This window comes from Xiphophorus maculatus, chromosome 13 (assembly GCF_002775205.1).
Source record: "Xiphophorus maculatus strain JP 163 A chromosome 13, X_maculatus-5.0-male, whole genome shotgun sequence".
Lineage (NCBI taxonomy): Eukaryota > Metazoa > Chordata > Actinopteri > Cyprinodontiformes > Poeciliidae > Xiphophorus > Xiphophorus maculatus.
This window is the reverse complement of record NC_036455.1, coordinates 9,983,875-10,055,963: the sequence shown is the minus strand read 5'-3', so window position 1 is coordinate 10,055,963 and position 72,089 is coordinate 9,983,875. Positions and strand designations below refer to the sequence as shown.

The 72,089-nt window shown below is 36.6% G+C and overlaps 2 protein-coding genes across 4 annotated transcripts; both read right to left on the bottom strand.

The window, feature by feature from the left end:
• Window positions 1-33,269: 33,269 nt before the first annotated feature.
• LOC102232622 (zinc fingers and homeoboxes protein 1-like) lies at window positions 33,270-50,905 on the bottom strand. The gene is made up of 8 exons (XM_014470881.2): window positions 50,596-50,905; window positions 47,079-47,552; window positions 45,080-45,697; window positions 42,965-43,091; window positions 39,722-40,984; window positions 39,487-39,618; window positions 36,823-37,247; window positions 33,270-36,121 (listed from the first exon to the last, which is right to left on the bottom strand). The coding sequence occupies exons 2-7, from the start codon at window positions 47,441-47,443 to the stop codon at window positions 36,831-36,833; spliced, it is 2,922 nt and encodes a 973-aa protein (XP_014326367.1). The 5' UTR covers window positions 47,444-47,552; window positions 50,596-50,905; the 3' UTR covers window positions 33,270-36,121; window positions 36,823-36,830.
• Window positions 50,906-51,807: 902 nt separating this feature from the next.
• On the bottom strand, window positions 51,808-68,719 carry LOC102232882 (ATPase family AAA domain-containing protein 2-like). 3 transcript variants are annotated; one of them, XM_023345496.1, is made up of 28 exons: window positions 68,382-68,719; window positions 67,065-67,156; window positions 66,541-66,569; window positions 66,007-66,100; window positions 65,583-65,652; window positions 64,071-64,149; window positions 63,867-63,986; window positions 63,514-63,568; window positions 62,272-62,334; window positions 61,780-61,891; window positions 61,497-61,612; window positions 61,202-61,376; window positions 60,938-61,026; window positions 60,689-60,848; window positions 60,361-60,451; window positions 59,961-60,275; window positions 59,754-59,871; window positions 59,450-59,636; window positions 58,847-59,032; window positions 58,562-58,697; window positions 58,237-58,433; window positions 56,978-57,137; window positions 56,505-56,627; window positions 56,215-56,301; window positions 54,667-55,053; window positions 53,880-54,013; window positions 53,238-53,366; window positions 51,808-52,913 (listed from the first exon to the last, which is right to left on the bottom strand). In XM_023345496.1, exons 1-28 carry the CDS (start codon window positions 68,541-68,543, stop codon window positions 52,881-52,883), a joined length of 3,699 nt encoding a protein of 1,232 aa, XP_023201264.1. In that variant the 5' UTR covers window positions 68,544-68,719; the 3' UTR covers window positions 51,808-52,880. The 3 variants fall into 3 exon arrangements, with proteins under 3 accessions (XP_023201264.1, XP_023201266.1, XP_023201267.1); XM_023345498.1 differs by having other exon boundaries at window positions 58,562-58,634; XM_023345499.1 differs by lacking the exon at window positions 54,667-55,053.
• Window positions 68,720-72,089: the final 3,370 nt, after the last annotated feature.

The window sequence follows — 72,089 nt, the reverse complement described above, 5'->3', positions numbered from 1 at the left end:
AGGCACTGAAAAATAGAAAAACATTCACAAAGTAATGTAGCAGATTAGTCTTAGACCATTAAATGCATTGTATGTTCTTGACTTTAGAGTTTTATTTTTATTTCAGAACATTTCTCAAAGGTGGCACATTGTCAGTTTTTTCAAATTATTTTTCTTTGAAAATGAAAAAATAAAAACTCAACTTAATAGGACATAGAGATTCAGGAATCATTTGCTGCTTTTGTTGAATATTTAAGGAGATTGATATTTCTTTAGTTATGTTGATGTACTAGGAAAATGTTTGTTTTGCTAACTTACAGGGATGCATATCGTTTTTATCCTCTTTTATTTCAAAAATGTTTTATTTTAAAGAATGCACCAGATCACTGCTTTTACATTGAAAATGAAAAAAAAGATGTACCTTGCTGTGAAAAGTATTTGCCACCTGACAGATTTCAACAATTGCTTCACTTAAATGCTTTGGGATCATGAATTAACTGGCTACAAACATTTTGTTTTTAACTTCGATATCCTCAACCCGGTTCAATTACCATCTGGCCAAACAACACCTAAAATCTGAACTCCCGAGTCTTTAGGGGTCTAGTAAACCACACTGAAAGAAACTGAGAACAGATGGAACAGTGGTGAACCTTTGCAGGAGTGTGTGGCTAACCAAAATTACTTCAGGGATCCTTTACTGACTCATTCAAAAGGTCACAAAATAACCCAAAACAACGTATAAATCACTATAACCTCTCTTGGCTCAGTGAAGGACAGATTTTGTGATTTTAAAAATTGCAACGGGACCAAAAAAAAAGCTTGTCCATGGGATAGATCCATGGTTACAACCACAGCTTGCCAAAAAATTTTATACTCATCTCACATGTGCCAAAAAAAAAAAAAAAAACATTTTGATCCAAAACACTTTAGTGACTTGTGATAATTGATCCTGGATCATTTCTTGTCATTGGTTTATGAACCAAGGTTATGCAACAGGGCAGTGGTCCGAAGCACCTGCAACTCCACCTCTGAATGCAGCCCCCTAACCTGCTGAGACAAAAAGAAAAAAAATGTTTTGAATTGGCTTTTTAAAGTCTTGAGAAGCTTTGTCATGACCTGAAATAAGTTTTCCATGTTTGAGAACCCTCAAATGTGGCTGAATTAAAACAATTATGTATAGAAAAGTGAGTCCGAATATATTGCAAAGTTGATCAAATTGGCCAGTTTCTAGGTTTAGGAACAAGTTACTTTTTCATAAGGGCCAGGTTGGTTGGGATTGTTTTATTTTGTCCTCAAAAGAAATAAATAATATGAAAGTGTGCTTGTTTATCTGATATATAAAGTTTGTATCTACTGAAGCATATTAACAAAAAAGACAAATGTGTTCTATACCACTCTAAGGAATATGGATTTTATGATTGGTGACTCAGTTTTGTAAAAAACTGAGTTTTATATTCAGGGGAATATATACTTTATTCCCCTTTACCAAGTGACTCAACAAAGACACACTGCAAGATATGAATATGGCATTTTCTTAACTTTGGAGAAAGTATTATCTGACTCATGATAAATGCATGTAAAAAAAGATCATAAAATTAGTTAAAGTGAACACTTTTCTGAACTTGTCATAATATTTTTTAACCTCCTGAATTTTAGTGCAGAGCTGCTGGACGCTTTGCTGCTTTCTATCTCTACCTTAACAGTTATGCTTGTTGTTGAATCTTCCTGGATTGGTAAACGGCTTAAAAAGACACCAGGTTATTGAAGAGTTTGGGTGAGCACTATTACTAGAGACAGGTTTTCTGTTTACTGCTGATATTTTGTTCTAGTTTTTCTTCATTTTGAATGTTTTTCATTTCATCTGTTAGTCAAATCAGTCTCCCTTTATTTTAACGACAAAGGATCCTTGACTTCAACAAAGAAGCTGTTTAAACAAAAATGATTTTCTGTCCAACACTAACCAAACTTAACTTTTTCTTTGTAAGATCAGAAAACAGATTTAATTTGCTACTTTGATTCATTCCCAGAGTGTGTAATTTGAGTCAACAGTTTTAAAAGGGGATTGAGATCAGAAAACGATTAGCTATAACTTTTGGAGTATATTTAGTACTTTAGGAGAGAGATTTACAATTTTTGTGTGAAGGTTGTTGTTTTAAAAATAAGAGTGCTTAGTGTTGTACCTTTTGTAAAACAGATAGGTCTATAGGTTGAACAGATTTAGTCAATGCCAGAATTTTGCTTATTTTCTGCCTGAGTGTGTTTCTGGTTTCTGCAGCAAATCTCCTTTAAGACCTGACATCAAACCTCATCCTTAGTTTTGATTTGAATTGGATCATGTTAAATAAAAGTTTGTCTGGTCTCAGAATGAGGTGAAAAGGTTCAGACTTGGTCTTGGAGAGTTTTGGTTTTAATCTGCTGCTCTCGGTCAGACAACAAGGACCACCAACTGATCTAATGCAACTTCCTGATTTACCTTTAAGTCTCCTCGTTTAGTGAGAAGTGTGGTTTTCTTAATGAATAGATCTCTCCAGAACTAAATTTGAATAGTGCATTTAATAAATTTAATTTTTCTTTCCATTTTTTGTGGATTTACATTGTATAAATTAACTGCATTTAACTGGTGCAGTAGTTAGCAATGCCTCAAAGCAAGAAGGTCTTCAGATCACAGTTGCGGCCTTTCTGTGCATGTTTTCCTTATGCATGTGTGGGTTTTCCAGGTACTCTGGTTGCTTCCACATATAAATGCACACGTTGAGTTGGTGCAGTAAGCAACTCTAGTAAACCATGTATTGAGCTTTGCATGTCTTCCCCTGATCTGTCATTTTTCTGTTTACTAGCGCTACAGAAAATGCATAGGTTGACTTAGGTGTGTGTTTATGAACAGTTGTTTATTAGTCAAATGTGCAGTCATTGTGATGGAATAGCAACCTGTTTGGTGTGTTGCCCCTTCTTTTGCCCAGCTACTGTTTGTGATGGGAACCAGAACCTTTATAATCCATACTGGTTTAGGTAGGAGTGCAAAATTGAAAATGTTTTGTCTTCTTAGTTTATTGTCATGTGTGGTAAATGTCCCAATTTTGCTCTCCACTTAGATTTTAAATCATATTCGAAAGCCATTGTTCGATGCATTCTCAGTATTATGGCATCTACTAGTCCAATCTGACAGTTCAATACTCTGTTATTCTCAGTTTGACTGAAAGTGTGTATTTATATTTCTTTTGTATGTTTTTTTAATCTGAACGTATTCTGTACCTTTAAGACCTTAGACTGACTCAGTCATGCTTAAATCTCACATCTCTAGTTGCTGCAGCATTGCTGTCTTTACTTTAATCCTGAAGACTTGATGCTCCTGTTTGAGACTTTGATGCTTTTTTCTGTCTGAACTTTTTGCCTCTTTTTGATTTGAGTTGGAAAATTTGAGATGCAAGTTGTCAGCACAGCTACCACCAAATTTTTAACATGGTTTCAAACAGATGCAGTGCCCAGCAGAGGTTTTTATACTCAAACTCTACTGTGATGTCACATAGATACAAACTTCAATTCATATTTTGTAAGTGAAAGGACAAGAACAAATATTTTTTATTTATACTTTTGTCTCTTGCATGTCGACTCTGCCTCCTTTACTCTAACCACAAATAAGGCCATTATGTGAAGTTTTATAGAGAGCATCAGTGAACAAACCAAATCATGGCAAACTAAGACAAACGGGAGACAGATAAGAGAGAAATTTGGGAGTAGTTGGGTTGATGTATAAAACCAGTATGTCCACTCAATTAATTGTTACCTTCAGTTATTATAAAAATGCTACATTAAAATCAAGTATGACATAAAAGAAATTTGACAACAGAATTCAATGCCTTGAAATTTGGTGTCTCTTCAAAAACTCCTGCTCTTGAGGAACATTGCTCCTCTAATGATTTAACAAGTGTTGCACTGAGAAGTAGCTCAGCAGAGACGCAATTCCACCAGGTATTTGCTAATTCCTGCAGGCTAGTCTGAAGGAGCTGAGTGAGTGAGACCAGAGGGAGGGGAGCTCTGTAATGAGGAAACTTGACAACTGCAGCTCCGAGGAGGAGCTGTGCCTCGATTGTGGCGCTTGGTCCACCCAGGCATTTTTCACAGCAGAATTGTTGCCAGGGGAGATTAAAAGATTTCTCAAACAAGCATGAGAGAAGCAAGGTAATTGGCAGACTCCGGGTATGGTTTTGGTAAGTGAAAAACGTTATAACATGATGTGAAGCTCATAGTCAATTTACATAACACTGTCACACTGACCCCATAGCCAGAGCTACAATAGAATAGCTTACATCGGCGTTTATTCATGTTTTAGAATGGTCTATTCAAAGTCCAAACCTAAGCCCATTTAAGAATCATGGGAGGACTTAAAAATTGATGTTTACAGAGACACTCTCCATCAAATTTAACTACGCCGGAGTTGTGACTTTACAACTTGACAAAATGTGAAAAAGTTCACAGGGTATGAATACTTTACAACATAAGTTTTAATAATTTAGGCTTTATTTTAAACTTTAAAAATGTTCTGTTTGACATTATGTTACATAAAGCAGTAATAACTGACACATTTAAGCACCTAACTAGCGTGTGTTCGTCTTGGTGTGTTTGAACCGCGCCCATCTGCTGCCCAGCTGAAGTTAGAACATTATATAACATCATTGCAGCTCCGCACATCTGCACTCAGATCTGTCTCTCATTGCAGGCAACGGTGCAATGATCCCTCTTCAGCGTCTTGCATTACACAAGGGAGTTTGCATCTTGCTCTGGCGACCCTGCGACGCGTAGGGAATGTAAAGGGAACCACATTAGTCTAGTTAGATGTGACAGTCTGAAACAGCCGGGGGGAGCTTTGATGCGCAGGAGTCAGGTGGTTTCTGTACCGTGTTAATATAGGTTAATATGACACGGAAACATAAAGGTATACAGCCGAGAATAAACATGACAGCACGAAAGGAAAGAAGCGTAGACGCACTTGTCCAAATGTGGCCCAACGAGACAAGTGGAGCTGACAGGAGCATGAACGCACTCGGTTCGTGCATTTCTCAGATACACTTATAGACACACACATGCATGTATATAAATAAATATATACTCGAGCTGAGAGAAAATCTGTGTTGGTGTAACTATCTGTTCTTGCGACAACACTTTCATTTCAGCTCTGACCCAAATAGATCCAGATGGCTTTCTCTGTGTGTTTGTGTGCGTGTGTGTATGTTTTAAAGGGTTTATTTATAAAGTTTACGTATAAAAAAATGTGTCTTTGACCAACTTTTAGTGGAGGAGTCGTCCAAACACGTTGATATAAACGTGTTTGCGTTTGCAGTCGCTGCATACATGGCCTAAGGGAACAGCACATCTCACTTTCACGCCTGTGTACCTTTTGCAAACAATTCTATCAGAATTTCCTTCTAGTTTCAACTCTTTACCTTCTTCTGTTTGCTGCTGATTTGAGTCTGCATGTAGGTGAGAGAGGCCATATGATATAAACACACACAATCACAGTCTCGCACACAGCAGCAGATGGTAAATGCGATTCTGTGCCGAGCCTGGTTCCTGAAAAATAGCACAGAGGTTTGAATGCAGCCTTTGTGCTCCCAAGACCTCAATAGCTTTGCTGCAATTGTGTAACAGACCTTCTTTCATTAAGATAGAGAGGCAGAAAGAGGGAGGGTGATAGAGATGGAGAGAGAGTGAGGTGGTAAAGGGGGTAAAAGTGTAGAATAAAAGAGGGAGGAAGAGATGAGGAGGAAAAGTGGAAAGTGCATGAGAAACGGGAACAAAAAAACAAGAGAAAAGATCAAAACTAATAAAAGAGAAGGTGAATTGAAAGGTTTGGATTTTGAAAAAAAAATGGGACAAAAGAGTGTGAAGAGTGGTGAAGCAGAAGAATACGCCTTAATGTTCATCCAAAATGTTGCGCCAAATTGGGAAGCTCATCTCTACAAAGTGAGTTTTCTTCTAACGGATGCATTGCTTTAAAAATACACCTTTTAAAGCAAAGCTGAAGGTTACACATCTAAACGTTTCCCATTGTAAGTCTTTGCAACCACAAACTCTGTGTTTGATTGATAATTTATGTTATCAAACTTTGTAAAGTAAAGCATGATTGGAAAGAAAAGGGTAGGCGGATACATGGCTTTATATTTTTTCTTCACAAATAAAACTGAATGGTTTGATGGGCATCAGCCCTTCTGAACCAGTTTTTTGTGAAACCCCTCTTTGCTGCAGTCAGTCTTTTTTGGAGCGGGCAGGGTGCTGTCGCTACCATCTTAACACATTTAGAGATCAATCACATTAGATGGAGAATATCTGTGAACACCCCCACTAGATCTGGTCACCAGTGGTGGGAAGTAACCAAGTACAAATACTTCGTTACTGTACTTAAGTACAATTTTTGTGTATCTGTACTTGAGTAGATTTAATAATAGATACTTTCGACTATTACTCCACTACATTTTACAGTAAATATCAGACTTTCTACTTCACTACATTTCTACAAAACCGTCGCGTTACTCGTTACATCCAAGTCGCATTGCGCTTTTTTTCCCGTTAAAATGGGAAGTTCAGGGACTTAACATGGCGCTGTAAAATCCAAACAATAATGTGACTCACTAATTACGTGTGTCTGTTGTCACCCAACGCCTCCTCCTTTCTCTCGCATGCGGAGCTTCAAGACATGCACAGTGGTTTTCTCTGAGCAGGAGAAGATGTTTGTCTAATCGTCAGTAATAAAATTCCGCTACATAAATCATAAGATGGCGACATCATGTAAATTCAACAGCGCTTTGTCCAACTTTTAGCGTCACTTGGAAAGAACCTTAAAGAATGCACACACTTTGGAAACCACTGCTTTATGCCAAGTCTGCAAACATTAAGTCCGGATTTTTAAAGAAAACGACGATCTTGTAGAAATAATAAAATATTGCTGGAAAGATACCGTTTTTGCCAGAGGCAGTGTTAACCATGTTTACTTTTTTAACTGCTTGTTGTGTAAGCATTGAAACATTTGTGAATCCTACTAAAATCTCACCTTATAATATTTAGACCACATTTAAAAAAAAGAAAATCTTAAATGCACTGCGCTTCTGAGCACAATTTGCAATGGTTCTTTTTTCTTTTCTTGGAAAGGTTTCTGTCTTCAGGTTAGAACAATCAATAAACTAGAGTTCCTGGAACTGAGCAGCTTAATGCAAATATTGTGAAACAGCCCAGGGCCAGAATAATACGTCTGCCCTCACACTTTTGGCCATAAGAGGGAGAACCAAAATGAAATCTGAGCGCACAGCTGTAGAAATAGACTGAAATATGAAACTCTGCAAATGCAAATACACTCCCAAAGCGTCAGACCTGTTTGTGTTTCAGATGTAAAATAGTGCTTTTTTTGTCTCATGAGGAAGTGTCATGTATAGACCTTTAGCATATTCAAGTTATTAACACATTCACTTTAAAACAGCTGCCACAATCAGGATTCTCCCCAGACATCTCAGCTACACAAAACACACATAAATTTGACAGATAATACTGTTCAGATGTCTGAGAAACTGAGCTGCCTGCAGTCTAACTCACACATTTCTTTTAAAACACACTGTGCAAAGTCAGTGCCTATGTCCTCCTGTTTGTTTCCTTACATGTCAATGTAGGACTTAAGCAAAACAAGGTTCTTTTTGTCTCGAAGATTTTTTAAAAGCCATCATCGCATAACCTTAACAAAGTAACATTTCTACCATGATGCATTGAGGCCACACATAACCGTATTGGAAGGCAACTCGGTATTAAATCTAGGTAGCTATCATTGAGACCCTCCTCACACTGGATTAAGACCACCCAGTGTGTCCAATTAATCGTGAATTGATCATAGCAAATTTTGAAGGCCTAATTTTACTGTGAAGGCTATCATGTTGCTGCTGTGTTCTTTGTGCTCCATGTTGACCTTCTGAGTGTTACACTATTTGGGTAGTTTGTCCTGAAGGTTTTAGTGCTCAAGGTTTCCTTTTTGCACCTTTTGTATGAAATTTAAGACTTGTGCAGACTCTTTGTACATGCATGTATTTTCATAAAAACTGTAGAAGTGGCCTGCTGTCAGTACTGATTATATTTTAGAATTTTTCTTAGACTTCACTTAGTATTTTGCTTGGGTGCCCAGATTTTATCTGCTATTGTCCTGAATAGTGGATGGGAGAAATCACTTCTTTAAATCCCTTACTGAACTCTTAAGTTGGTGCTAAAGGTCTCAAATGGATCTTAGCATGATCACTACAACAGCACAGCAAACTAAATGCCGATGTTTTTAACAAATGATGCCCCATTGAGGGGCCCATCCATCCATCCATCCAGCCATCCAGCCATCCATCCATCCATCCATCCATCCATACATCCATACATACATACATACATACATGGACTTGTGCAGTGGTAGCAGAGTTTCCTCTGTACAGATGATTACATCTGGAGCTGGAACCCCAGATACCGGTGCCATTTACTAATTATTGTCTTCCCTTAAATGTCAACATTCAATAGTTGCTTATCATTTAATTCAGACATACACTAATATATTACTTTTAGACTAAATGTAGCCCAAAATTTAGACGTTATTTCAACCAAAAAGAAAATCATAAGTCCTTGAAAATATCTATATTTTTACTATGAAGCTAAAGTAATTCAGCAACATTTCCATATAATATATCAATGTTTCATTCCAAAAATGTTGCAAAATCAGTAGACTGGAAAATGTGAAAACAAGAAAAGATGGCTGCATATGTGCAATAAGTGGTTAGATGGCAAATCAATTAAATGAAAGTCCTTCACATAACAAAAAAGTATTTGTTTCTATCAGAGCTCTAAGAATTACTGTGTCCTTAACTGTCCCCAGCACAGCAATTTTGATTCCTAGACAATTCAGACTAGAGAACATTCAGACGGAGATGGATGAATGGTTAGAATAGCTTTAAATCATTGCACAAATACAGATTTAGAGTACATATTCAAAGAAGAAACAAACCTCCAAGACAAGATGTGTTTGCGAAAGTAAAATACCCTAAATGTAGCTGAAACAGTGACAGCAGAGTAGTCCATTTGTTCTCTCAAAGCTAAGTTTTATTACAGTTGAAGTGGATGTTATTCAAACACTGATACTCCATGCAAACGATGGATGAACAAACTTTGTATTCCTGTATTGAAACAGTTTTGTTGTATCTAGACGTACTTGATTTTCTTTTGAATAATAAATGAGCCAGGTGATCAATTGTATATGATGCTTCCTGGGGATTTGGTTACCAATAATGATTAAATAATTCAGTAGTATAAGGATCCTATTCCTTCTAGTTTTTTGCAACCTTGAAGATTAGACTATTTATCTTCACTTCAAGAATTTGATATATTTTTGTAAAATAAAAATTCAGTGTCAGAACAAAGTAATCATCAAAACTGCGATCATCTTTACTAACGCTGAGAAAAGATGCACTTTGCTGGTCAAAACTGGGAAATAGTTTGCAGTCAATAAACAATGATTGCATTTATGTTTCAACTGCACTAAATAAATATATGTCTGTTGACCGATTTGTTTGCAATATCAAGGAGAATTTCACCATCCTTGGCAGTAAATAACTTTAAGTCATTAACAAAATAGTTTTTGAACGCCTACTTTTCAAATCAAATCAAGTTTATGTGCTTCAAATGAGCTCTAGATCTCAACGGGGTTTACCTGATTAAATAAAGGAATATAAATATAATCGGCTGTAAAAATTGTCAATCTTTATGAAGATAAGTGAAAGGTGGTGTCAAGCCACCCCGTACCTATTGCCTTTAAACGGATCATAGAAAAATATGTTTATCTCTTATTGAGAACATCCAAAAATGGTTTGGTTTAAAAACGAAAACTGTCAGAGCAGCAGCAAAGTTAAAGTTCTGCATATCTAACAATTGGTGTTCAAAATAGGCAATTAAGATTTTGTAATTTTTTATGGAAAAAATAATCAATATATTTGTGAAAGATTTCAAACTCAGCATTACAGCAGTGTTGGTACCATTATTTTTCAAGAACATATTTGTTCATTCAACAGAAAAATGTGTTATCAATGCTTAAAACAATTCATTTATCATTACCTTATCATTAGATGACAATTTCCATATTTAGTTAATCTAAAATATGTTCTCCATTTATAAGCATTAGTGGTGTGCTTATTAATTAATCAGCAATCATTACCTCATTACCTACTTATCCAATTCTGATGTGGAATTGATTAGGCAGTGTTATGCAAGCTCACCCTTCTCTAAAACTAATTCTAGTTTTATCTCGCATAAATGCTCGTACTTCACAAATTCTTATCTAAATTAATGATCCTAATACGTTCATTGTAGGTTTTGACCGTGGAAATCAACCACGGATGCAAATTTTTTGAACTAGTCTAATTCTTACTGCTGAATGTTGAATTCCTAACTAAGGTGAGGCATGTCAGCTTTGGTTTGGTTTCATGTGTGACCTTCTGGGATAACTTGCTAACCCACTTGCTGACCAATGAAGTGGAGACATTTCTGATGCCTCAAAACCTCAGAAATTGTTTTGTAATGCTTTCCAGATGAAGGCAGAATGTGTAGCTTTTTGAAATCTTAATTTTCTTAATTGTGAGGTTCTAAGTAATTTTTTATTCGAAAGGTCTGGCAGTAATCAGGCCTTTGTGTGGTGAAATTGAAAAACTTGGTTAATCAAGGTTAATTCATGATTCACCAATTACTGTTCCATGTCTGACCTGTTTTTTGATAACCTTTTCACCCTGAGAATTTAAGCTACCATTTGCAAACTACATTTGGTACTTACAAGACTTTGTTTTGGACAGATAACAAAATATGTTTGAAATGAAACATTATCATGTCTGCATTTGATAGATGCTTTTATCTGAAGTGAATTACAACAAAGGATATAACAAATTTAACAATAAGCCACTTAGAAGGAAAAGCACTAGTCAGGTTCAGTCAGAGGTGACGATGTAGCAGTGTAGAAATAGAGTGCAGACATAGAGGGAAGTGCAGAAAAAATTTAGTAGATTGGTGGGTAGAAGAAGGTGGTTGCTAAAGAGCTGGGTCTTCCAGAGCTTCTTGAAGATCGACAGTAACGCCCCACATTCTGGTGCCGTTCAGTAGGTAATTCCACTATTGTGGAACAACGCAAGAAAAGAGATTAGATTGCCTTGATTGTAGTGCGGGCACTGCTATCCAACAATCATTTGACTGCAGTGACCCAGTCATGACATAAGCCTTTGCGAAAGTGTTCAAGTGGATGGGAGCCGTTCCATTTAGCACTTTGTAGGCCAACATCGGTGAATTCAATTTGATGCAAGCAACTAGAGGTAGCTAGTGGAGCTGAAGGAACAGCGAGAGAGATGATGTTTGCTCTTTTAGGCTGATTGAAAACCAGATGCCAGATTCTGAAAAACTGAAGACATCATTGGGGATGGGGGCAAATATGTTTTTATTTCCCTATATTTTAAAATATAGGGAATTTGTGACTTTGAAGAAAGGAAGGTTTGAAATGGAGAAAAGACAAATTCTGACTCTCTTCTTATTTGCTTAATGATTCTAGCATCAAAAGTAGAAGGATATTATTTGAGAATGATAGATTATGCTTGTGGATTGTATATTTTCTTTAATTATTTACAGATACTTCAGATTTATTATTTTTTTTATCTTTAGTTTGGTCTCAGTTGCCTGTGTGCTGCATTTACAGGAAAATAAAAATCAGCTACTTAAATTAAGTGGGGGTAAATATTGGGTTCTACCACATAATGGAAGCCAAGCAATATGACAAAATATTTTTTTGAAAAGGAAAAGCTTAATGTCATTCAGCTCTAGTATGGTGGCTCCCAGATTAACAGAAAACTGGCCTTATCTGTGATCGTTTCATGTTGCAGCTTTGCAGAACTAAAAGGATCATCATGCAAGCACCATAGTGCAACATCTCATTGTCCACCTCCAGAGCTTATATGACATTTAAACTTGATCTGTTCCTTTAAAAACACGTGTCAGCTGGAATCTAGATCTGTTTGCTTCTAACAAAAACCTCAAAATACATTTCCAGGTATTTTCACCTCTTTGTCAGCATTGCAGACTGTCCACCAGAGGACATTTTTATGTTCACAGGGTCGGTGAATCAAGCAGCCACTCTACTATAAAGGTGTCAGTGTGTAGATCTTTGTGGTTGCTTTCATCAGTCACTGAGATAAAAGTGCGTCTATTTAAAGCTGTGGCGCAGAAGCAGCATATAAGGGGTCACCTGAGGACTCCGACTTGGTGAACGGGTCACTCATCGGTGTTCAGAGTCGCTTTTTTTTCAGTGGAGGATCAAAGTGTATTTGTTTTCCTCTGTGCCAGCATTCTTGCATAGAAAGTGGGGTTAAGGTTTCCTGATGCACTGATATGAAAGGCCAAGCTGGTGAGTGGATGGTTTTCAGAGCCCACAAATACACAGGAGTGACAACATGCAGGAGTCTCTCCTGACCTGGTGACTCTGCTTTGTGAATTGATTTAGTGGGTTTATCTTATTCTTTTCAAATTGGAAGCTCATATAGTTTCTACGAGAGCACACATGCACGGAGTGTGTGTGTGTGTGTGTGTTTGCTCAAACACGAGTGTTGAAACACATGAGTGTGTGTGTACATTCATATGCTGCTTGGTCGGGTTTCCTGGGAACTCCCGTCACACACGCCAGCTTTCCAGTACATCACACACATAAACACGTAAGAAAACACACTCATGTTTCCATGTTTTCAGAGGACTTGAATTCATTTTCTCAAAACTTAACCTTGATTTTACCTTGAAACATTAAAATATAATGGAAAAACATTATGGTCTTGCCTTCCTACACCTCCCGAAGAGAGGCATGACCCTTCACATTTTGACTGTGTCAACAGATTTATGTCTCCACACCATTAATATTACAACGGTGCATATATATAAGTGCATGTATGCCTTCGGGGCTTTCTACTGTGTTACAAGTTATAAATAGTTGAGTTCTGGAGTCATGTATGGGTTGGAAGCAGATGTCATATACAAGTCCTCAGTTTCACCTTTAGATGAACTCTGTCTCTATTCTCAGCTGAAAGTTTCTCCAGTCAATTTACTCTTTGAGCATCAGTTACTTGCGAGCTACAGCTCCCATGAAATGATGGAAAAGTAACTGTCCTAAGACGAGTTCCACTAAGTGTGTGAAAATTTCTGCATGACTGCAGTGACAGTACTTTATTTGGAGCTTCATTTAATGTAACTATGGAAAGGCTTGGACAGTGATGTTACTGCTGTGTTATTGTTATCTTGCACAAGTAAGTATTTAAGGTTTTACATGATCTTTCACAAAGTTTTTCAGTTTGACATTGTTTTTATGTAATAAAAATATCATGACGGATGCACTACAATCTGGTAACAGTCGGACTGAAACCCCGGCGACTGACATTGGGTGCACTTTCTTTTTACAATGACTGTACTTGTCTGACAGAATCAATAAATGATTGAGTAATTTAAATATTGTAATATTCTCTGTCGCTTTACAAAACTCAGCAACTAACATACAAACAAATATACAAGCAAACCTGTCAAAATATAAGCAAGGTTCGACAGATATCAAAGTCTTGGCTGAACATGAAAACAACTGTAATTTCCTTAAAACAGAAGATTTATCCTGTCGTTAATAGTGGTGATCCAGGCCCTTGTTTGTTTACTTTCACTCTGCATGCCAGCAGCTTCTGTCTGTATCTTCAATTCTATCATCACCCTATTTCTTCAAACACATTTGCTTGGTTTCTACCTTTAGAAGCACTAAAGGTTTCCTTGATCCTTTAGTGAAATCCTGTCTTGTATTAAAACCACTTTTACATAAGAAGTTGCTTCTGACCACCTCTTGCTAACCTGACCTGATACTTGTCATAATTTGTGGAGGACATTGACACATTAGTATTGCAATGACAGTTATTCACCAGAAAAAGAGGCAGCTGGTATTATAGTGCACAGTATTGTGAGGCCCTGGTTAGAGGATTATTCCTTTACACTGCAAGAATAAAGAAATGTTTCACTGAAACTCAATATCACACCCAGCACTGTTCATTGAAAATCTGACACTAATTGCCTCATTGGTAATTTAGTGTGATTTATACATATGCATGACTTTTTCACCAAATACAGACACAAGACAGGTGCAAACAATTGTTCTATGTTATGTTTGACATAACAAAAGTGAAAATGGGCTTTGTGAATAATATAGATGTACATAGTATGTCTCTTTTTTTCTTAGCTGTAGTTTGCGTATAAAAACTGCGAAATCTCAGTGGTACATATGGCCCAGAGTGTAAAATCTGCCATTTTTAAAACTGCAAAGACAAGGAACTATATTAGAAGTTTTTACCCTGAATGGAATCTAAATGAGTCCTACTTTTAAAACCACACACACATTTGAAGCAGCTTAACACCACAGTTAGTCTTTTGTTTTGAATCAAAGGAAACGAAACTTGCAGAAACGTTTTTTAATTGGAGGGTTGTTTACATGTATACAGTCTGAAAAACAATACCTTTTGAATATATCTATTTTTTTTTTCTCTGAAATACTGACATTTTGTTTTTGACATGACTATTTTTGTTATTTTAAGTCTTTGCTTTGTACATTATTTAGATAAACACATGTAGTATAGTTCTGGATTTTTTGGTGCATAAATAGTTTCCTGAGTATTGAGTGACATCAGAAAAAGAAACCCTTATTAGTTTCCATCAGTGCAGTATGGAGAAGTGTTTTCTTGTGGGCAAAAATTCCCCAAAGCAAATAAATAACTGCTGCAAGTAAATCCTGTATTTGAACATGCATATGTTCATGACTTAAAATTACACGGACAGAGGATGCAAAATGACAATCTGTTTCAGAGGAAAATTCTGATGTTGGTTTGTTGCTTTTGTGTTTGTACGTCTTGACAAAGCAAAGATATTTCAAATTGCACATGTTGCCATGGGAAAGACCAAATGTTAATCGTGAATTTGTAGAAGACAAAGAGAACCGGCAGACGAGGCAGCTGACATGGAACTGCAATTAAGCACATCCCATTTATAAATACGGCCATGACAAAGACAGAAGCTCTAAAATGAGCCAATAAAACTTTAGTTATCTCTTGTGACCATGACAGGAGGCGAAATAAACAACTTGTCTGGCATATAGGACTCTTCGAATCAATTAAACTGAGTGACGTAGCCAGAAAATAGCAAGTGGCTTCTTCTTTTAGCTGTTTCCCTTCATTTCTTGTAGATCATAGCACAACTCAAGTGGATCTTTCCAGAGGTTTGTAAGTTTATGTGTGCTGGTCATGACCTCTTTTTATTGTTTTGTTTTCTTTCTTTTTCCAGAAAGAATTGGGAAATAAATAATCCACAACTTCAGCAATTGTTAGTTTGAGTGTAGAAATATTCAGTCATTTAAAGCTTTAGAGATTCATAAGTAGCTGTATTGTGAATAAATATCTGGTTATTGGATGTCCAGTTATGTCTTTTCTTTATCCTTTTGTAATTTAATCAGGAATCGCCTCTGAATGCAAAATCCTTTTCTAGGATGTCAAGACCAGAATCTAATTATTTAAAGATTAAATCACCTAATTACTAGCAATTACAAAAAGATAAGTAGCAGTAAGGCTCGTTTGAAGCAAATCACTAATGAATTAATGACCTCAATCTTCAACATGGAGTGTTTTTTACAATCTGGCAACTCAAAAATTTTTCACATTGATGGCTTAAAATTAGTAAATTAATTAATAACCTGTGAGAAGTTTAAATATCCATTAGGCCAAATTAAAATGGTAGCATGAGAGTACTTACTGTGAAAGACCATTTAAGGACATATAATAGAAGCTTGTGCACTTCATTATAGATTCCACCGTATACTGATTGTATGGATACTGTAAAATCATTGGCATGGATTGCAAGCTGCTTTTGTGTGTATTCCTCCTGGAAATTGGATTAACAGATTTATGAAAATATTTGTTGCCATAAATATTCATTTGATTGAGCTCAGAGGAACAGGCTTCAGGTTTGTGTATTGACCTTTAATGAGTTTTAGGAGCTCTGAGCAACAAGTTATGGATCCTGACATGTCTCCGAGCCACAGCTGCAAACCTTCAGTCCAACAAGAGACCAAAAAGCAGGATTTTATCTGGTAGTAAGCAAAAGTCTTGCACAACTGGGTTTATTAGTAAGAATTTGAAAGTTTAAATATAAATTCTTGCTAAGTGACCTCTTCAGATTTCCTGAAGGTATGTAAACAACCAAGATCATTTTTAATTAAATCGTAATTTTGAGCTCTTTAGTTTTAGGCATGACTAGAAAACAAATTTCTAATATTTTTACTAAAACGTTCATATTTAACACAAATTTATAAGCATTTTTCATACTGATTTATTGCAGGAAAAGAAACAAACAAACTGAATAATTTTTTTATCCTACTTTTGAGGAAAACCCCCCCAGAAAAACAGAGACGGAATAAAAACTGGTCAGGAAACTCCAGGATAGCAATCTATGAACAGCAAGGAAACATCTGTGACTTACAGACAATATAACTAGAATATTTAAACTGAAATGATTTTTTTTAGACAAAGTAGATTAGTCACACCAGATGTCACTGTGGTAAGTTTATAATCATACTTATTGTCACACTAAGCTATGGAGTTGTCTCACTCCATAGCTTAGTGTGGATGGTGTCAGATGGTTAAAACTAAAACTAAAACATCAGCTGGTACAGCATCAAAATTTAATTTCTCAGATTGTTAGCTGATTTGTTAAAATGAATGGTGGGGGGGAAAGGAAGAAAAAGAATTATAGACTGGTTTCGGTGAAGACAAACTTTACATAAACATTTTAAAATCAACACACATTTCAAATGCATCACAAGTGTTGATTTACATAAATGTCCTTTATTTTTCTAATGTGTAGGCCCACATGACTCATGTTTTCAATTGCGCCAACATGCATGACTAAATGGGAAACAATGTGACAACAGCTGAAAGTGCTCAACTAAAAACCGTTTTGACTTTCCCTATTGACTTTCCAAATGTAGAAACCAAAATCCTGAATTGTTTCTCACTATGTCATCACACTAATCAATTCTTGCACTGCCAATGATGCTTTACAAAGTTTCTGCATATTTTGATTGTCTGTTATCAGACATAAGCAATAGAAATACATGTCCTTTATAAAATACATGTCCTGTATAAAATACGTGTCCTGTATGACATAAGAGTGGCACCAGCAAGGTGATTCACAAAAAAGCTAATGGTTGGATTCTTCACTTTATTGCATGTTTTCAGAGTCAGACACAAGAACTGAACTGAAAAAAAAACCTGTTGATTGTCAAATAACTTGGAGAAAGATTTAAATGGTTTTGTTCCATTATAAGCAAAATATAAAGAAAGGAATGCACAGTTTTATCATTTGAATATTTCATACTACAGAAGGTAAATACAAGCTAACATTTTTCAGTGATCAGTTTCAACTACAACTGTGAGGTTTTCTTGAAAATATGATTTTTTTGAGAATATGAATTTATCCTCTGATCATTTGCCCATCCTTCCTGGTATTTTTGACATTAATCCTCTTTGTTGTTTTCCCAAAGTCAATTACAAAGTGTACTCTTCTGTTAGCCATTTTCTGGGAAACTACAACAAACCCACATTAGGCCTGGAAGCTACAACATGTATAGATCAAAACAGCCTTTATGTTGTCAGCTGTAGCAGATTACAGATTCTGATATGTTCAACTTTTGGATGTAATTATACAACTGGAACATAACTTGTGGCCTCCCAGCACAGCAGGGGAGAGAGAGTCCTGACAGCTGCCTGGCAGATGGTTTAAAATGAATCTGTCTGGAATCTTCTTGCTCACAAATTGCTGTTGTTTTTATCAGGGTCACAGCCAACAAATAAACGTTACGGTCAGCATCAATGTGCTTCTAACTAATCTGGAAACAATGACGTTTTCAGTCTATAAAAGTTGCTTCTTTATTTTAACTTTGACTGGTTTGGTCAGTAAAGATCAATATACCCAGAAAAATATTCTTACTCTCTGAAATTAGGAAATTCTTGCAGAAAATGTAAATTTCTTTAGCTTTAAAGTACAAAATCAGAACGCTATTAAAGGGCATTAGAGAGAGTCTCTGAAGTCTAAAGCATCACACCGTTTCTTCTATTTATGACAACTTAACATTAGATTTTGTCCCAGTTTAAAACTCAGCAGTTATTCATTAATACATCTGTGTTTTTATGCCTTTAAGTACAGCATGTTTTAAGCCATATTTAGCTTGTATGTCTTTGGGTTTATAGTTTTCAGCTTTTATGTTTTTCACAGTCTGCCCAGGTGTAGACGTGTTATTTTTGTGTTTGAGAATGTTTTTGCTTTGTGTTGATCCGTTCGGTGCATTTTTGCATTTCAGGATACCTGCTACTGCCCTTTAGGTGTAGCTCTGAAACAAGAAGTAATCAGTGTTTATTTGTTTCTATTTTTTTCTTATCTACTTGGGAAAGAGTTTGATTCTGTTATCCAAAATGCTGCCTTTCAGGCTCAGTTCTTTTGGTTTAATTGCTGGGCAGATTGTTTTTGGTTAAAATTCCAGCTGATTACGTAGTTAGTTTTTTATGTCAATAAGGCCAATCTCCAAAAGGGACTTTGGGTGCACTTTATCTTGATATGTATGAAATTTTGAGTTGTTTTTTTTTTTTTGGTTGGATTAAAATAAAAAAATGGATAAATAAAGCTGTCACAGGGTAAAATTTTAAATAAAATGAAACATGCTAATTGGTCCTTTTGGTTTGTAATGAATTTCTGGATTTTTTGTCATTTTAAATCAAGGCTTTTTCAAGTAACCATATGATCACAAGGATTTGTCCTTTATTATAAAAAGTAGGCCTTCAAAATATTAAGACAATGTTTGAAGAAAAATATGCATCATAGCGACATTTTAATTACAAAAAGAAAGCTAATGTCAAAAAGCATCTCTTTCTACGGTATATCTGTGTGCTAAGAGTCTGCTTTCCTGAGCTGTCACTAATTTTTAACATTTGACCTGCTGTTGATTAAAAATAAAGTATTATAACTCTTGAAATACTGCAGCAGTTCTCAGTATTACTTTCAGACTCCTGGAAATGATCCAAACACCTAATAGAGATGTTACATGAAGAGCTGATGCAATACAGTGGTAAACCTTTTCTTTTCTTTTTTCTTCTTGCACCATGCTGCTGAAAGAGTCATCTTAGTTTCAGCACTGAATATGCTGTGGTATGTACTCTGAAAAAACAAAATATGGTAACTTTTTAAAAGCATTTTTAGGCTGCACAAAAAAAATTAGGTAAAATATTAAAACTGATATTTTTAATTTATCTATACACATTTTCGTGTTTCTCTGAAAGCTGTTTTTATTGTACAGTTCTGATATTTGAGCTGCACTTTCTGTGTTCACTGATGGAGCCCTAAAACAACATAAATGCAGGCTTTTGAATGACATTCTGCACGGTTCAAACTTTCAGGGGACAGGGCTTTACACAGCTGCTTTTACTGCCATTTCAGAAACAATCATCTTTTTAAGTTGAAGCACTTTCAAACACTGAGCTGCGGTTGAAGACTGAGGGCCATCAGCGTGAATGCAGCCTGTCAGAGGTCTTTTGAGGACAATGTGCACCAGCCAAGTGATTTGTCAGAACTGAGGAATTCAAGGCGGGCAGTAGTTCATTCAGGGAGGGTTTAATATAGGGGCTCTGTGTTGGTTGGATTGATCCAACAAATGCCCCTCATAGTGAAGGAATTATTACTAAACAGGGAAATGAAAGAAACAAACTGTCAGTTCATCCAATGAAGAGAATATATATCTGTGCAGAAGGATATGATCTCACAGGAGCTGTTTTGTTGTCATTAATCTCCAGAATATAGGAAATTCAGTTTACATTATCAATATAAATAAATGCAGTTCTTCTTGTTGTTGCCTTAAAATCTTGTCAACCCTCAAAGCACCTCCAGGAAGTTTTGAAATGGCCAGATGGGGGCCACTGAGGTGTCAAACTGAGAGCCGGAGCAGAAATGTGGAAATCGGGAGGGAACAGAACGAAAGGGTCAACATTTATACAATAAATATTTCAAAATAAATAAATGTTGCAACACATTGAAGCTCGTTTTCTTCTTAAATTCAAACAAATAAAAAATACTTCATAAAAGACTGTAGGGCAGGACTTCAGCAATCAATAAGAATTCCCACTGCAAACACCCCGACCCTAGAGGAATCACTGGAGGATGTCCTATCACACATTTCCATAGAGGATGTGGTGAAGAACACTAAAAACTGACCTGAATTATGGTAGAGGCATCCGAGACTACATTTTCTGAAAAGTTCTGATTTACCATTTCATGGTCAACCATGTTTTAACCTTTCATGACAATCTCTCTGTTGAAATGTGCCAAAAGGTTTATTAGTGTGCACAATTAATCATATTAAAGTCATCACAATATTTGTATTGCAATCACAAAGGACTGATTACATGCAATACTGTCAACAATCCAATATTCCATGTGAATGGATATCAAAATAAATAGGATGGACTCTTACTACTCTGGTCCCCAACTCTGTGAATACAGGAAACTTATTGATGATAGAAAAGCATTGCAGTAGTCTAATCTCTTTCAATTCAGAAAATATTTAAGTTAATAGCCAGCCAGAGATGTTTTAATATCAGGAGGCTGGAGTGTAAATTCTGTCAGTCAAAAGCAACTCGAACTTGAGGAAGTGATATTTTTGCTTTTTGCTAATGTACTTGTCTATACTTGTTGATCTATGTTCTTTTATCCTCTCTGCAGGCCACAAGTTATGTGTACTTATCAAAAGAAATGGACTTGAGTCACAAGCAGCAGAAATGAGCTTTCGAAAAAAGATCAGAGGTTATCTTTTCTCATATCTTAGGTGGAGTTCTTTGAAAGGCTAAAAATAAACAAACTGCTTCTCTCTAAAAGACTCAGTGTATGTACTCCTGGCAGATGTTTCTCCAAAGAAAAGGCAAACAACTGAGCAGGCAGAGCAGCCGGTGTTGGTTCATAACAAAGCAGGAGCATTAATGTTGAGCTCAATGCCATCTGTAGAGTGGAACCATATAGACTGGATCAATGAAGAAGCAACAAATGTGAAGACTTTTATTTGAGATTCCTCAGATATTTCATAGTGTCTGCATATATAGTATATAGTCGGCATATAGTAACCCTGCAGTGTCCAGATGTACAAGCCTGATTGGGAGCTACACATGCAATAAGTTTTCCCTTCGACATTAAAGTAAAAAAAAAAGAAGTTGTTTTTGTTTTGTTCAAAAAAGTCAAGTTTTGTTCATGATCTATAAAGGGAAAACAGATCCAAGGGGGTCAATACTTTTCATAGGCACCACATGGAAAATTTGGGAGAGGGAATTTATTTATATATAAAATCAGTGTGTTTATTATAAAATATATGCTGAATATTCTTAGGATAACTGTGCTTGCTTTCCTTAGTTGACATATCTAAGTGTGTTCTTTCCATGTCTTTTCATGTTATTTAGTGGTAAAAGAAACCAAAACCAACCAGGTGCCTTGGTCTACATCTTAAATCACATATGTTAACATTTGAAATCCAGGTTAGATAAAACCCAGAAAGCCAGGGTGACCTGTCTGTGAGCTGGCAGCGGTGGATGACTTATTCACATGTTGAAGGGATTATCAGCGAACTGAAAAGGAGGAGGAGGAGGAGAGCCGCAGCGCTCTGACAGGAAACGGCAAACTGGGTAAATGTACTGTGGAAGGAAATGCTGTCTGGTTTGCATCATCTTTTTCTTCCTCGTTTTTGACTGAATAGATATAATGAGAGGTGTGACGACTGTTAGCTTGAATAATGATTTCTCCATTTATGACACATCTATTGTTTTAAAAAAGGGAAGGCTGACAGAATAAAATGGGGGAAAATAAGTGCTGATTTTTAAAGGACAGCTGCTACCTGCTGTTACACTTTGAGAAGCTGAAAAAAACAAAATTTGTTTAATTTGACAAAGTGAAATATGACGGACGTCCTACTGTATCAATTATGAATCAGTCTTGCAGTTGCAGATATGCAATGACTGGATGTTTCACATAAGCAGGTGGTGGTGCAGATAGGAAAAGCAACAGAAATGTGAATTCTTTACATTTAACACTAAATATTACAACTTGAGGATGAGGAGAAACATCTTATTCACATAGGCTGTTTCTCACCTGAAGTAATATAGTTACAGAAGAGAGGTCTTTATAAAAAGACTTTAGGTAAAAAAAAAAAGTTCTTTGAAGATTCAGAGATTCCTTCACCATCTTTTATAGAGTTCAAATCAAATTCACTGTGTAAGAAGGGTGATGCCACAAATGGAAACTTAGTTATTACTAATCCCCCCTTTATGTAATGACTTTACACAATGACATTGATAGATGTGCTGCTTTATGTAAATAGTGCTCCCACATCACCTTCCTGTGCATCTGATTCCATAGCAAATGCTATGGGACAGCTATTTCATCATCACACAACAAAGACATCTTCACTCCAAACATACGTTCCAATGCTTTGGAACTACAGCCAGTGCTACTAAAATTTCTTGGAAATAACCCAGTAATAATGCTACTAGAGCTCATGTCTTGTCTGTACCTAAGACAATTCACTCAGCTCAGCATGCTGAATGCTTGAAGATACTCCAACTAATAGTAGCCTTATCCCCTTTTTGATATCGCTCCAAGGAGCATGTTATGGTTTAAAATTTGTCCAAATGATGTGTAGTGTCTCATAGATGTTTCCGATAACTTTGGGAAATGTATTTGAACTGCAAGATTTATTTTAATGTTAAAATTGGGTCTCTTATGCTTATTGGTGGTAGACACCTAAATTAAGCAGAAGATAGATGGATGGCTGGATGGATGGATATGTTTTAACGAAGAAAAACTAGCATCAAGACGTAGCATTCACCAGAACTGAACTCAGAAACTTTGTTTAAAAATTAATATGCCTGTAATCCAATTTCTGAAATTATGAATTAGGTTGATAGTATTCTAAGTAGAGAACTAAAAATAATATGCTCTTATGTCTTAATGGTCTTTATTATTATGTTCAGTCTGTTGTTTTGCATGAATAGTTTATCCATTGAGCTTGCCAGGATAAATATGCTAACAAAATATAATATTTCTTTGTTGCTCCGTCATAGGAGATTAAACTTTGAATGATTCGCACAGGTCCAGCTTTAATACCCGAACTCTCTGGTATTTTTATTAATTCAAAACCCATCATAACTCTAATGTCGCTCATATTTGCCACTCATTAAAAGTGCCAGGTTGGGGTTGAGAAAAAATTTGCAAACGTTAGTCTTTTGTTTTCATTTCCTCCCATTCCCAAACCTAGACAAAAAATGATGTGACACCAAGTGTTAAAAACTAATGCAACAGGTTCCAAAGTGTGGCTCATTAAGTGATGATAGGTTGCACACATTTTTTTTTAAAGTTTTTACTTCTGTTTATAAATACAAGTTCCATCCAAATCCTACTTTTTAATGATGGTCTTGTATCCTAATGAGACCTTTTTTGTCAGAATTGTTTTCTCTGGTCTGGTTCTGCAGTACTTTTCTCCAGAACTGTAAAATCTTTTCTATTAGAATCTCTTTGCAGTACTGTTCAGCCTTTAAGCTCATAACTCAGTTTCCTTCGGTCACATTTCCTTTATTGGTAACTGAAGAGACCATAAAATGAATACTATAATTAATAAGCTGTGATAATGTAATAAATCTGTGTGCATCAAACTCTAAACCTAAACGCAAATTTACAAACATTTAAGAAAGAAATGTGTTGCATTGAATTTCTTTTTTTTGCATTTACATTAAAATAACAGCTAAATTTTATAACTTCACTCCTTAACATGTTGAAACTGCATACTTCTGTGGATCAGAATGGTCTTGCTGTGACAGAAGCATAGCCTGAATTTATCTTCCTCTTTTTGTCTTTTTTTTCTGACTGAAATGAAAACGTGCATAAATGAATGAGCGGATGACTAAGCTGCCAGACTTGGAATGGTTGAATCCGTGCGTTCGTGCTGCAGCCGGCTTTGCTTGCAGCCACTCGTATAGTCATACAGTGACCCAGGCGTTTGGATATGTAGGGCGATGCAGCGAGCCGGCAGGGACCGGGGGCATGAACTGCAGATGTGTGGAGGATGGCAGAGGCAGGGGGTTATATAGGAAGAGTTAGGCGTAGAGGGAAAGCGTGCATGAATGAGGTGAAGCGAGGAGAGATGTCCTCTGGATGACCCACCCGGCACCAGACAGCCTTGGCCTTCCTCCTCTCTCTCTCCTGCTCTCGCACTCCGTGTCTCCCCCTTGCTCGCTCGCTCTTTGCTGCGTAATCAGCTGAAAAAAACAAAAGGGATTAAAAAAGGATAGCATAGCCAGGATGATTGCACCCTGAGAAATCTGCTGATAAAAACATTTGGGGTTAACAAATCCACCTTGTGTTGTGAATAAACCCTAATTCTTACCTGAAAAATATAATTAAATGACATTTTTTGTGTGTTTTGGCTTGAATGTTTTTACACATTAATGCATTGAGAGATTAAATTTCACAGCTGTGAAGAAGTAAGATGTTAAAATTATATTTGACATTTTGTCCATTGTTTCCACCAGGTGATTTTAATCAGAGCTTTCAAATTAGATAATTAGAAATAGCATGGATCACAATGTCCCAATTACTGTTTAAGAAAAGTCCAGTCCTTTCAGATAACTCAATGTTACAAGTAATCTACCAAGGAATTTTACAAAATACATCCTACCCTGCTTTCCAAAACTTTTGACGTATTGATGAAACGTCTATGACACATTTTATCTGAATTAGCTTTGAGAAGTAAAGACCCAAAGCTAATTCCCTATTTTTTTATTGTTGCATGGATGAAAATTACAGCCAATAAGTATTGAGGAGACAGTACAGTAGCTATTCTGATTTTATTTACTCATTCAGCAACAGGAAGGAAGCTGGTCAGGATTAATATGAAGATGGATCAAGCTACATACTTTGCATTCCAGGAAGAAAACCCATTAGAGGTTGCAAAAGACTTGAAAATGGGCTGTAAATTCACCTTTTAGCAGGAGAATGAGCTTAATCATGAAACTAGAGCAATCAAGAATGGTTTAGGTCTATTGTCCTTAATTTGAAAACATTACATAATGTTCTTCCAAATTTGTGGCTGATATAAAATTGAATTTAGACAGGTCTGATGAAAAATCCCTTGATGAAAGCACCAAAAAAGCTGAGTTCAGACCAGCATATAGTAGTAAAAAAATACTGGATGTCACATTCTGATGAAATCTTGCTTAGTCAGCAGGAAGAGATCCATATTTTACGCAATGTAATGCCTTTTTTTTTTTTTTGCTGAGACTCAAACTATTGAAACTCTGCACCTTGCATACAAACTGATGTAATGAACGGTTTGGAGTGATTTATACACAAGTCACACATGCATTGTAAATAAACATCAGCTCCATCATTCCTGGAGTTTACTGCCTGCCTGTTTGTCGAACGGATTAGAAACAACATTGAGAATTGTTGCTTTGTTCTTCATTATTTTTGTGCTTGTGGTGCATTCACTGAGAAATTAAAAATCTGAAGGTTTAATTTCCAATAAAAAAATAAAACTAGGAGACATAAATTTTAAACAGGCTTATAAGGAGTGTATTATTAGTTTATTTGAAGAACACATGCACTTTGGTTGCTAAACTTAATTTATCTAATCACCAATCATTATATGAAGCATAATATCAAGTTCAGGTTTGGTCATAAGGTTGCTCATGGGTTGAATTTTTAACTTTTGCCTGTATTTTAGATGTATATTTTAGATAATTACCCAAGTCTTCAACTCAGTGCATGTTAGACATATGACGGAAATTCCTGACGAAGTGTAAAAAATATCTTCTTTGATCTGAACCTGAATTTGGCATATTGTTTTATTTCAGGTTCCATTCTCCAGTCAAATAAAACAATCATATATTCCTGAATACAGCCCAAAAAAAGCTGATATATTTTATTTAAAATTAGTTACAAAATGTTTTCTTCAGCTAAATACATTCAACCTCATTTAACTTTTTTATCTGTGCTGAATGAACCAAGACAACACCACAATATTGGGGATTGATAAACACCAGCCTGGCATATAATTATAACGATTAACAGAGTGAATAGCAATGATTATCTTTCCATCATTGCACCTGTTAATGGTCAGGATCTATTAGGTAACACGTAAACATGTTTTCCCTCAAAAGTTCTTAAGTAAGAAGCAGGAAAAATGGGCAAGAATACAAATTGACAAAGGCCAAGTTATGATATAGACTTCTAGGTTAGACTTCTTCCAAGTCTCAGCTCTGTTGGGTGTTTCCAGTCTTTCAGAAATAATCCAAGGCAGTATCTGTGGTGACCCAGGGAGAAAGTCATGGGTCACCAGTGCACACAAAAATGTGCTTTTAATACATATTACTGAAGACTTTAAAGCTGTTTTTTGTGTGTGTGTGTATGTAAACAGTTGCAGACTCAACTACCATAGAACCAACATTGGACACCGATATCAGAACCAAGGAGGATGGTTGGAGTGCACTATGGGAACAATGTGAAGAAGTGAAACCAGTGGAGGCAAAATGATGCTTTGGGGAAATCAAGATGAGATCTGTAGGATGAGCTAAGCAAACAACTGAGATCCATGGAGAGCCCAACTTACAACACAGAGGAATAAGTTAGAGATAGATGTAAGCAACGATGCTGAATAATTTCATTAAGGCTATTTTTTTTTACATAACTGCATCAACCTCCCTCAGCAGGAGATGCTCATGAACTCACTCTGATCTATTGATCTGAATGCTTGAAGGTAGCCTGTGTTAGACCGATCAATCTTGTGACACGCAGAAGAAACTCAAATGATTTGCTGCACTCAGATGCAGGAACACTGCTTGCTTTAGGTCATTTTACCAAGAAAGCAGATGTTGAAGAAGCATGCAGAGCCGTTTGCTTTTAATTTCAAAAGTGGATTAGAACTGAACTGAATTTCTCATCTTTTAATACATTGACAAATACAGCCCAGACAAATCATTCAAGCAATGGAGCTGATACAAAAACTAAAAACTAGAACTAAAAGCCTCACTGCAATAGAAAGCAATCTTTTTCAAGGTTGTAGCTCTATGAAATCTTAACTGAATGGCACAAATACTGATGTAAATTCAGAAGATTTTAACTTTTTGTACCTATTGAAACATCCAGACATCATTGCAGAGCTTTAGAGAGAATATAACAAATGCAACTCTCCGACTACACGTCAAGTGCAACGTCTGACCCTGAAATGCAGAGGGAATTAAATTTCCTGTAGGTCTAAAGGACTCTGTGCAATGAAATGGCTAAAAGATCTAAAAGGTGCCACATAACAGTAACCGTAACCCCTTGAAAATGAGCCAAAGTCATCAACATTTAGAAGTTTGGAAAGGGTGGCAAATCTATTTCAAACATTCTCGGAAATGTCCACCTTACCTAAACTAATACAAGAGTGTCTTGATGACTCATCCAGGAGGTCACAAAATAGCCCAGAACCACATCTAAAGCACCGCTGACCTCACTCACCGCAATTAAGGTCAGTGTTCATGATTTAGCAATGAGAGAGAGAGACTGAGTAAAAATGGCTTCCGTGGAAAACTACTGCCCAAAAAGATCAAACTCATATTCACCAAGAAGAAACAAAAACACATTGATAATCTTCAAAACTTAAGAAAAACAAGCCAAAAGCGGAAGCACCTATATTCAAACACGATGGTAGTAGTGTGATGATGTGGGGCTGTTTTGGATGTGGACGACTTGGTGTAATTCATGGAAGCATGAATTCTGCTTTCTTGATGGAGAATGTTCAGTCACTCAAAGAGACAGGACAATTATTTAAAGCATAACAAGTTCACTTAATGGGTCAAAAAAAATCAAAAGAAAAAAATCAAGCTTTTGTCGTGGCTCTGTTGAAATTCCTAGTTTAATCCGAATGAGATGCCTTGCCATGATTTTGAACATTATGAAAAACACTCAAATGTGGCTGAAATGAAACATTTCTTGAAAGGAGTGTGGGCAAAAATGACTGTACAGCAATGTAAAAAACTGATATTAGAAATGCTTGATGCTACCGAGGGTGGCACAAGCAGTTATTAGGCATAGGGGGCAATTATGGTCACATGGGGCCATTTTGGTTTGGATGGCATTATTCCCTTGGTAAAAGAAAACATGACATGAAAACTGCTTTTCTCATCAAATCGAGTCATCTGATATTAAAATTAGTTTCAACTGAAACATTTAAGACAAAAATGGAACAAGATCTGTCATTTTTCTTCACAGCTTTGAATGTCTGTCAAAGTGTTGGTGGAGGTAATATGTGTAAGAGGAAAACGAGACCGCTATCTCACGGCGTGTTCTGTTTTTGGAGTTTTTGGGGTGAATTAAACAAGAGATTTAGTCCTCATCAGGCGGCTCTATAGATTCTCTCTGAGTATGTATGCGTGTGTGAGAGAGAGAGGGAGCGTGTGGAAGTAGGTCAGTAGTGGAAATGTTCTCTGCTGTCCTCACATGGCCTCTGTTCGGCCCATCTCACCACTCGTGTCAACTCTCGTTTTCTCCTCCTTATCCCTCCGCCCTCTCCCACCCTCCGCCTCCTCCTTTATCCCTTTCTCTCTGCTCTGATTAGGAGGGGAGCAGGTCCTGCTCAGTTCACACGAGTCTAGTGCAGGTTAACTCTTCATTCACCTCCTTTTAATTTAACCTCCCTCCCTTTTCCTTCACCCAAAATATAATTCAAGTTTTGCCTCCTGCAAGGCTGCTGTTGCGCTTGTGTTTTCAAAGCAGTCTGTGCCAAACCATTTGCGGCGTGTAACTGGTGTTTGAGGAAGAGTCGATGCCACAAAATGGGGCAGAGCTCGTTTTTTGGTTACTGAGGGCATGGCTCAGCCTTTTCCCCTAGAAATGTTTCATTAATTCAGACCAAAATCTATAAGAAAAAGCTCAGAAACCGAGGGAGAGAAAAAAACTCACAGTAGCAGCCGCTTTCCAAAAACCTAACTTCCAGTAAAGCTGCATAATTCCCAGATTTGTGAACAAATGGTGTATTACCTAACCTCAGCCAGATTTACATGATTTACAGTAGAGGAAAGAGAGGTTCATGTTTGAGCTCAGACTGCCATCTGCTGGAGTAAATACAAGAAGAGAACAACAGCCGGGTTTCACCAGGCAGATGTGCCAAAACTCCCCAACAAGGCCCCAAAAAATGCTTCATGTCATTTTGTTCACAAATTCTTCTAAAGCCAGAGCTGAAACCAAAAGAATACAGCCAAAACTAACTTTAGAGAAGCAGAAGAGGAACTGCAAGTGGAACGTCATCATGAAACAGAAGAGCAAGTTGTCTGCACTGGTTAAACTGGTTTCTATGGTGCTTGTGGTTTCTATGGCACTTCACCAGATGAACTTGGCACAGACATTGAATACCTTGAATGGTTCAGGGGGGTTACAACAATACAAAGCCTGAAGGAATGAGGCAGCTGCTGTTCGCAGCTGAAGTGAAAATGTATGATTTAACAATACGGCTTCAGAAATTTTCTTTTTTAGAAAGAATAAAATATTTCAGATCACCAGCTGAGAAAAAGCAGACAGTCCTCAAACAACAACTGAATTTAAAGCAGAGAAAAATGTGGAATTATTCATCATTATTCTCACCTTCGTCCTGGAAAAACCTGACCTGCAGGTGTTCCCAGCAGAATATTGCACCGGTCCAAGATGAGCTGTGCTACATTATTTCAGTCGTTATAAACGTATTGGCTTAAATTTAAAAGAAATAAAAATAAAAACACAAGGAGCTTAGAGGTAAACAAGTACGTAAATATGGAAGCTGTCATTTAAGGCACTTTGCACATAAAAAAAATGTGCCCAATCTCTTATGGATTGGGCATGGATTCCCTTATGCCCAATCCATAAAGAAAGATCTATTTAGTCTAATTCTATAATTTGTGCTCCAAGCGACGTTGTGCTTTAATATTTTTTACATTAGATTTAGAATTCCTAATTGCACTTTCTGAACTATTTGCAAAGAGATTTATCGCAGTGTATTTTTGCATCTTTGACCAAGATAGTCAACTTTTTTTTGTTGTTGTCAATTTCAGTTTATTTTACATCGGCTTTTATAATCCTTATTTTACTGACTGAACAAATTAAAGTTGCATTATTTTTACATATTTGACTGAGCTTTTAATAGTATTGGTGTATGCTGTACTGGTGCAGAGTTAGAAAATAAATGTGTAATTCAGTACATTTGTGTCTTCTATGTTTTTTTAAAAAAGAAACGTTTTAGCTCAATTCATCATTGTTTTTATCTGACTGGTACTGGCTAAATAAACCTCTCGTACTAAACCTCGGAGATCGGTATTAGAATTGAAAATAAGTGAATTAGTGCATCTCTACTTAAAATTTTCATAAAAATTGTACAACTTCTTTTGCCTCTACTGCACAAAACCAAGACTGATAAGTTTGCAATGTTGCAAAGAGAAAAGCTGTCAGTCTCCATTTTTGAGTTTTAGTTTGTAAGAATTTTAATAAGATTTTTTTTTAAATAATGTCTAAGCCAGAGACCTGGAAATCAGCATGCCTCAGCTCCTGTCCTCACCTGACCCTCAGCTTACTCTGCACCAGGCTCTGCTCTGTCTTGGTGAGTAAAGCAGCGAGCTGAAGAGTTGCTGTTACTCTACTTTGAAAGAAATCAATAAAGGTGGTTCCTGCATCTGATCAAGATGTTTCTTGTTTGGGGTTTTTTGGGCATGTGCCACTAGAAAGAGAGCCTGGTTCAGACCCAGAACCAGTCACTAATACCTTGAGATATCCATGGATAAGCTGGAAGAGGGATGTCTCATCAACCTCATCTCAGAGAGTGGAAGTAAAAGGATTAGTGGATGGTATTATATTGGCAAAATTTCAGTTTCTTTTTTGTAAGAACACCTAAAATTTATGACTGCTGAAGAATTGCTGTAGAATCAGGATTTAAAACAATTCTCTGAATTCCTTAGCACACATTTTACTAAGCAGCGTAAAAGTATTTCAGACTGAATTAAGCAGTTAAATTTGAATCTTCTTCTGTACTCTGAGATTACATCAACCAGATTTAAATAGTTCCTTCAACTCTGCTTTCAGAAGACAGATACTGAAGCCTCTGTCTGGACTCATCCTAAGGAGAGACAGGTGACCCGTCGCCTCCAACCTCGCCCCACTTTGAGCTGCTCTGGTTAAACTTTCAGGTAATGTATCATAAAATAAACATCACCACAGTGGTGAGAAGCAATTTTTCCCCCCACCATTTACTTTAGTGTTTTTTAAATTTTTAAATGTTTTGTGATGCTGTAACAGCACATCTGTATCTGGTATTATATATTTACTTTTTACATGGTATATCCTTTAAAACTACATTATGTGTTCTTATCTTCATTTATGGGTTAGTCTTTACAGTTGCTCACACCCTGCGTGGGTTTTGAGAAATTTATTTGGACTAAAAACACTTTAAATTTGACTTTGATCTTTTAAAACCTTTCATTGTGAAATATTCACTCCAAACTGCTCCTGGTCTTAAAACAGCTAAGTTATTGATGTATCCCACTCTGGGCGGTTGATGCTTTTTCTTCACTTACAGTACCAAGAATTATTTTGGAAGCTCTTTGCTGCCATCTAGTGGTTAGTTATTCCTAATTATATGTTTTTTTAGTTAGGATACTAAATGTTTAAACTTTAAATTATTGTGTATGCCATATTAAAGTGAACTTCAACTGCACTTGGCATCAAAACCACTAATATTTTTTAGATTAAAAAATGCAGTTAGTAAGGGTTTAACATTCATTTATAGGGTGACAATTTAAAGAATTGCATGAAATTATTTGAAAGATTTTGTAAATTAACATAATTTTTGACTGAATCAGTGTATTGTAGGATTTTTTTTAAGGTTTGGAGGCATTAGTAGTCTTTATTCAATAGTAATTAACAGGAAAAACAACAAGGGGGCATCCAATTTCGGTCAGCTGCATTGAGCATGACCTCCCTATATGGTGCACCTGCTCTACCAAAATAGAAAAAGTTATCTTTAAAAATATATGTCTAAATTATGGCTTTATGTCTTAATTGTGGCTTTGATTTTATGGTTGCTAAGTAGCCACCACATGATAAAATACACTGATTTTTCTCTTAAGCATTCTCACGGTGAAAGTGCATTCATTTCGTAACACCTTTTTGTTGTTTTACATCATTATTTAACTAATATAGAGGAATTGTTTATGGAGAAGAACACAAAAAAAATTTGCCAAATGCAAAAAATGCTTGAAAAGTTAAAACTATGCCTCCATTTTCTTTTAATGAGATTAATAAAGCTGTGAGGACATATTGTTCTTTTATAAATTGCAATCATTGTGAATTTATAAGCACAAAAATAAGCCTGATTAGCAGCTCTATCTGTATGCCAAAATCAGCTGTGATGCTCCCCTAAAATGATCATTTGCATATAAAAAGCTTTGTTGGCACCACAATTAAACAACAAGATGATGAAAGGAAAAAAAGTAATGTGAAACATGTTTGTGTTTTATGGATTTTGCTCTGCAATGGTAGGAAGGGACTAATTTTATATTTTTAAAACAAACTAACCAGTGGAGACAAACAACAAATAGGATGCGAAGTAACAAAAGCAAGTCGGGCAAAAGATCTCATCTCAACATGTAGCCTATTTTTTTAAACAGGCTACATCTTTAAAATATAGCCTGTTTAAAACATGTTTAAAATGTTTACATGTTGTCCATTAAAGTTGTTTCATGGAGGAACATAAAACAACTCGCTGACATTCAATCAAAACTGGTTGGAAGCTCAGAAAATGAAACCCAAACAAATTCAATCAGATTTTCACTTTTTATTTTCTCGCAGACAAGAAAAAGGTATTCATGAAAGTTCAGATATAATAAATAAATTAACTACTAAAAACCGTTGGCTATTAAAGCAATTGCAAAATAGCAGAAAATGCGTAACTTTGCCAAATTACAGCGCTCACATGAGGATCCATGTTGCAGGTGAAATGATTACAAAACAAACGGAGGTGTTGATTCGACAGTCCACCAGAACTGATTGTTTTCTTTGATGTGTGCATACCCTGACATGGTTCAGTAAAAACAAGAAGAAAGCAGAGGAAAGCAACATAAGAATTGTTTTTAATATATTTCTTTCAAAGGTAAAAACGGAGCCAAGAGATTCTTATTTCTTATGCCTAAAATAGAATGTAATTTATTTGACACAACCTGAAAGTTTAGTTTACTAGTTCACCCGTATCTGAGTCGATAAAAACACTAAACTGTCCATTGTTTTGTTTTCTAAAGTTATTAACTTACTTTGGTGGCAAAGACATAATAGAGAAACGCCTTCTGAAAGACATCATTACTATGTACTCGTTATCATGCATACAGTATTGAGTTAAAGAAAAACCGTTGTGTGAATATTTCTAAATGTCACAATCTTACTGAGTTTGTAGCTTAACTGACTGAGGTAATGTTGCTCGTTTCCTGAAGAGCAAACTGTATTGTATTCTGAATGTGAAACAGAAATCGAACCCTTTATTATTCAAAACATGATTATTTGGGTTCGTTTAAGAATGCTACAAAACCGTGGAGGCAGTCAATATATTACATCAGGATTCTAACAACTGATTTTTTTTTTTAATGCTTTTAGCATAATTTTCTCCAAGAAACAATCAACATGTTTTACAAATATTTAAAAATACATTTTTTCTGTTTTTTTCCCAATAATTCATAGGTGTCTGTAAGAAAGTTGGCTAGAAAACGTAGGCAGAATTCATAAAAGCCGGTACAGATTTTTGCAAGTAAATACAATGAAATTACAGTTTCAGAACTCACAAATAAGTTTATAAACTGAAGGTTGTCAAATTAGGCACTTTCTCCTTAAATGTGAATCAAGGAATGGTTTACTTTAGAGGGGTTCTGTTGAGAAATTGTGTCCAATTACCACTTTACTTGCAGTAGTTAATTTTCTAACTGATCTTGGTTTAACAAAACAAATTTGTTTTCCAGCCAACAGCTTGCCAGAGTGGAACCAAGACAAAAGTGGGATCTCCATGTTAAATACTGTAGTAACTTGTTAAAGATACTTTAAATGAAACTAAAATATTATTGCAAATCAGGTCAAAGCTATTTTCCTTATTTAGGGTCCCTTGAAAGTAAGTTTCCAAAGAGAAAAAGGAAGGTCATTGTTCCACAAAGTTGGCCTACTGTGGTTGTTTTTTATGCAGCTTTTATGTTAACATGCATCTAATGCAACACTGGTTTTAAAGTTAGAAAAAGTCATTGTTTCAAAACTTTTCAGTCTTGAATCAAATCCCAAAAACATTTAATTTAGAATCTTTAATGCAACGTTTAACCAGCTAGGTTATGTAACTGCAGAGTAACAATAACTCCATGTACTTTATTAAAAAATGCATTTTCACAACTTTTAGTGTTTGCAATGACAGTGATGGCACTTTATTTACTACTTATTAAAATTTCTTCTACTCGACTTCGTAGTACCTTGCCATCTTGCTTAATTTGTAGTTTTGGAATAGTTTGTTTGATATAATTATTTACATAAAAAGGTAATAGTCTATTTAAAGTCACACCTTGCTGAAGTTAATTTGTGACAAGTTAAGTGTAATTTTCTTAATTTGACTCTGTGATGTGACTCGAGTCTACAAAGAGAATTCAGCGACACTTGTAACCACAAGCAATTATTAGCAGACCCAAACATTATTACCTCTATTACTACAACAGTTGCAGTAGTGCTCAGATCTTTGTCCCTCTCCATGAAGCATCAAAATAAGTAGTTCTACCATGCATTTCTATCTTACTGAATCCCGTCCATATCGTTGCTCCTAAGACATTTTTGTAATGAGTGTTGTTGGTGTTGTAAGTGGCAGAATTTCACTATGCCTCATACTCAGTCTGACAAAATGTTGACTGGAAAGCTGTTTTTCATCCAAGTGTTATTTACTGATCATAGCCTATGAGTGAACCCAATAAAATTCACAATTATCCCTTTACGAGCAACACATTTCAATGTTGTTTAAATTCTTAATCAGTCTGTTTTTATAGTTGTTGGGTTTTCAGAGTTGAGAATTTACTGCATTTTTAATGCTGAACACATTTTTGGTGCAGGATTTTTCTTTTAAACACTTGGCTCTGGTGGAATTACACCACGCCTCCTCTATTTATTCCACAGAAATCTGATTTAACTGAAAGGGTCCTAATCCCAACCTGCATTGTTTTTAAAACAGCATAATTGATCCAGTTATTAAAAATATTGTTTTAGGACTGTAAAATTATTTGGGGAAAAGCAATACAAAATGGTTAAAACACTGATATTGAAAATCATTCCAGTGGTATTTTTTCTTAATTAAAAAAAACTTAACTCAATGGCACCAAATTGCATTTTTAATTCACAGAAAGCTCAAGTTTTAAAAACTGTTTCTCCTGTGAGACAAAAAAAATTGTCTAATGGATTTAGAAGAGAAAGTTTCCTTGAGAAAAATGTTCTTCCATGATTCACAAAAAGAGACAAACCATGCAAGGTCTCACATTAGTAGAAATGTTTTGGATGATTTTTTTTTTCTTTATACAAAGTTTCTTTTATAAGAAAAAAGGACCTAAAGGTCCAAAATAAAGTCCCATTCCTTATAAGAGGGCAGCAAAGGAACTTGCAAACATATTGTTTGGTGAAAGGCTTTGCTTTGTGCATCCACTTGGTCCCCACTGTCCATCACCCAGAAGAAACTAAGTCCACACAGGGTGTATGTCCTGCATCGCCTCCGATTCAGTGATTTTCAGCTGCATCATTACCCCAACTTAATTTCAAGGCACAAACCTCAATCATGTCGCATTGTTTGATGCGGCATGATCTGTCTGAGCTTTCTATGGCCGTCTGCGGGTCCTGACTCGCCAGCTGAGAAACACTATTATGCGTCATCTTGAGTGTTGGCTCCAAAGTGGGGGCAGCAATGCTGAATCTGGAGAAGGAATATGCACGGTAACTTTATAAACGTACAATATTGAAAACTGAGAAGTTTCTACAACAGCTTATAATGTAATAATTATACTTTAAGAGCTACACCTTTATCATTTCTGTCATTGTATGTCTAAAGTAAGTGGCATGGAATAATAAATGTGACACACTTCTGGTCAGAAATGTAACTGCAGTTATGGGCTTGGAAGTCATTCATTTAAACTTTTAATTATGATTTGAACATTTTTCCAATGGAGAACAAAAACATTAATTACTTTTATAAACAATAACTAGGTTTTGAAGTTTGAATTTTCTCAAATGCAAAAATCATTGAAAAAGAATTCATGCAAACACCGTGTTAAACGGTGCATGGAGATGGCAGAAGAAATATTTTGCAGGTAGTTTCTGTCAAGAAATGAGACAGAACCACTGGCTCTGTTGTAAGAATGACTCAGCACAAACGTCAAACTATTAAACTTAATCTAGACTTCACAGTCTTTTCTCTCATGTGTGCACCCAATTCTTATTTTTTTAAATGATAGGAGCTGTATAATCACTCCATCCTGGGGGGGAAAACCTGTCCAAACAAATCATTCTGAGCACCAATAATGAGTGGGTGTGAGTAAATGTCTAAAAATAACCCAACCTGCTTTTACAGGTTGGTGTTTCAGCAAAGCACAAGAACCAAACAAGAAACAAGCCCACCTGCTGGCTCATGTTTGCTCCTCAGTCTGAGGCTGTGAATGGCTGACACCTTCAGATTCCTCCTCAACAGCATCCTCCTCCTCTTCCTCTTCCTGATTGGGGCCCTCCTCTTTTTCTTCCCTTATGCATTCATCATTTGAGGCCACCTCTCCTTGTTCTTTTGCCTCCATTTCTCCTTCACTGTCTCTACACTCAGCTGTCACCACCTCGTCCTCTTCTTCCTCCTCCTCCTCACCGTCCTCCTCTGCCTCCTCGTCGCTGAATGGCTCCATTCCCTCCTCCACCTTCCTGGTGGTCTCAGAGAACCAGTCTCTTACTTGCTCATAGCTCATTTTGGACTTTGTCACCAGATCGTCCAGGTCTCTTTCGTTCAGAGCTCTGTGCTTGAGGTAGTAATCCTTAAGAAACGTCTTTCCAGACTTCACCTGGAGAAGAAGCACAAAGAGAGAAATTACAGATGGAGATGTTTATCCACTAACTCCAGTAACAGTATAATTAATCCTTGCTTCAAACAAATATGTTTGCAAAATAAATGCTCTATAAGAGTAAGGATTCCACCAATTTGTTTTGATTCAGGATTGATACCTTAAGAGTTGAGATGCAACAATCAGAATTTAAAATATTTTTGTAGCATTTCTGCTATAAATTGTCAACATTTGATAGCTGACAGCTGATAGCAGACTGTATTACAGAGGTATGGAAAAGCCTCTGATCAAAGACACGGTTGTTGTATAATAGGCCTGTCACGATAGCAAATTTTGCTGAGCGATTAATTGTCTCAAAAATTATTGCGATAAACGATAATATTGTTTGAAGACCTTTTTACACTGATTTAATGGAAATGACATAATAATCCATGCGATTTCTTGCCAAAGATAAATACACTTTATTTTCAAAAGAACACTAAACACTGGAGCTGATAAACAAAATAAACAAAACAACCAAAAACAAAAATAAAATGGTCTCCATTAACAAAAAACGCACTTGAAAAAAAAAACTAAACATAAAGTAAAAGTGGAAATAAATACTGCATTCAACCAAAAGAGTGCAGATTATGAAGTCTGTATACTATATTGCCCTTCAGTAATAATTAGATTTAAATAGAGAAGATGAGCACATCGACTACCTGATGCAATAGTTCACACTACATGATTTTTTGCTCCTATTTTTCCCCTTACAACAATCTTAAAAGGTTGGTCTTTCTAAGATTGTGTGGTGTGTTATGGTAGAGCATCGTTGCCCCTCCAATCCAAATCAGGGGGTTTCCCGACTGGGAGCTTAAGGCAGCTTGTTGAATGTGACAGGTAGCCAATCGTGCTTTCTGAGGGGAAATTACGGAGGGTAATCCCAAACAGCCGAAGTCCAGCTGACATCGGAGATGATATGTGGAAACAACATTAATGTTTATTCAACATGCAAAGAATATAGAAATGACAAGAGGAGGAGTTGGAGCGAAATTGCTACCGCAGTTGATAAACCTGGTAACTTTTCAGCTGTTCTTCGTTAACGTGACGTAAATAGGTTATAATGATTTTCATTCAGTCAGGACTTTACGCTGACACTAGCCACATGCATTGCAGGTAGATTGTAGTAAAGCATTGATTAATGTCTGGTTTTAAAATTAGTTCACTGGATTTGTAGCCATTATTTTGTGCCCATTGTTGGACACCACACGGCAGGACCGAACCCGATCGAACCGTCTACCTAGGATTTCTGTCGGCTAATGTGTGGTCTGTCAGGTTTTGAAAATGGGCCGACAATCGGCCGACAGCTCTGAGATCGTGTAGTGTCAGCTGGGCATTACACTAAGGAAATGAGGGGGGGGGGGGGGGGGGTGGAGGGGGGGTCAGTGGAGAACACCGGAGTTGAGCCTTTTTTCATTCAGTGTCATTAACAGAAATAGAAAAAGGCCGGAAGAGAGGATAATGCCGATAATTAAAATGACGTCGGTAGTTTTAATTTATCATACGATTAATTGATTTACCATTTATCGCAACAGGCCTATTGTATAATATTCTAATTTAGAGGATGCTCAGGATTCTCCATAATTTTCTTGATTGTATGAAGAATTCTTACATCATCATATCCAAATGTTCCACGGTCGTCAGAACAGAACCAGTTTCCTTCAACAAATTGTTTAGCCTCTTTTACTGCCCTCAAAACATCCCTCTGATGATGAAAGTAGCTAGCTTTAAGTTTGCTTTACTCGTTATCAGAATCAACCTGATAGAACTTCGGTACGGTGCGTTTACAGATCATTCAGTTTGAACTGGCTAGTAAACGATCATGTGATCCGGGTCACCAACCTGGTGGTCTTTACATCTAAACATAAAATCTTAAATTTACACATTATAATAAAACCAGAGCTGCTATTATTTTATGCTACAAAATTTGATCATCACAATAAAAGGTTGACTTAATCCAGTGCTTCTCAATTCCAGTCCTCAGGCCCCCCTGCTCTGCATGTTTTAGATGTGCCTCTATACCAGAACAGCTGATTCAAATGATTGCGTGACCATCCAGTACTGCAGAAGCCTGTTAATCACCCATTATTCAATCCAGGCGTGTGGCAGAAGGGAAACACCTAAAACATGCAGGCAGGGGGGGCGTGAGGACTGGAATTGAGAAACACTGAAAGTCTTAATCCAAAGTTTATGCACAGACCTTGATGACTCCTACGCCATCTTGTGGAGAACGCTTGCAGGGGTACGGCCGGCGTGTCCTCCTGGACCAACCACGAAACCGCTTCCTGGACTTTTTCTGGCCTTTTCCTGCACCATTCAATGCCTCGTCCACCTTGACAACACAAAACAGCAAATAAGACTTCAGGTACCTGAACAAACTATCAATATTGTAAAGCTGGCATCCTAGTTGCATGCAGTTAGGAAACTTTGTGCACCTTGCCACTCTGGTACAGATAGTACCACTTCAGGTTGCTGTTTTTGCAGGCGTAGCGTGTGTCTCCAAACCAGTTGACAATGTAGGTCCGCGGCAGGCCAGTCTTCGTCGCCATCTGATCGTACTCCTCAGAAGTTGGCCACTGTGAGTGAACAAAGGCTTTCTTCAAAATATGAAGCTGCAGTGGGGTCTTCTTCAGGATTTTTCTCCCAACATGGCTGGTGGTCTGTGTCTCCTGAGATCCAACAGGCGTCATGGATTTCACCTTTTCCTCGATCTCTGTATCGCTGTCTTTTAACAGCGCCGCTAAAGGCGTTTTCCGTCGTTCCGTGAACCAGGCATCCACCTCCCGTCTCGTCAGCTTGGTTTCCGCACGCAGCCGGCTCAGCTCCTCGTCTGAAGGCATCTCTGATTTCTCGAAGCTGGCCTCCAGGATGTGCAGCTGCTCTGTAGTTTTTTCCTTGAACCTCTGTGGCGTAAAGTCGGGAAAGGCGTGGCGGAATTTGACGCGCGTTTCGCCTGTTGACCCGGAAGAACAGGGAGCGTTGGCAGTGGTGGGCGAAGAGTCACTGGCATCGTCACTAGAGTCTATAACAATGGTGGTGGGAGTGGTTGTGGGTGCATTGATTGCGGCAGTGGTGAAGTCTGACAGTGTTTCGCCACTGATGTTTTCAGTAAAGCTGGTGCTGCTGCTCCTCCCTGCTCTGCCTGCTCCTGAGAATGCTGCCCTGCTGGATGAAGTTTCACTCAGCAGCAAGCTGTGGTGATCCCTTGAGTTCCTCTGGTTGTAACGTGTGTCGCTGAACCACTTCTTTATTGCCCTTTTGGAGAGTTTGGTGACCTCCATGAGCCTTGAAATCTCCTCCTCCGTGGCAAACTGCCTCCTGCTGTAGCTGGCTTTCAGTTCTGCCAGCTGTTCTTTGGACTTCTTCGGTTTGGTAGCTGTTGCATCCAAACTGAGCGACGTGCTAGCAGACGAAGCTGAAACCTCTGCGTTGGATTCAGGGGCTGAAGCTTCGGCTGCTTTGGGCTGGTTTCCAGGCACCCCAGCGACAGTCAAAGTGATGGGAGACGCTACGGGGACGGTGCTCCCGCTGCCGGCCACCTGAGTGAGGACAAGACCTGGCTGTCCAACAATCTGACAGGTCTGAAATATGGACTGCAGTCCATTTGTAGCTGCACCGATGTTGGCGGGGATGACGGTGATGGTCTGGGGAATGGTCTGAACTGTGCCGTTAAATTTCTTTCTCCTTGCCTCCTCCACCTGCAGAGAAGAGGGGACATAAAAATATTCTTTTATTTCATGGATATCTTTTTTACCCACTCAGGCCTCCAGGCAACAGAAGCTTTTTCTTGCTTTCCATCATGTCAACTTTACTAAGGGTGAAGTTGATCTGTCAGCAGACCTCTGTCTGCTAGATTGTTTAAATCTAGCAACAAGTAGTTCCTATATTTAAACAATTTCCCCTCTTGACACAAAATGCCTTTCAAAATCAATACCTGCCCTTGAATTCCTTTAACTTTTTGGAAGTCTCTTCAGTATCTCTACCGGCTTTGCAAACTAAGAGTTCTTCCTCACTAGGACAGTCTGGAGTGGTGAGTGCAAGTTGTAGTGTTTCTCTTAAAGGAAACACAACAACTTAAAAAATACTCTAAAAAAAGATTTTGCAGTAGAATGATGTGATTTTTCAGTCATATTGACATAGATGTATTTCGCAAAAAAGCATTAGAAACACTATTAACACATCATACGAGTCACGTGATCAATGCCAGATGTTACTACTGGTGAAAACAACAGGGATTAGTAAGAGAATGATGGTTTATGTTTATTCCGGACAAAGCTAAAAATAAAAACTACTATCAACAGCATGTGAAACGCTCATCCCTTTCCATTTGACTTAACATCAATATAGTGTAGAACTGAATTGGCGATTATATTATAATTTTTCACAGTTTTACATGCAAAATGTATATTTTTTGTACAATTTTGGTTTAATTATCTCAACATCTTGTTTTTCCACTATTGGTATATTTTGGAGTCTGTGGACTTTAGTTATCAATTAATTATTTTATGATTATTTCAATAATTGATTCATCGCGATGCATCCGATTATTTGTTTCAGCCGTACAAGAGGCGAATGGAATAATAGTGAAAAAGTCTGCAGAGAGGGAGAGACTGCTTGGTTTGCAGGACTGATCTGCTGCATTTAAACTACATCAGATCCACATCAGACGGGACAGAGGATATCTGAATATCAGCTTTAAGTCTGGGTTTGAACATTGTCTGGGCCACTTCACCACATGACCATGCTTTGATCTCCTCCATTCCATTGTTGCTTCGACTGTATGATCATTGTTGTCGGAAGTTTAATTTTGACCCTGGAGTTGAGTCTTTTTGCTTTTAACAGTTTTTGGCCAGGTCCCCTACAAGGCTTGTGACACTTTGCAAACAAGACATCTTGTGGCTTTCTTCCCGGCACTTTTGCGTAAACGCCACATTAATAGAATGCAAGACTGCTGGAATGCTGCACTGAGGTCCAACAGAACCAGCAATGTAGTCTGTATTTACGCAGATGTCATTGAACACTTTGACCAGGGTGGTGTCAGTACTGCAAGACTGAGAACCGGTGATAATAAAATATTTGGGATAAACTGATGTCTTTCCAAATATTTCAATAAAGCATTGTAGAAATGAAAACAAAAAGGTGCATTAAGAAGTGTGTTCCTCGCTAAATTAAGAGGTGAATGTACTTTCTCACTTTTAAACAGAGAACTTTTTTGACACACACTAAATGCAAACAGCCAAAATTCCCATAGCAAACTATACAAATAATCTGTCGTAGGTCTAAATTACCCAACAGCTGCAACAAATTACAGCAACTGGAAGGAGATGAGATAAAAAGCAATAAAACTCAAGCACCGCATAAATGAGGTCATATAATCAATAAAATCATCACTGCTTTCCAGCAAATCAACAGAAATTACTTTTAAAAAATCCTCCAGGTCTGCCAGGCAGCTTGCTCCAAAGTGCTGAGAGTTAATCAAACACATTCTGTTTCTTTTGCACTTACAATAAAATCCACCCTTGTCTCTACATCATCAGGCCGTAATGCTGAACTACGTTCTTTGACAGTGCTAAAGATCATTTCAAAATGAAAGCAGTTTGTTTGTGTTATCATATTAGTGACACAATAAGATGTAAAATGGCAGCAGGAAATGTGAATTGCTTGGCTGAAGCACTGACCTCCTCTGGTGTCCAGCTGACTCCATGTTTGAGCCTTTGGGCAGAAAACCAGACTTTGATCTGCTCCTCACTGAACTTTGTCTGTGCCGACAAGCCGATGATCTCCGACACCGAAGGATACGGAAATCTGCGATGTAAATAATAATAATAAAAAAAAACATTTTTTCATGTATTTGGGAAGACATGGAAAAGAATTGACAGTGTTTTCCCTTTGCCACTGTGTGTATGCTACTTAAATGTGTTGTGTTTCTGTAAAGTGCTACAATATGTGACACTGAATGTCTAATTCTACTGATAAAAAGATGAGATGAAAACATTTAATCTTTTAAAAACACCAAAGGTAGTTAGTTTTTTTTATACAGCAGGTTCACTTTCCAATAACGCAGAAACACTGGTTTATTACAGTTGTGGAGAAAAAAGTTTTAAAACTGACAGTAATTAAGATTTTCACTAACTTTACAGTTAAAATTTTATTTTGGCAGGTCTCATGGAATCTATGGTGCTATAAAAATTGTTAGATTAAATGCAATTACTAAAATGGCAATGAAAGTTAGTGAAGCAGGCTTCAATCTGCTATAAACATGCCAGGAGAACAGAAGGTAAATACTCCCATGAGTTTTGTGTCAGCCCAACGATGTAGCAACCAGAGACCATTCACATGTGAGGTTGCCTCTTGTCTAAGGGAGTGGACTCACTCACAATTTTCCATAAAAACACTGCCATAGAAAAAATGGGATCAAAATGTCCCCAACAGCAACCAGGGGAAAATGGGTGAGGAGCAGAACATTTTCCAGGGCGAAGGAGGTCAAAAGGAAAAGCTAAAGCTGTACAATATATCAAATCACAAATGTTTTCACAATATGTGCGGAAAAAAATCAGCTTGAATTCATTATTTTATAGATGCTAAAACTTTTATAGATAAAACTTTGCCTTCCTACAACACATTTAGGTACTTGGAGAGATTTGTACTGTCTCTTGTGTCCGCAACAACTGATAACTCTGTAACGCTCAGGGGGAAAAACTGTGATGATGGAAAAGACAGTCAGTAGAGACAGGATAAACCTAGTCAATATTATCACTGGAATATTTAACAATAATACTGAAATTTCATGAGTCATAACCAGGCAGATTCTAGAACAGAAAAGATGTTTCCAGTTAGGACACTACAATGAATCTCTGGTCAATCTTCAGACAGTTAGAAAGCAAATAAACTGAAACTACCTGAAAGCATTGATGAAGAAAAAATGGGTCAGTATGCCAGGATCAAACAAGTGGACAGTGATGATAGGCTTAAAGCTTGTTAATAAAAGCTTTAATAACTTATGAAATACTTATGATGAAACAAACATCAGACAATAACTGAAGTACAAAAGTTTGTGAAAAGCAAAATTTATCAGTTTCAAAGAATATTGTTTACACATATTGTTTATACTGTTACTTGCATGATGACTCAGTTTGAAACTGAAATGAAATATTTTAAGAACAGAAAGTAAACCACTGACCCATGCACTGTTTATAACAGCTATTTTCCATGGGTTTCTTTTTTTGACCAGTGTGACACAGTGGCTGTTTGTCCATTGGCCATACAATTGTACGACCTGGAATTGAGAAAATAAATATGCTAAATGGAAGCACAACAATGACAAAAAAATGTTGCTATTTTTTTTTCAATAAAGCTTTTGTGTTAGAATGAGGTCGTTCTTCAGCCGTATTGAAACTGGTGTGTTTCGCAAAACTGCAATGGAAACACTTTTTTCACAACACACGAGTCACACCAACTATCAGGGGTTTTTAGCGGCGAAAAAGATGCCACTAGTGTCGTTTTCACTTTTGGAAGAAGATGACAGCAAGTAGTAGGACGATGATGATGATGATGCATATTTTTTAATGACTTATTGTGTGAACAAACTTATGAGTGATTTTAATTGCATCTTATTTAATTGAAATATTGCTATTGCGAAATTAAATTTTTTTGACATTAGCAGAATATTGACAATGTTTTGCGCACATTTGTAATGGAAACGCAGCTAGTGTCATGTCAAAATCCAGAACTCTTAATTTTGGGAAAACAATATTTATAGTGAAAAAAATGAAGAGAGCATGAGGAGGATTTACCTGTTGTAAGCACTGACCAGCAGGACGTTGTTGTCCATGGCGCTGTTGTAGGTGGGGATGCTGCTGATGGGGATCAGGAGCTGGGTCTGGGTACTGTGCTGGTTCTGCAGGGCAGACAGAACCTGGGCCAAAGTCCCCGGGGGCAGAACAGTGCTTCCTCCTGCAGAGCCCCCTTTAATCTGCAGCATGTTGGGGCTGTTAACCATGATGCTCTGGGGGATGGTCTGGACCTGCACCGGCGTGGAGACGGGGATGATACGCGGGGTGGACGCAGCAGGAGTCGGAGCTGGGGACAGAGTGGGCGGCTCCTGGCTGTCGTCGTATTCGTCATCGCTCTCTACTTTTATGACGTCATCAACGGCCAGCTTATGAGCCGTGGCGAACTTTTTAGGCTCCTGTCTGCTTTTGATTTTCATGATGGGTGTTTTGCTGAGAGGGATGGCTTTGCGGGACATTTCCTCCGCCTCGTCCTCCTCCACTTTGACAAAGCTGCCGTCGAAGGTGAGATCGTTGACCGTCTGCTGGAAGATGGTCTCGTTGTTTCGCTTCACCATCGTCCGCGTGAAGTTGTCCTCGCCTGGGTGCAGCCGAGCATTGTGGGCCTGAAGTGTGTCATAGCTAAACACAGAGGAGCATTGATACTTAATAGAAACATAACATCCAACTGTAGTCCAGTTTTGTATAATTGCCTTGAAACTATGGCAAAGATACCACTTCCCAATGATATTCAGTACTTTGAAAAAGTATTAACACCCTTTTTTATTTTTCCACATTACAATAACAGTAATTTGTTATACATCCTATGTATTTTAATAGGATGTTATGTGTTAGAACACCAGAAACTAGTGCATAAAGATGCAGTGAAAAAAAAATAAAGCATAGGTCCTAAAGTTCCAAATAAAAATCAGAAAAGTGTGGTGTGCGTTTGACTTCAGCAATCTTTAGTCTGGTACCTCTAAATAAATTCAACCATTTACCTTTATGTGTTATAAATGGTACAGTCAAAGTACACACACAAATCAAATTGAGCAACTCTGGTAAGACTTGGTGTTGAAGGACAAAAATGTCCGTCTCTGGATATGCGAAGCTGATGGAGACAAACCTTATAAGACTTGCTGTTGTAATTAAAAAGTATTTTCTCTGTGCAAATTTTTTCTCTTTTAAATGTCAAACATTTCCAGAATTTCCAGTTGTTTTTTGTATGTCTTATAACCTGCCTATATAAATACACATTATTAACCTTAGTAGGATTTTGTTGTGTGAATGTTCCACAAATAATTAAACAAGCCATGTAAAATTTGTTTCTGATCTGGTTTTGTGGCATTTTTACTGACCGAGATCAGCTCTATTTCAAAACCTCTAACTTTTGGAGCTGACAAGTAAAGAAGGGAGTATCCTACAATTACTCAAGGTTTTATAAATTTTGGTATATTTATTATATTGCTAATTCCTAAAAGAAATAGCAGTTTCAATGGTTTGGTGGAATTTAAGGTCCAGTGTAAAAACCACAAGTCCATCTTAACATCTATGTCTACAGACATAATACGTGAAAAAACAGCATTTACTCACTGTTAGACTTTGTCATATGTTAAAAGAAGGGAGTCTGGAAAAAGAAGCATTTTTCCCTGTTCAATTTGCTTTTTTTCATCCTAACAGAGTCCTGAAAGATGATTCAAGGAAATTCCAAACGGTTTCAGACTTTTAAACACTGCATTGTATTGAATGCAGAATATAGCAAATGCAAGCCAAACTTTTCAGATTTTTAGTTGTAATTTTTTTTTTAAAAACCATATGTCATTGTTGTCTACCACATAAAATTTTCTCAATGAAATTTGTGAATACTCTTAAAAGGCACTCGACATGAGAAAACCGTTGACTATAGCCCAATAAGACTTCATATTTATGAAGAAGAACCATGTCTACAAATATATGAGGCCTGAAACTAGTGTCCAACACTGACAGTCTAGTGTCAGACAAACACCCAGAGTGATCATTTTACCTTTTAGTGTGGTAGTCACACTCCACACACACGTAGGAGGCATTAATGATGACATCGGGGTGCTCTGTGTCCACATGCATGGTGAACAGGTTCAGCTCTGAAGTCTGGAAGCTGCAGTATTTGCACTCGTATCCCCCTTCTGCCGTGTTCAATTCCAAGTACGGGTCTGACCCGACATCCTGCCCGACATCAGCGTCCTCGGCTTGATCCTCCGACAGAACAGGAACCTCGGAGTAAACTGCAGCCACGTCGTTGCTATCCTCAGGGTCTGTGATGTCCATAACGTCCTCCACCTCCTGATCTGAGTCTATGGCTTCCTGAGGAGGAACCATGCAGGGAATGGTTGATTTTCTCCTGCTCGCCATCCTTAGTTGTGGTCAGCTTAGCAGAGTACAGAAGATGGTGTGAGCTGTCCTGTTAGGGTTCCTTATGTAAGGATGCTGGCAGTTGAAATTTATCAGTTATTTTTGACTCCTGAGGGAAAAGAAAGCACATTATGTTGCAACGTTGCAATCTTAAAAGAAAGCAACACCGAAGAAATTTTAAATCTGTAAACAGCAGTGCAATTTACAGGTTTTTCTGACATTTAGCAGCTCTACTGTTGTCATGATAACAGGAATAATTTTGTACTGTATACTAAACAGTTTCAGGTTTTATTATTGGTGATCATTGAAAACTAAAAAATTTCATTCTTAATCCGAACTGAGATCAAACCATATGCCAAGTTGGGCTAACCAGAAAACTCTTCGGTGTGTAAGTTGTTACTGAGTTACAAAAGACTCAGATTTAACTATTTGAAGCAAAATGACAAGTTTAAAAATAAATTAAGGATTTATGGACAATATTAAAAGAAAACTGTAGTTTCTAAATAAGGGTGCACCGATTGCAGTTTTCTGGCTGATCGCCAATCATCGATCTTTTAAAAAGCCTAACTTATCAATTCCAATTTTGGCTGATACCATGTTTTTGTCTGAAATGTTGCTCAATATATCAAGAAAGTTGCTGAATTGGCAACAGTGGGGTGACTATTGTTAACTGTAAGTGTGCAGACATGACCTGGTCAGCCGGTTTGTCAGTCAAACTCTCACAGGAGAAAAGAAAAGCACAGTGGTTGATTTTTAGACCTTTGCCAAGTTTGATAACATCGGTGGATATGATTGGCTTCACATGTAAAAGTCGGACGATCACTGATCTCCCAAAATTAAGGAAATCGGCACTGATAAACCTATCTAAACATTCTCTGTGGTTCTACCAGCTGTAAGTCTTTCAGTAGATAACAGGAAGGTTGAACGAAATAGAGTACTGGATTTGGAAATGTTGGAAGACTTTTGGAAATTTTAGTATTACAGTGAAGCTCTACATTCTCTGGAGAACACACACTAAACCTGTTTTTTTTCAGTAATGTTATCTAGTTGCACTAATTGGTATTAGATTATGCTAAAAGACAGTTTCAAACACAGTTCTCACTGAGTAATGATATTCAAATAAAACTGATACTATTAGCAGATCAATACTTTACAACACTGGCCACAAATCTAAGATGAGTACATCTCTAGTTTCTCTTTGGATGCTGGCTGCTTTTCCATTCATAAATTATTATAGAACCAGATTGCTGACGCACATATACTATAAAGTTTTTTAAAGTTCTGGAAAGTTGTGGTTGTGTTGTATAATAAGGCTGAAAGAATCAGGAAAATCTGCAACTGCAATGAGGCAAGGACAACATTGATCATGATTGATGACTGTTTTCTTCTTCACCATTACACAATATTTCCACCAGCTTCCCTCAGCATTAGTTTCTCAGCCACTGAAAATAAACATCCAATTTGAGCACTAAGGGCAATAAAAGTGTATCCAAAATGCAGAGTGTACATGTATAACACTTGAAATATTTAAAATAGCTGCAGTCCTTTGGGATTGTAACATTACATACACTGTTATCACAATGACAGCTGCATTATTATATAGTATGTATAATTAAATGGATGAAATCAGAAAACATAATATGAACTGGGCCAGTTTTGCTATGCAGATTAGGTGAAATGATTTAAATTTTTGACTGAATTTCTGTCTGTTGCAGTAGTAATTCATCACATTGGTATAAACACAATACGAGTTTTGAAGACATAATGATGTTAAAGTATGAAGTTAATAGCAACTCTGTACTTCCTTAAACTAATTAATTAAACTGGGTAGAAACTAATTACATTTACTTGAGTAACTTTTAAGGTAACATTATGATACATCACTACTCATACTTGACTAAAATTTCTAGTTACTCTACCCCCTGGGAATAACCTTACTGAATAAAGAACAAACATGTTTCAACCAAAATTGCATGAGACACAGAAACATGCCTACAGTTTATGCTAAAGTGAGACCTCTGGTTTGCTCACAAGCTGTGTGCATAAGACTGACATGACAGTCATGAACATGACACAACCGCTGTCATGAACAGGAAAGAGTCTTCATGAATGTTTATGACTGTTGCCATGAAGTGTCATTTGGTAAATAACAACAATTTTAATGCAAAGTTGACTCCTTTAATGGACTTTTAATGTAAGTTTCAGTGCAACATTGCATAAAACTTTTATTATTTACCAAATAATGCTAAGCTGACATTGTTAATGCACTTTTAATGCAACTTTGCATTAAAAGTGTAATTATTTACCAAGTGACACATCATAACAACAGTCATAACCATTCATGAAGACTCATTCATGTCCATGACAGGTGTTATATCATGTTTACAACAGTGTCATGTCAGTCTTACGCACATCGCTTCAAATAAATGTTACCTTCTAATGTTATCTACTATCTGTTGAGCATTTTGGGCCATTTGAAAATCAAAAAGAAACTGTAAACATTATATATTGTCACTGAAAATACCTTACCCTGTTCTAATATGGCTATATATACACACACATTTCCTACTGTACGTATTTGTTTCATTAACCAAAACATTAAAAAATATTTGAATTTGAAATGTGTTGTTTTGTAATTAAATGTACTATTTTTGTCTTTTAAATACCAGAATTTGCACATAATTATCGTTTTCTGATCACATCACTTTTATTATTATTTCAGATGTTCTGATCATAATAGAATAGCCCTTCTGTGAAGTATTTTAACTCTCTTAAGTAATTTCTTTGACGGTCACGTTTAACTTTTACTTAAGTACAAATATGTTGGAGTAGTGCCACTCTTACTTGAGTAGAATTTTAGGGTACGCTGCCCACCTTTGACTAATTGTAATATTTTATGTGTTGGTGGTGTCAACCCTAACGACCATGCAGCCATAGTAACAAACATACTCAGCTCTAATGTCCCATGTCTCCACAGCTAGCTTTCTGCCTGAAACACCCAGAGGAACGACAACATCCTCCTTGCTAACGTTAGCTATCCCCCCTTTCTGTGACAATGAGCCCAGTCCACATGAGTGGCACTGGGTAACAGCCACCACTAACACCCACCTGCCTGCTGCATATGTTTACCTGCCTTGTCTGTTTCCGCTTACCTGCATGTTGGAACAAACAGTTAGCTGACTAGCGGTTGTAGCTGTGTAGCATCTCTGTTTCGCCCTGTTGATACGCAGTCTTCCGCCTTTTACCCAAATTCACCATGGATCCCATCTGCTTCAGCCCGTCACAGAGCCGCGCTAACATCCGGGCTTGAGCTCACCACCGCCCATTATCTGTGGGGTTTAATGGCGCCGCTTTACAACGCATTGTTTGCTCTGTTATTCTGCTTATGGGGAGGACATTTTCATAAAAAAAGGCACCGCTAGTTTACCGAATCCGAACAATTTTTTTTGTACTGCTCCTGGAAGCTAGCAAGAACTGACAACTGCATCCGGTTGGAGGACGTCATAATAAAAGTCATACTAAAGGTCACTAAAGTCAAACAGGCAAATTTCTCCTTCAAAACGGTGGACCAGCTAGGAGTAATAATTACTTTAATTTTCTTTCCGTAAAAATATGAAATTTTTACAATGTAATACAAAAATTCTGTTTTTATCAAAACATTTCTATTCGTGTTTGTCTTTCAGTATTTGCTTGATGACTGATGTTTACGTGTATTTTTTTTAAATGCACTGTATATGCATTTTTTATTTTCCCAGCAATATCATTTGATATATTATCAAATAGTTTGGTAATTTATATGTGAATGCTTAACATAAATACATAAAAAATAAAGTGCAGATTATAAAACTAAATATTTTTATGTGAGAGTTACTTATTCTAAGCTCCAAGCTATTCTTCTGGTTTTTAAACTATTTCATGCTCAAAGAAAAAAGTAACAGTCCTCTTTTTACTGGCATATAAAGAAGTGATCATTTCAGGGGAACCATATTTCAGGGGAACTATGTCTATCTAAACACCTCAAGCATATTTATCGGAAAACTGCAGTCATACAAACCTGAACTATTTATTTTGAAAGCAATCATAACAGCGGAAGCGAAAAGTTGACGTAATGAAGTCAAATTTGTTATTTTTCCCGTACATCAGCGTGGGGTGAGAAGGTTCATGTACGTCATTGCGTCAGGCAGACGATACTTAACTGCTTTCAGTTCAGGAATATAAAAAGTAAAGAACATAAAAATAAAATACACTGCCACTAAGAGCTACATTAATTTAATAAAAAAAATTGTAGGACATTCAAATATCACATTGTAAATATGAATATCTCCTAAATATAAGAAACACACACACACAGCTTGTTATAAAGGTAATGTTACATTCAAAACTATTTATTTCAACCAAACATGTCATCTATTAACATCAGCAAATAGAAAGCATGTGAAATGTCAGCAATTTTATCTTAAACTCTCTTTGCTGCATTTGAAGCTGAAATCTAATACCAACAGATCATTGGATGTAAATCCAGATGTGTTTAAAAGTAAAAATCCTTATGACAATCTAAACACAAACAAACAGGCACACTTTAGTGGGCTGATGCACAAAACACACAGTCAACGTTTTTCATTTACCCAGAACTACACTTTTATAAAGTGCATGTCATGATAAATTCAGTAAATAAACACACTGGTCAGAAGCTTTGCCTTTAGTAAAATGTCAAAGCAATAAATCTTTAGAGAATCTGGTGCAATACTATAAATACTGAGGTATTTAGAATTTTTGCAACAATTTATAAATATACTTTCAAGAGGCAGTATCATGTGCTTCCCAGCTATAGCTACATAATAAAATTTTGTAGATCAATCAAGTTACTACGTCACCTTCAGTTCTTATAAAATGCTGCATATCTCAAATATCACTTAAAAGAAAATCAGCTTCATAATTTAATGCCTTGAAACTGGGCCTCTGTCTCCTTTCCAATTTCCGCCTTCAGGAAGTTGCCACAACATTAACCCTTTAACCATTAACCCTTTAACAATGTTGCACTGAGAAGTAACTCATACAATGAACTCAGCTGATGCACATTTCCATCAGGTGTTTACTAATTGGTGCTGGCTAGTCAGAAGGAGCTGAAAGGGGAAACCACTTGGGAGAAGTGCTTTGTGAGGCGGTAGCTCAGAAGTTTGAAAACTGCAGCTCCAAGGAGGAGCTTCATCCTCAGCCCCCCAAGCGTTCTGCACTGCTGAATGGTTGCTAAGGGAAATTAAATGATTTCTCAAACATGCATGAAAGAATCAAAGCAACACTCCAAGAATGTTTTTGATTGGGGAATAACATTACAAGATGACGTAAAGCTCAAAAAACTCAAATTAATACTGCCACTTTAATATAAAAACAAAAGAAAACTTTACATTTAAAGTTACTTGGGTTTTATTATTGTAGCTCAGGAGAAGTTTTCAATTTCCTTCTTCATTTCCTAGAGAAAAAAGAGTGGAAAAAGAAAAAATTAAATAAACCAGTTGCAATTTTCTTTGCCAAATAAACTCCTCCACAAAGTATCAGTTTGCTTTTTCTTTTTCTTTACAAGCATCCAAAACTTGTTTTTCAGCAGTTATGTTGTGATTCATTAAACTATGAATTTTAGCTGAGCAGCTTTTACCTCTACTTTCCCGTAATAAAATCATATAATGGCTAAAATAAAACAATAGTATGTGATAGCCTTTAGCAACTTCTCAACTCTTTTAAGTAGCCTCCATCTAAAAGGTTCCTGAATAAACAAAGCTGAGTGGCGTTGCTGTACCTTAATGAGCTCTGTCTTGTTGTAGATGTTTCTGTGTCTGTAGATGGATTGAGCCAACAGAGCATAAAGTTTCTCCAGAGTCTCCACCTCAGCAGCCTCTGTTTTAATTATTGCCCTGTTCAGCAGCTCCTGGAGGAAACAAGAATAATGACTGCAAACAATAGCTGCAAATAAATTACTTGCTGGGCTAAGGTTTGGGATGTCATTTTAGATTAGCACTTAGAAACAGACATTTCATCATGGATTGCTATAAATATGATGCATCAAATTTTGAGGTACAAGGGAACTCTATTTCTTGGTTCCCGAAAAGAGTGATAATCGCTAACCAGGTATCAGGCGCTTTTAGGATATTCTACAGTTGCTGACTTATTCAGAGACTCTCCAAAAAAGGAGCTCGAGCAAAGCAGAATGGTTAAAATTTCCAGTCTCCAAATGAGCAAAGCTGGATTATTTTTGTTTCAATTCAAGATTATGCACTACTAAGACCTGGTCTGTTACAAAGAATATCCCAGTAGAAATGTGCTTAATTTAAATCAAACTTTTAAGAACACAGGCAAAAAATGGCCAGGAGTTTATTGTTAGCAGTGCAACTCTTAAAAGAAAAAGGCTCAACATGTTAAAACATAACCAAAGTTAACCTACTTTCAGCTTTTTGTGATCAACTACGAGGTCGGGTGTTTGCTCGTCAACACTCTCTGCAGATCTGTTCTTGTTGAACTGCTGCATTTGCTCAAAAACAGCCTTGTTTGTTCTCATCTCAGACTTTCTCTGCCTCTCTGGGGAAGACAGAAAAGAAAGGTGGTCTCCTTTTAGCTGAAAAAATGATGTTAAGGTTTATTAAAGGGTGCACACAACAAACAAAGACACAACCACAATTACATATTTTTGTATAACATTAAAGTTAAGAAGTTAACTTTAATTCTTATATCAAACCTATATATTTTTTAATTAAAGCTTAATTTTTGTTTGCATCTAAATATACTTATCCTGCACCAGTCACATTAAGGAAAACAAGAGGTAAAGCTTTTTTGTTTACAGGGTACAAGTACAAACACCAACATTTCAAACTAAAATAATCCCGTGGAGTAAATCAAAAAATGGTTCTCTTGAGTTATTTGAAGTGAACATTTATTTCTGTGACAGAATATCAGAGAGCATCTGTTCTCGGCTCAGCTTTATGCCAGTTTGGCTCTGTGCCCAGAGTTCTACCCGACTGTGAAATGTTTGCTCTTTAGATCTTGCTCAGCAGCGTCAGGAGAAGCAAAGCAGGAGCAGAAGCAGCACTTTCACTACCTGTTTCGCACACTGCAGCTGTGAAGCTCAGTCAGAGTCCCATGAAGACTGGTTAGTAGGGCAAGAGCAGAGCGGTCACACAGCCTGAGTTAGAGGTCCAGCTTCTGCTCCAAATCTCTGTTAGACAAACACACACCTAATTTCTTTAAATAGAACTCCGTCAACGATTTCCTTCGGATGGGGTCAGACTTTGAAGGCTGGCTGGACTTCAGTTTAATTTTGGGAGTGCTGCTGCTGGACTCATTGCATCTTTGCTTAAGACGTTTTTGGAGAGCTTTAAAGTCTTGATGGTGCCTGTTAAGCTTCAGGAAGATCTTCTCGTCATCATCGCTGCTGTCTGACAAACTGGATGAGGTTTGGCCAACAGAACTACTCTCTCCTCCCATTCCATCTGTACTTGAATCTGAACTGGTTATGCTGGACATTGAGGAGGTTGAAGCTGTCTTCTTTCGTTGCTGTTTCCTAATGACACCAGTGCTCCACTTGGATTTTCGAGACGATTTGAAAGTCTTTTTCTTACGCACTGCAAAAAGAAGTCAGAAGAGAGTTGGGATTGAGGGTAGAGAGAGAATAGGAGGGGTCATTACACAGAGAAGAAATGTGATGGAGTGGAGCTGAATCTCTGTTCACTTGATCTTGATCTGCTTTAGCCTTTTCTCCCTGCAGCTGCAGACTCTCTCTCATTCATTGTTCTCCTTTCAGTCAGCTCTGCAGATTCTACCTCTTCTTCTCATCGGCTCTGTGACTCTAATGCCTTTACATTTGAATAAAGATTCTGTAGCTCTCTGTCATTGCATCTTTACTTCACCTCTTTCTTTCCCTCTAAATTATTGAACAAAGGTGTTTCTTTAACATGACAATGTATATTATTTCTTGAAAATATGACACTTTAAAAATGGCAGTTAATTTTTTTTGTCAGTTTGATCTAAACAGGAATACATATTGAGTATTTTCCATAAGATAATACTGTTTGATTTTTCTTAGACATTTTTTGTATTGTTGCTGCCAGAAAAAATAAACCTGATATTCATTTTGTAAATTTGTGTAATTTAGCCAAACAATTTCTTGTTTAACAGTAAATACATCATATATCATCTTTTTTTTTTTAACTTTTCCTTTTTAGCTAGGAGCTTACAATATTAATTTCCATAACCAAAATGAAGACTAATAAATGCTAAAAATTTATGCAGTGAATGAACCCAGTGCCCACTCGAGACAAAAGTAGCGATAGCAAAGGCTACATGTCAAGTCTGAAGCTCAGACATGAACACAAAAATAATCAATTGATTATATCTTGTAATCAATTGAGGTTTTTAAGTCTTTATTTCTGTTTCGCTTACAGCTAATAAAAACACAACATTTAAGATTAGAATAATAGGTCAGACAAAAATAGAAAAATCATTTTAATAGAGAACCGTGGGCTAATGAAAACTACATTTTATACACATTTAAAGATTTTTTTTCAAAAGGCACTTTCTATTTGACAAATGAGTCTCATCGAAATGCTTTTCTAATTTATTGAATACGACTGTATTTAAGTTAAGAGCAAAAATAATTACCCATTGAAGTATTTTATTTTTTTGCGGAAGAATGCTAAACATTGATGGTTTAAACCTTTGAGAAAGTTACATTTTGGTGTTAAGTTACATTATCTTTTCAAGACAGAGTTTTTATCAAGGCTTACGTTGTGGTCCAGTGCTGTTTCTGGGGAACACAGAGTTGTAGAAGCCATTGGTCAACTCTAGATTGGCTCTGCCCCTGTGGGATAATGCTGTCATAAAAATAAAAGTCTTAATTTGTGGGTTGGAGGCTTTAAAAAAATAAGCACTGACTATGTAAATACATACTATAGCAGACATTTTTAATTCAAAGGAATGTTTTATTACTTCAGAACTAAATAGCATTTGTAAGAATAAAATTGAGAATCCATGCTGAACACCTGGTGTAGTTTGGCTACAGTGAACAAAGTTTTACCTCTCTCAAGTCGAGACTCACGAATTTCCTCGCAGATCCTCTGGAAATCCTTGTCCAGCTCATCTCTGACGATGACTCGCATTGTGTCTTTCAGGGCACAGGCACGGTGACGGATGTGACGATCTGACACAAGCAAACCATTTCACATGAATATTAAAATATATCAACTTTGAATTCACATTAGGTAAAAGTCTAAGGGATAATATAATATTTTTTTGCAAAGCAAAATGGAACACTCAATAAAGAAAGCACAAAAACCTTAAAGTTTAGCTTTAATTTCCTTCAAAAGCTCTGCACCTGGTCATTTTAAAATATCACTATATACAAAGGGCTTGTCACCTCTAGCCCACATCAGATTCTGCTGGTTCTGTAAGTGTGGATTAGACCTGAAGGTGCGGTGGTTTTGTGGTTCTGTTCAAAGTGTTCTTAAAACATTGTGTTCATTATATACAGAGTTATGTATTTATTCCCACCTGCTGGGTCTCTGTCTGGGTTGTACTCAAGAGCATTCTGCCAGATGAGGTCTGCGTCTGACATGAACTCATCAACGGTGACATATTTATGCTCATCAATGTTGTACAGCAGGGTGGAGAGATCCATGGGCTTCTGGATCACAATGAGGTAGTCTGGGACCTGGAAGATGGAGAGTTTATGGTTTTATACTCTTTCTAAAACATCCAGCAAGGAGAAGGAGCACAATTACCTAATATTAACTTTGTTTTAGTTTTAAACTGTATGTCTAGAGAGCATACATTTACTTTAAAGCCTTTTTTATACAATAATAGAAACACAGTTAAATATGAAAAGGAAATAATTAAATTCCTTTTTAAATAAGAAAATAAACACTTTATTGCCTAGAATGCAATAACATAGCATTCTTTTAGTGAATTTGAAGCAGCTGAAACTAAAACTATGGCATTTAAAGAATTTTGGGTAAACCATACTTACAGACAAAAATGTTTTTGTCTTAAATGCAAAATGTATAAATCGTATTTTTCGGACTATAGAGCGCACCTTCCTATAAGGCGCCTCCCTAACATTTAAAAAAAAAACTGGAAACCTACATGTATAAGCTGCTGGTATCTCCACCGCTCTCGGTTTTAATAATTGTGCTATTAAGGACGCAGCCCTGCGTCTCCAACGCTGAACCCTGGATTCGTTCACCCCAAGCTTACGTGTAGCAGCTCTATTTCCCTACTGTACTGCCAGATCGATAGCCCTCAACTTAAAAGATGGATCATATGAACTTCTTTGTGTTGTTTCCATGATGAGGGGGTTTGAGTTTGAAGAAATTTCTCTGTCAAGCCTGCTGCTAGCATGTACTTGTTCTAAATCAAAATCAGCACTTTCTTCTTTGATTTCCAGTTTTGACTTCCAATGATTCACATGCTGCTAAAGAGCCCCCTGGCGGTTGAAGAAAAATCCACAGAAAAGCGGCAGCGGGCTATAAGCAGCATGGTTCAAAGCGTGGGAAGAAAGTAGCGGCTAATAGTCCAAAAAATACGGTAAATGATATACAGCGTTGACTTAATTATTGCTCTTTTTCGTTTTTTTCAAGAGTCTCTATACTTTAGATGGCAACTAATCGATTAGTAAATTAGTTAAAGATTATTTCAATAAATGATCAATGCCTCATGAGTAATCCAATGAAGTGTTTCACTATCCTACTATGATGAAAACAGTCTTCCAGTTAGAGCTTGATAAAAAAAAAAAGAAAAAAGAATGAGATTACCTCCTCTATGTCGACAGGTTTGGTGAAGGCCTTAAAGCGGCGGTCCACCATCAGTCGCTCTGTGAGGTTACGGAGGAAGAGGCGGAGTTCCCGCAGCACATCCTCTTCCTGCTCCTCCACACGGAGGCGCTCCTGCTCGCTCATCTGTCTCAGGGGAGGAAGTGGAGCCACAGGAAGGATCTCCATGTTCTGGGTCACTGATGGCAGATGAGCAGGTGAATTAGGCTAACCTTTTAAACTGTTACTGAATACTTGGTATACAGTAGTCAGCATATGAGTGGAACAGCGCACCATGGACACATACATGGTGCTCTGTGTCACATACTTCTTTTATTCTTAGATGGCGGAGGTTCAGCCGCCTGGTTCAAAATGAGATCCTCAAAAAACTCTGTTCTCTCCTGCCGGGAGGGAACAGTCATTGTATATATCTCCCCATACTCCTCCCGAAACAGAGTTTGTATCTGATGATAAAACAAGATATGTTTAGGTATAACATGTTCATTTTCTTCCCTGGAATGAGTGTTTCTGGCTTTGTTTCCTGCTTTCAATAATAACTCAAAGAAACAGCATAAAATAAGAGAATGCTCAGAAGAGGTAAAGGAAACTTTACCTCTGTGTCGAGCTTCTGGTGAGGAACGCTGCAGGTGGCGAGAAGGAGGATGGGAGAAAAAGAGGGGATGCTGCCCAGCAAGCTGAGAAACGAGGCTCTAAGTGCTGATCCTGCCGTGTCCCACCACTGCTGGATGTGAGGGATGTAGAGGATGCTGGGTGATGTCCGTTTGGCCTCGCAAAACACCTGATAAGGGGAGACATTTACTTGAAAGCTTTAATTTAGTTTTTTCTAAATTGTCTTTTGATTCTTTCTGCAGTTTCTTTTTACTACCACCAAATACTGATTAAGGACAGTAGTTCACTTTGTGGTGTGCAGGTTGGTAAATATAATAGCAAAGTTTCAGCCTCTATGTGTAAATTAACATTTTTATAAAATAGCTTAAACATTGCTGTAAAAGCCTTGCAGCTGAGTCTAATTAGAAAAATAAGACCTGATTTAGACATTCCATATCTACATTTTAAATAAATCGGCAGGAAATCAAATCTTTCAGAAAGATATACATATCTTGAGCTATGTATAACTATAGGTGCTCAATATTTTGCACTACAATAAAGTCTATGAATTCATGATAGCATCTGTGTGGTCTTATCTAACAATTACCTGTGCACAGGCTTCCTCGGGAGAAGTCCAGCTGAAACCAAACAACACCGCAGAATCCAGGCTGTGGACAGTGAAACGCTCCAGGGCATGCAGAACTGCAGGGGCCAGGTGGGATGTCTGACCAGAGTCCGGGCGACCAGCCAGGAGCATTCGGGGGCGGTGGGATGTTGGGTGTTTGACAGCACTCCTGCAGGAGCCAACAGAACAGAGTACAAAGGCATTTATAGTTTAAGTTATAAAATTAACATACATATTACATGTTGTTTTATGTTAGATAGAGTTCTGTGCCAGCACGATATTTCACCTAGCAAAATGCAGAAAGTTTTTGTTCTGGGAGGTGGAAGGAGCAGAAATGCTGCAGGTTGAGGTCCCTTCATCTCCACTACTCATTAGGCCATCATCGAGGATACCAGAAGTCAGATCTTGCACAAAGACACAGATGTAAAAATTCTGAATTTGATTCTATATAAAAACCCAACAGAGATGCTTCCAGCGTTCAGCACTCACTCACCAGGCTCCCTCTTCCTCTTCATCCCCTGTTCAGCGTGTGGAAACATCTTCTGCAGAACTTCCAGGATGTGGCTGAGGGCTGAGTGCAGCAGGGGCTGGACCACAGCTGACAGTGGTTTTGTAGGGCAGGCGTTGGAGCGTTGAGACGCCGGCTTCATCTTCCTCATAGCCGCCACAAAGTCGCAGCTGCTAACAGAGATGGAGGAGACATCCAGCAAGAGCTTCTGCGAGGTGCCGTAGATCTGTGGGTAGCGACGCCGCAGGGCGCACAGTGCTGCCTCAGTGCACACCGCCCTGATGTCGGCACCACAGTAACCTGCAGCAATTAAGGATTTTGAGGTCACTTCATTAAAAAAAATGATGTGGCAAATTACAAAGCATGTGATTTTCATCCCACCTACCCACACATTTTTCTGCAAGTTCATCCAGAAAGTCTTCTGAAGGAGGAGGTTTCCACAGCCGTGTGTGGATCTTCATAATCTCTTTACGAGACTGAAACACAAGGAGCAAAAATTATACATTTTAGAATTCCAGTTAAATTGTACAAGTATTGAAAATTAAACACTTCCAATATTCAACATTTCCAAAAATTGTAATTAACTGATAGTAATACAAGCTTCTTATAAAATATACACTTGCAAACTATTTCAAAGAGTCAAACTACTGTATAAAATATTAGAAAGTTAGAAATTTCAGGCAGATGATGACAAGAAAAGAATAAAGTTTTACCTCTTTGTCAGGAAGGGCAAACAGAAACTCCCTATCAAAGCGTCCCGGACGCCGCAGAGCTGGGTCGATGGAGTCCAGCCTGTTTGTCGCTCCAATCACCACTATCTCTCCTCGACCATCCAACCCATCCATCAGAGCCAGTAGAGTTGACACAATAGAGCTGCAGAAGTTTAAAAATAAATTTGTCATTATTTACAGCCACAGAAAGAGGGTCAAGGTAAAATATGTATATCTAAGGACTATAAAGACCTGTGAATCTGATCTTGTTTGCTGGATCGAACAGGAGCCAAGCCATCAATCTCATCAAAGAAGATGATGGAGGGACGTCTCTGATACGCCTAAAGAATGAACAAAAGTGTAGCATTATTTTGATGTAATGTAATTTTTTTTATTTCATAAACTGATGACATTGTTGAATCTTTGTATTTCTTAAACCTATTTTTTCAGCCTTTTTTGCAACCAGCCACAAGGGGGCAGCGCAGCAACCTCAGATAGCTTTAAAGTTACCTTTACCTGCTCAAACAGCAGCCTCAGCTGCCGCTCCGACTCGCCCACCCACTTGCTGAGGCAGTCAGCTCCTTTCCTCATGAAGAAGGACACCTTCTCATTGCCATGGCTGCATTCATTGGCCAACGCCCGGGCAACCAGTGTTTTCCCAGTCCCTGGTGGGCCATAGAACAGACAACCCCTGAAAAAAAGGCAAAACTATGTTTTTTATTTGGGTTTAAATAAATTAAAGCTGAACATAATTTAGTGTTTGAGAATGAACATAAATCCTGTCTAGTTCATCATCATTTGTGTGAGTCACCTGGGAGGCTGAATCTTGAAATTATCAAAGACTTCTGGGTAGAGAAGAGGGAAGACAACCATCTCCTTTAGAGCTGAGATGTGACCCGACAGCCCACCGATACTGTCAAAGCCCACCTGAGGAGAAAATAAAATTATCAAGGAAGGGAAAAAGAATCAAGCACATAAATATTTGCAAGAGAATCACATATTGTTAACAATAAAAATGTAGGTGTGCAGAATAGAGGATCCACGAGGATCTCACACCGGTTAGTGACAGATATGACAGCTGTGGTGTAACTTACCTTCCGATCAATAGCCATGGGATCAATGTCTGCCAGACCTGCTCCCATGGCCAGCTTGTCTCTGCGAGAACTAAAAAGCTCCTCCGTACGCAGACCGAGTGAACGGCAGTTGCTGAAGTGGAGTTAAAAAATTATGATAATTGGTAAAACCAATCAAGAAAAACTGCACTTACATTTCTTGTAAACAAATTTAAAAAGTCAAACTTGGACAAGTTCAACATTATAAAAGATAAACTTAACCAACTTTCAGAAAGTTGCAAGTGAGTTGATATTTCTGTCAAGTCTGTGTAATAACTGATTTACTTTTTTTATTTGTGAAAAAATAAATAAAAGGATCCACACGGTAAACTAATTCCTGGACTCTCTTATTCTGATCCAGTGGATTCTTTCATAATAGTTCTTCTACTGTCTTTGTTAACACTGGACACTAAAAACCAAAAGAGAGAATTTATGTTACAGTCCTCAGTGTAGAGATTCAGTGTCTCTGCCAACCTGCTAGAGGCCTTTTCATCATCTGAATCAGCGTCATCAGTCGACCATGCATTCTGAGCCGCCCTGATGGAAAGAGAAGAAGTAAACAAATATGTCTCAGATTGAGCAGAAAAGAAGCAGTTCCTGTCAGAAGGTAAAATAAACACACATTACTGGTATCGATGGGCCTTGAATAATGGATTTGAACTGTAATTTTTCCACGAGGGAACAAATATAGTTGCAAAGAGTTTTTAAAAAAATATTTTTTCCCACAGTATCATATTTATGGTTATGTTTTTTCTAACCTACAGAAAAAACATATTTTACATACAGACTAATATACATAGGTTCACTAGACTTAAACATTTTGGTGAGTGGTTTCAGGGGTCAATACAACAGTTCAAATAGTTTTCCATAAGTTTAGTGATTAATTATACCACAGTGATCACTCTATTTAACAATTTTACAATAAGAACCAGTTATTCCAATGTGAAACCACTTTGCCTAACTCCACAAGACCCAGAGTTAAATTGGGTCTTATGTAAGATGGTTGTTGCTGTGATCATCTTGTTTTTAAAAATCATTACAGTTGCATCATATTTTTGCAATGAAAAAATAATTTTAAATAGCAAATAAGTATAGAAAGCACACGATCATTCATAATGATTTTATGAAAACTTATAACTGTAACTAAATCTGTTTTAAATTACCGTATTCAGTAAATGGTCAAAATTAGTAGTGATGAGTAGCTTTTACAAAAACAAAAACGTGAGTCTTAACAACCAAAGAGAAACAAGATCAGTTTGTAAAATATTTCACTGAATCATAATCTAAGGTGTGAATAATTGGGAAATATTGTCAGTAAATTAAAGCAGAATTACACTCCAAAAACATGATTTGCCATAACCTGACCTAGAACAGGTTCATTACAACAATATCTTCCTGTAATACGAGCCAAGTCACTTACATATTTAGGAAATACAATAAAAAATATATAGTTTTTTTGTTTGTTTGTTTTCTTAACCAGTCAGCAAAGAGTTTAATGTAATTTTGGAGTGTTTTTGAAAGTTGTCTATAATAAACTAAAGTACAATTAGATTTCTTATTTTTTATATCTGTAGACACTGTCTTTCAAGTGCATTTCCATCTAATTTGAGCTTATTTAGATGGGTTTAATGGTGTATTAAAAAATAATGCTCGTTCTTCTATTCATGTGAGTTCAAACAGCTTAAAGAAGAGAGAATGTTGAATCCATGGTCTCACCTGTAGGGTCGCCTGCGTGGTATGCTTTTTCCTGATGAATTGACCTGGAAATTTCCTTTTAGAAACAGAACAGAACAGAAATCCAGAACTGAGTTGATTTATTACTATTTTAATAAATCTTATTAGACTAATGATTGTATTCCTTGTTATCTGGTTCATTGTTCCTTCCTAAAGTCAAAATGGAAGTGATACAGTTGTGTTGTTAAATTTTAAGTGTTTAAGTGTTATGCTCTCCTAAACCAGATTTAACAAGATAATATTTCATTTCTTGCTCTGTGTTTAACTATTTTAGAGAAAATGAAGTTCATTTTTCATATTTTCTGTGCTCAGAGTACAGACACAGCAGAACTGACCTCTTTTGGGTCCCTGGTAAGGAGACGAGGCCTTGCAATGTATGACATCGAAATTCTCAGTCACGCTGCAGTTACTCTCCTCATCTGCAGTTGTTCCAACCCCACTATCTACATCATCAACTGGAAATACCACAGAAGAAGAAAGTATGATGAAACACCCATCTCCTTTCTTCCTCTCCTTTGGTGCTTCATGTTTGTACAAACCGATGTCATCTGTGGTGTCAATGAGGTCTCTTTGCGGCGGTTCTGGTGTTATCGTCTTCTGTTCTTTAGAGGCAATCTTCTATAAATACATAAATACAGCTTAAATATAATTAACAAAACTAAGAGAGATACTGTATTTAAAAAAGGAGCAAAATTACATCAGAGATTAGACGTCATGATTTCAAAGCAACATTTTACAGGAGTTTAATCATTAAACGTTGCTTTTCTGTTAGCTGAAAATTTTGTAATTGTGAAGCTAGACTTCTATTATTTTTGAGAAACTATGAAAATAATTTGACAAAAACTACTCACTGAAATCAAATATAGTAATAATTTGCAGAAACTGCTAGAGACACAGAAGTCTATTGACATGTTGTTGTCAGAAACAGTGATTTTTAAATGGGTTTACACAGTTTGTAAAGGATGCCTCAGTTCCAAGATCTAGAGAGGCTAAAAAGGAGAGATAAACAGCTGTATCCTTGGTTAAGCATTTTTATCCATAATGGCACTCCCCCCTTGTCCTGATTTCCACATGGGACCTTTGATTACAACTATATCTCAGTGAAATCTGCTTTCTGTTGCTGTTTCAGTTGGATAAAACAAAGGGATTGACAGAAATGTGTTCACACCAGTTGAGAAAGATGCCTCACAACCAAGAAGATCTAAACTTTGTCAACCTCATGTGACATAACCCCATAAACACACTCTGATGCTCCTCACACTCTCAGCTGCACCCCTCCTCCTCCCCCAATATGTTGGCAGCTGATAGAGTTGTCATCCCCTCCCCAGGAGCTGTGAGCAGAGAGGAAAGTCAGCGTGCAGCTGGGTGCACCTCCCTCACAGAGAGCTGATAAGACGGTGTGCCCACCCATACAGACTGAGTACAGCATGAACCGGGGCTTTAAAGCTACTGCAGAATGTAAACACAGCATGAGAGCATGCTGTCAAAACAAACCCATGTTGCAGAGAGCTGCAGAGAACTACTGGGAGCTGCTCTGAGCTGCGTTCAGATGCAGCTTATTCACAAACATACAGAAAAGGGTGCTTTATTTATTACATTCACCCGATTCAAACTTACTGCAATTGTTTCAAGATTTTTGATGATTTTGGTTCTATTTTTAACATCTTAGAACAAAATTAATTAAAAGTATGCAAGGTGTAATCAGATGATATTACCACTATGCTGCATCATATTTTCATTAAACGGAACCCAAACTGAGAGTTGTAGTCCAACTACAACTACTACTCCTACTAATAATAATGATGATAATAGTAATAACAACAACAACAACAATAACAATAATAATAATAATTAAAAATAAAACACAGAAGATAAAGTTGATCATTTTTTCTTGAATAACAGAGTCCAACATTATTTCATGAGCAAATTTGGTTCTATTTCATCATGAGACTTTTTTGTGTCCATTTAATACCAAAAGACTAGAAATAACTGAAGGTTAAAGCTTCTACTGTGGCTGCAAATGAAGTAAATAAATAATCATGTTGACTTACTCCATCTTTCTTGTCCCTAATCAGTCGTTTTTTCTTCTTCTGATTGGTTGTATCCTTCTGGTCTCCGTGGCTGCAGAGAAATGATAATCAAGATGTATGAATAATGATGATCAAATCTGTTCTCATCACAGTCCAATTTTCCTAATAACCAGGATAAGAGCAACAATTAAACATTAATGTGACAGTTCACATGCGTATCATTAAACAAAATGTTTAATTTTTAAGAAGACATGTAGCCTGGCAAGACCACAAGTAAAGACTGAATATTACATCTGCACACATTTCATTGCTAAAAATCAAATGAATAAACCAAAATTATCTATTCATTTTTATTTAAGGTGATTTTAAAAACTGCATCACGATAAAACTCAGAACTTGTTTGAACAGTGTGTTATACTTCCTTTATGTTCCTGAGTCGTCTTACTTGCTGTTGATGACGTCAAACTTTTTGGAGGCCTCATATGTAGTCGTCTGTGTGGTTTTCCTGGTACTCTTCCTGATCCCATTCTTCTTACCCCCTGACATGATGATATGTATATGTTTAGATTCTATATAGCATGAAAAACTAACCCATGCATGTGTCTTTCTTTGTTTTATCAATTTCAACATATTAAGAATGTCTAAAACTGTGCAACCTTTTCTGGGCCTGATAATACCTGAGACTGAAAGAGACCAAGAGGAAAACCTCTGGATTTATTTGGATAAATCAAAATGTGGACATATATAAAATAAAAAGAAAAAATGTTAAACTGAGCTTTGTATAAACTAATGACGACAGATTTTTATTCAAATATCCATAGGAATCAGAACTTTAACATATGTTACAACTTTTTCCCTTAAGGTTACAAGGGCAATAGAGTATATTAAGGGCAATAGAGTATATTTGAATATGAATTAAACTGAATTCAAAGTTTAGTAGTACTTATATTTAATATGTAAGAAAAAAAACATGCCTTACCTGTAAGGTTCTTAAGTCTAGAAGATCTCCTGTCAACACAAGACAAACATCTGTATAAGGAAACTGAAAAGAAAAGCTGCAGAATGATAAATTAAACAATGAGCATCAGGTCTAGCATCATAGTTTACATCATTTGTGATCAAACATTTGTTCTTTGTCTGAACAAAGAATAAACAATGTTTGATGACTAGAATTGGTGCTAAAAAATTTTATATTTGGAGTCTGAGGTTTAAAAAAACTCAACCAAATCAGAAATATTTGTATAAGCATCTATGGATATTTCACCAACTTCATCAAACTACATCAAGCAAATCTTTTACAAGCAATCTTATGAACACTGGGGTTCCAACATAAAAAATTGATTAACTTTTTATATTTTTTAGATAATAAAGTCCTGTATATAGTCTGAATATAAACTGGAAACTATAAAAATGTATATGTATTTACAGACCTCACTTAGAAAATGTATCCTCAGTTATTTCAGATCTTTACTAGCTTTTGAAATTTTGGTTCTGATGTCTGACCTGATAACTTTTCTTGCAGGTTTTCTTGCAACTTCTTCATCACGTTTGTGTGAATTAGAGTGATTCTCTTCTTCTTTCTTGGCAGGAACTTTCTAAAGAACATTTCATAGGTTAGTATCTGTTACTGTTAATCATGCATATGTATGTATCACAGAATAGCATAATGCCGGTAATTAAAGTACAGGGCTACAGTAAAAATATCAGTAAATCATGTGAAGAATATTGATAAATATTCCTACGACCATATTACTTGCAATGAATACACATTTTGCTCCCTTCAATGTTTCTCATCCAACACTGTTGGTGATCTTTGGCACTGAGATCTGTCTGAAGTCTAGACACTTTAAATATATTGTCCATCAATTACTAGACGTAATATATTATAGTAGTACTGGTTTGTTTAACCAAGCCAGTCAGTCAGATCATCACAATGAAAACAAAAGAGGGATACTGACATGAAACATGCACGTTTGTCATGTATTCATTAAAATTAAGATATAAAAGGCATATCATTTTTTGTTGTAGTTATCCAAAACAGCAAAGAAGAAAGCTTGATGAAATTTTACAGATTTCTATTTCGTATTTTGAGGAATCTTTTATGCATAATTATTTACTTTTCAGTTTCAGTTTGTATTTTTCATTAATTTGATTTCTCTAGCACACCTAGCAAAATTCATCTGAATGATGTTGAACATTATTTATTAAAATCAATTAGAGATTCAGCTATTATGTTTTCAAAACACCAAAATTCACGCAGTTTTTAAAGCAGTAGTTATTAATTGGCTTAAAATAAATCTAAATACTGGGAAATGTTTGAAGAAATTATATTAAAAACAAATGTGTTAGCTACATAATTATGCTCTTAAAGAAATTAAGACATTGCAAGCTAAAAAGACAATGCTATTAATTAATGTTGTGTTTATTAATGTTTCATGTTAATATAAACTATACATTGAATACTCACAGAAGCAATATTAAGGAAAACACTTTCGTAAGCAGACAAAGATGAGAACAAGTAAGAAAAAATTAAGAAAAGGTTATGTAAACATATGTGTATCATAAGAGAGCTAAAGAAATTTAATAACAACTAATCGAAATTGTTAAGCCGATTGATAGTGTGAGACAAAAAAAACACACTATCTACATGTTGAGAAAATATTTTATATCACCATACATAATCTTTTTTTTATATAAGTATGATATTTTGCAATGTTTTTATAAGATTTGTATTTCCTGTTTCGCTTTCGTTGGTTGGTTCGTTCTGACCAACAGCTAAAAATTAAAACTTAAAAAATGCAGCAACATTAACACACTGACTTTGGGGAGCTTTTTCGCCTTTGAACGAGTCACCGCTGTCCTGATGCTGGTGTCTTTCCGGGCTCGCTGGGGAGTCTTCGAGACCTTGGCCGCCTTCTTTTTCAGCTTACGGTTCCGAACTACATCCCTTCTGTTTTTGGCTCGACCACGGTTCGTCACCATGGTGACGCTCAAACGCTAACCCGGAGACGGTTAATGTGTTAGCTTACGAGCTAAAGTACTAAAAGTAGAAAAAAATCGAGCAAACACCGACATTGTCACCTCGACCTGTTGAGAGATGTTTTGCAGAGATGATGTTAGAGTCACCGTCTTACTGTGACTGAAGAAAGAGCTGAAAGTCAAACACACCCAGACAGCTTGATAAGCTCTCGGAGCCCAACAACCCGAGTCAATTCAAACGGCTGAGTTTTGCCGCCGCCTAGTGGTCGTCACGACGCAATGTACGTGTGTTTAAGAAATGTGAGGTTTTAAAATTGAAGTAGAAAAGCAGATCTTATCTTATAAATGGTACATTTTCTGCGTCTTACATATGCTTATATAAAGTTTTAAAAATCCAGATATATCAAACAACTTTATCCTGCACTGTATTTTTGACAGACTGTGTAGTTTAATGTTTCTAATGGTCATAATCATAGTTATTATACAAACAACCCAAATTTCACCAATCTTCTATGGAAATTGTGTTGCAGAATTTTTCACATTGTAAATGTACCATTAATTTCTTTAAATGTACCACAAATGTATCAACTGTGATCTTACTGTTAGTTTAAAAAGTATATTAGACATTAAAGCTTTGTTTAAAAACAATAAGTTTTAATTAACTTAATAGATGCTAAAGGGACATCTGCACCTGTGAATCGTTTTCAAAAGTTAAACTGTGTCATTTCAATAATATTAGAAAAACAATACTGTTTTGGAACTAATTTAATAGCTCAAATAAAATGTGTTTTTCTTAATTATTGTCAAATCAAACAACCTCATTTCAAAGTCTTACACAATATGTACTCTAGTAAAACAATAGTCTGATAATTTACAGCACACTATGTGGAACTTATGCAAGACTGAGTTAGAGGTTATTGTTCATCTGCTTTGTAATTGTCTTGCTTTTCTGCATGGTGGAACAACTCATTAAGACCAAAGCAGAAACTCTGTGGTGATTACCCCTGGAAGTCTACTGGTATAAGCCCTGTAAATAAAGCCATTTTTCTGAACCCCAACATCTTAGAAAGATGTTATACAGATTTTTTGAAATTTTCTAGTTTCTATAAACACCTTCTTAACATTAGCTAAAAATAATAATAATAATAATAAAATCCTTCTTCTTTGTAAAAAAACTGGACAGGTTGATGAAAACCTACTGAAATATATTTCAGGTAAACATGAACTTGCATCATAAAAAAAGAACAACTTATAATAATTTGATTTATTCAATGAGAAACAAAAACACAGGTTTCAGTATTCAGTACAGTGTTCTGTTTAATCTTAATCCTTTGAAAATGTTCTCTCACAAAAGACAAGCAAACAGAAAACATGTAAAGACATGATTATCTAGGTCATATAGTAAAATTTGTAAACATTTTGTTGCATGCATAGCTTGATTTAATTATTTGAAAGAAGGTGCTTATGTCAATATTTTACTCACAATCTTACCATTCAACAAAAATATTATGCTTAGTAATCTTTGTACCACAAGAGCAAATTACAGTAGAAAAAAATTATTGGATCATTTATTATACAACTTTAAAGCAAGGTAAAAAAAAAAAAAAGAAAAAAGAAAATCCAACAAAGTCCCACAAAACTAGACCAAAAACTTTTAATCAAGCAATTTTGTATTCCATTAATATTGGAGACCATAAAACGTAAGAAAACTTAGGGAAATAATCAACTCATTAAAGCAAAAGAATATGTCTATGAAACAAATCTTTTTTCAACATTGTAAAGATCCAAATGAATTTGAAAAGAACTAAAGTCCCTTAATTCACAGATGAGTGCAAATAGCATATGTATTGTAAATCTTCATACAAATACATATTACTTTGCTAGTCTAAAATATATTCTAATCATGAGTTTCATTTATTAGAAATGAAGTCTTTCAGTCTATTTTTGATTTTTAAAATTTGTTTTAAATAATTGCAATATTTTGTTCAATAGTTTTAGTAGATTTGATAGATGGAAAAGAAAACATCAGATATTAATGCATTAACCTTCATCCCACCACTTGCTAGTGTTAAGAAGCTGCCCAACTGATCAGACAAAAACGTAAATATACTCACCTATCCAATTCTTCCATTTCTAAGTAGGTATCAGTATTTTCACAAATCACTGGATGACTTGTGTGTTCTTAGCTTTCTCTGTGTTCTCCAAACACGCATTCATTGCTTTTATGAAGAATGTAAAGAAAAACTTTCTACAGATTTCATAGATGCACTGGGAAACATGACTTATTTCAGATTTATTTTGAAAAAAAGAAAAAAACAACTTGTCTCCATTTCACCAAGTTTAAGATAATTTTTTTCTTTTGAATTGGGATTATGTGGTACAAATCTTGTGATAATTGTTTTATGCATTCTGGTAAATCTGCTTCCAAATGATTGAGACAGCTAATTTACTCAGACTTGTGTAACTCGCTTTCACTGCTGGTAGGAGATGAGCCCACTGCAGAAGTAAAAAAAAAGTTATTTAATTTTTTAAACAAAACAGTGAACATAGCAAGCATATGAAGCTTTCACTTAATGTAGTTTGCAAAAGTGTTGCATTGAAATGCGCAGCAAACATTCTAATAAGTATGAAGCTACTTACGATGAGCACCAGAATCTCGGGATGGAAGTGATTGTCCTAAAAGATACAAAGAATATGTTCATGTTCTGGACATGGAAATGTGCATAAAGCTGTTCTTGTCTATAAGGTTTACTAGCAGAATAAACTTTATTGCTTTAGAATGTAACATCATAAACCAAGCTGTGCAAATGATCTTACTAGATGTAACACATTTTATGTAGTGCATTTCAACTCAAAACTTTACCAAATGCTGCTACTCAATGTTGTCTTACAGATTCTCACCGAAATAATTTTTTTGCTAATGAACCATGTAGACAACTTGAAAACTGCAGTTATAATTGAGAGCTCATCACCACACAGGCACAGTTCAGAGTTTCCTATATTCTGTTTAAGTTTTATAACTTCAAGGTTTTTTTTGATTGGAATCAGCCCTTTTGTTCACACAGGGCAGCACAAATTTAAGTAAAACATCTGTAGCCGCAAACTCACATTAGATTAAGATGTCCACATTATTTAAAATAAAACTCTCCAACTGATCAAAAAATACTGCAGCAAGAGTTGAAATGAAAACTATCCAGGAATATGTTTTTTTCTGCAAAGTTGGTGTGGTTCAAACTGATTTGGAAAAAGCTACTTTCAAATTAGGTTTCAGCTTTGGCTCAAGCTGTTTTTAATTTAATGTTGAACATTTTCTCTTCATCAATTCTGATATGGAAAGTTACAACCCAACTTACTTCCATCCTTTATGTATCCCACAGTCCTTTTTTCTTGTGAAATATTAATTTTAGAACAATACAATAAATCAACTTCTTCAATACTTTTAAGAAAATACATTATTTTCACTTTTCAACTTGTCTAACTGTAGTGGTCTTTCCATTAACAAAGAAACACAATTAAAATCCCACATAAATAAGTTTATTCACTTAATAA

Excerpts from the sequence above, each read along its gene's own strand:
- LOC102232622 (XM_014470881.2), bottom strand. The coding sequence starts at position 47,443 with ATGGCGAGCAGGAGAAAATCAACCATTCCCTGCATGGTTCCTCCTCAG. Across the intron at positions 45,698-47,078 it reads TGTGACTACCACACTAAAAG|CTATGACACACTTCAGGCCC; the intron begins GTAAAATGATCA and ends CTCTGTGTTTAG. Across the intron at positions 37,248-39,486 it reads ATGGCGTAGGAGTCATCAAG|GTGAAGTCTGGAAAGACGTT; the intron begins GTCTGTGCATAA and ends CTTCTTCTCCAG.
- LOC102232882 (XM_023345496.1), bottom strand. The coding sequence starts at position 68,543 with ATGGTGACGAACCGTGGTCGAGCCAAAAACAGAAGGGATGTAGTTCGG. Across the intron at positions 66,570-67,064 it reads CCTGCAAGAAAAGTTATCAG|GAGATCTTCTAGACTTAAGA; the intron begins GTCAGACATCAG and ends TTGTGTTGACAG. Across the intron at positions 63,987-64,070 it reads TGACACCACAGATGACATCG|TTGATGATGTAGATAGTGGG; the intron begins GTTTGTACAAAC and ends TGGTATTTCCAG.